Raw genomic sequence first — 72,089 nt, forward strand, 5'->3', positions numbered from 1 at the left:
GTTAAAGCATTATAATGGATGAAAATATGCCAAAGGATAAATAATTCTTTCTGAAAACTGAAACAGAACTTGAATTTCCTGAATTTTACCTAAAATGACAACTGTATTATTTACAATGAAAAAATACAGGGGGGGGGAACCCTACAAGCAGTAAGTTGGTAATTATGCACTTGCTGAAAACATGCACTCTGCATTTTTTAAATTCCCTAATTAAATCCTAATTAGCATGTGCACTAGAGTGTTAATTCTTGCTTTTATTCCTCTAGGGCATCCGTACACCTTCAGGAACAGAAGCTTAGTCAGATACGTAAAATATAATTATCAATAAATAGGACTGCCACATAGTATGTTAATTCCATTACTTATTTGTTATGTGCTTGCTAGTCTGTTACCCAGAAAAGCAACAGGAATTGTTTTGTTTCTGTTTTGTATGAATGCATTCAGCTTTATCACCAGGACATCACAGCAGCACAAAAATTGGTCAGCATATTGTGAGCAGAGCAAATTTTGACTGCAAAATGCAAGTTTATGTGCTTGTATGTTTGAAAACATTTCCCAAAGCCTAGAAATTTCTGTGGATAGACTGCAGAAAACGATAAGTGCCTTTTTTAAACAAATGGTCAATTCTCTGTTATACAGATCCTTAGGTTATTTCTATTCTCATGCCAATATTCCACCTTCTGTGCTACTTGAACTTCACATTGGCAACTTGGCAGTTTGCTCATAATTACAAAAGCCCTGATTCTCTTAATAAGCAAAAGGTATTAGTTAAACCTCCATATTAAAACCCAACAGGTAAAACCCCCAAACACTGTAAAGAAACGAGCAGTGTGAAATCAGCCAGTGGAGTCGTATCAGGGACACAGATGGGTTTACTGTATGCGATATGTTCTAAACATCCTCTCCATAGGGCTGCACATAGCGCTCCTGAGGCTGTGCCCCATCCGGCTCCGTGTTCAGAAACGGCACAATGTGGGTTGGATGGCAAGTTAATTTATACAAAACAATCACTAGATATTTTCTTTGTTGATAAAAATAAGTGTAAATGGTCAGCTGCACTCATTAGGTGAACATTTTTATATCTGAGGTTGGCACTTAATTGTATTGGGCATTGAATGTCCAGTGAGAACTGGAGTAGGGAGGTAGTTATTCTAAAACAACAGTGAGCACTATTCTCTGTAGTTTCATATTCTTCAATTTTGAACTTTTTTAGTTTTTGTTAAATTATGATTTGGGGATTGAAGTGCTCACATTCTGTAAGAGGTTACATTCATCAAGTGCTTCTTTCCACTTGCACGAATGTTCGCACATCACAGAATTGTGTGAACAGTGAAAAAATCCACTGCTTCTAGGCACTGAACCTTTGAAAGGTGGCACAGTGGGGAACCGTGTGGTTCTTGGCCATGTCGTGAACAGGACTGACTTGTTAGAGGATGCAGGCAGAAGGAAGCAAGATGAGGACAAATCCACGTGAATATATATTAGACTGTGCTGAGTGCTCTCCTAGAATTCTGTCTGGAGTCCTACAGACTCTTCGGGCTCTCAGTGCCCTTCTGGAGATGACAATGAAAACTTCAGGTGTTGATCAAGAAGTACTTTATAGCACCCCTTTTTAAAAGATTTTGAACAAAGCAGTGGATTTTTCATTTGAGATTAATTTTTATAGTGAATGTATAATATTGCACATTAAATGTACATTTAAATTTTAAAATATAAATGAGCAAGAATATTAAAAATAGAAGGTTAATTGATGGAAAGATGTCTTCAAGCCTTCTGGAAAGCCAAACTGGACACAAAAATGGCCATCCTGAAATGCTAAAAATGCAGTTGCAGCGTGGTTTTGTCCTCGCTGACCTCTGCACTGCAGTCTCTTCCAGTGTCTACCCCATCAACATGTGAGTTTCCATAGTTGAAAAAAATAGTAAATTACAAGCAATACTGTAATAACTCACAATTTAGGCTGTTCATGCAGAAATTGAATAGATGACATTGTAATCATTGCAGTAGGATGCATACTTTATTACAGTATGTTTTTAAAGTATCCCGAGGAAGGTTATTCATGCTACACTAGTCAGCGATCGGTTTTGTTAAACAAGAAAAATAAAACCATTAAGTGCTAGATGATTTACCTGGCTGCAGAGTTGAAGCCCATCTGTGTATTCTGCAGTCTCTCCTGAAGAACACGATAGCTTTACGTGGCTTAAAACTGCAAGCTCTGACTTGTAGGCTTGTCAGACGGGCTCATGTCGACACCAACAAATCAAATAATGGCTGTGAGAAAAAACAAGTGTTGGTGGGTAGGAGGCCGTGAGGGTCAACAATTGGCATTTACACAGATCTTTACTTTGAAAAATAGTATTAGCAGCTCTTTGCTGCTTCCCTTCAACAGCAGCGTGTGAGGACTGGAGTCGTGAAAAGAAACGATCCAGCGATGCGAGTCACACTGCTGTGGCTTCACTTCAAACCCCTCATTCTGAGTTGCTTTCAGCTGCTTTTTCCAAGAAATGAGAGGCAGAACCCACAGTTAGAAAATGATCCCTTTAACAAGAGATTTTCCATGTAAAGTGATGGAGCTACTACATGGAAAGCAAAGTCCTTTTCTTACCCATAGCATAGAGATATATAATAATTACTAAAACTATTTCTTTGGGGTTTTTACATGAAATCATGCTTAAACATTTCTGAAGTTTTTGGAAGATTTATTAATCCTTTTAGTATAAAAATCAGAAACAAATCAGTATACTATACTTTGAATTTATCTTTTTGTTTAAAGAAGCATTAGACAATATAATTTTCAGATTTCTCTCTATGAGGAAATATTATCTTCTTATGGAATAAGTGCACTTTGCACAAAATTTCTATCTTGTGGGTTATTGAAATTTTAGTAAGTGAAAGGAAATGGAATATTAATATTTACCAAGCCAGATTTATTTATGAAACGGTCATAGGGGCAAAACAGGATGAGGTGTTGATTTTTTTTTCCTCATGCATTAGATGTGTATGTTATATTTGTATCTTCAACTCTGAGCATCTTATTCGTTATCTATTTGTCATATAATTAATATTTGGTGGTCGTGGTGTTTCTGTTTGTTTGTTTTTCATGAGCCACAGTCTCCTTTATTCTTTGAAACATTCCTCTGATTTTTTTTCTCCTAATGGGAGGCTACCCATAAGTGGTCTTGGTGCTGTGTGGAATGAGTTCTATTTGTACAGTTTCATTAACAGAAATTATGAAATGAGAGTAGAATGTGAAAAACGGTCATGTTTTAATTGCCATTTTTTTACTTGGATTATAAGAAATCATATTCCAAACAAAATCACACATAATGACAAGCATGATAGTATTAATAGTAAAAGCACACATAGATAACAGCATAAACAAAGCTGAGAAAACTGCTGGGAAATTGTGTGAAATTCTTAGAATTCATGTTGTGTAAAATTCATGTACCATTTGAACCAAAAGATACAAGACTGTCTTATTAGGATAAGCTTAGGACTGAATGGCATACAGTGAATTTCTGATGCAGACACCAATGTTCATGTCTTTTGGAGTGCTTCAAATTCTCCATGGACCATTTAACTGTTTGCTTTCATTGGGGTGTATCTCTTCCAGTTGTGGGGCCATATGGTGAGGAATTACCCTGTCTGCCTTGCAAGCTGCACCGGTTTTATTAAGATGCAGAAAACTTGTGTTTAACAAGTGAACTTTTTATTGAAATGTTAGATAACAAAGAAATAAGAGCCTACTAGCAACAGCCTTTCCTCTGCATGCTGGAAAACAGTCTTCAAACAGCAGGTGAAGCAATAACGTCTCCATTGCACTGCGAGTGTGATCACAGCAGGTACAGGCATATGTGTGTCGGCTTTGATATAGATGGTCTGAGCCACTAACACAAGCAAGGCTGGAGCCACAGAGGTTTGCAGGCAGCTGCTCTCCTGAAGCCCGTGTCTGCAGTCACACTGCTGCTGGTGCGTGCATTCACTAGATGAGAGCTACATTTTGTATGTTCCAGTCAGAACTCTGATTTCCAAACAGCTGCATAGGTGCAGTGCTGCATTTGCACGTTGACACAAGCCGCATGAATCACTGCCAGGAATTTGGATACTTTTGCTGAAGTCTATAACTGTTCTATTTTTAGCTACTCATACCTAAGTTTACAGGACGGGGGCTGATTTGAGCATGTATTCTCATGCTGCATGTAAGCCGCCAGTTGCATTGGAGAGGCAGTCAATCTTACAAGAACAGTGTCCATTCAGTGCACAAAGCCATGTTAGAAGGCACAAACCAGCAGTAAGTTTGTAAGAGCCTGGTCTTGCACGGAGTTTTCTGATTGTAGGTGAGCAAAGTATTTAAGCAAGGTGCTTGTCTTTCAATGACTGTGCGAGTCTTTACATTGGCTATAGTTGGTTGAAGCACTTGCTTCTGTCTCAGAAGTTTAGAATTAGAGAGCGTAGCCTTCTAAAGGATAAAGCCCTGAAAGTGTGTTTTGGCATATGACACCTGTGCCTCCTCTCCTGTAAAGCTGCAAAGGGTTGTGTTGTGTGGGAAGGGCTTGGGAATGGATGATGTGCCTCACCCCCAAAGAGCCTCGATCACCGTGCACTAAGAAGTGTTGCTGGCATCACTGGGCAGAGGCCCAATAGGTCTCTGTTTTGTGGAGCCATTGCCATGCTTCATGTTCTATTCATATTGAGGAAAAAAATATTGAAGTTCTTTTATGATTTCTGGTTACTCAAAGTCAGAATAATACTGAGGGTATATTTATTCTTTTTATATATGACTTGTCTTTGAGTAAGAGAAACTATTTTAGATTTTTATTTATTTATATTTTCATATTGGTTTAGAAATCATTGTGGTAATGGTAGACCACATTGCTGACTGCGTATATGCATTATGCATATTACGTTTTTCAGTGATTTTTCTTCTTCCTGACTGTTTCTGTTTGACTTATTGTCCTTTGTGGTTTGCATCCAAAGAATGATTTCCTGGTTGGAAGGATGGTGGGGATATACATCATAGGACAAGGCTTGAGGGAGAAAATGGCATCAAGCGTTTGTTGAGTGTTTTTCCTTTAGGTTCTTCACTGCCTTTCTTTCCTCCCTGCTCCTTGCTGTGTGGTAGCTACTTGATTTAATTATACTTTTTCTTTCAATGCTCTTCTCAAAGACCTTCCCATTTAATCATTCTGCCTTTTTTTTTCTTCATAACTACTCACTTAGCAGTAGTATTACTGCGTTCTGCTATTTAATGAGTAAATTTCTCTTAATTCCTTTAGACCACTTTAAAAGCACTTGACAAATACAGTGGAGTCATTTGTTCTGTTTCAGGTCCCTTTCCTGTTAAGTACCGATTCCCATCTACGAGCCGAATGTATTCTTATTGATATCAATGGTTTTTAGGATGAGGCACATAAATATATGTCTTTCATACAAACATACTATTCATTATTGTTAATCTCCAGAGCAATATCTGTGCCCCTGTGTGACTGCTTTGCTCTTAAGTAACTGTGTTATGGCTCTTAAAAATAAAAGAAGCTTCTGAAGAAAAAAGCTTAAAGAGAGCAAACAGAAGTGATGAGAAAGTAAACGTGATGGAAACGGTAGATGATTGCTATTTCTGTGCTTTGCAAACCCAGTAAGAAAAAACAAATACAACTAAAGCTGTGGCCCGGAATACTAATCTGGAGCAATTTTTCTTGGAATACTTTGTGACAAACACATCCACTCAATCCACAAAGCAGGTTAGAACAAACCCCTGAACAGCAAGACTAAACAAGAGCAATGCAAATTGAGTTAACATAAAACATGGTCAGCAAGCAGAAATGTTAACCTGAAAAATGGCTCTTGCAGTTGCCAGCGAGTATCTTCCTGTGGGTAACATCATCGTTCTGATGTGGACAGCTGGACTGAGTAAAAGAAGGTTCGAACTCCATACAGAATAGAAAAGTTTCTACTTGGACGAAAGAAAATCTTAACTTTGTAATACACTTTTGAGGAAGATCTGGCAAATTCTACCAATACTCCATTTTAAGTGTTGAGTTAGTGCCCGTAGTCCCTGTGCTTCGGTGTAGTGGACTTACTGTAGATAGTTTGCCCCATACTCAGTGCACGTTCTGTGTGGTCACTCCACTCTGGGGACAGCAAACAAGGAATGCAGCCGTTGTTACCAGAGCTTCTGGAGGAAATATGTTGAAAACTACAAGGTAGGATGGACTGTCAGGTTTTCTTTCCCTTTGAATGGTAGAAGTCAAGCACAGTCATTCTTACAAACAACATGCAAGCAGTTGAAGTAAAAGCTGATCTTGCTTTCTTTGTAATACTCGAGGTGTAATTGCTCTTGAGTAATGACATAGCTGTACTTCCTTTAGTTCTACTCCTTCAGCACAGCACTGAGCCTGGCAGCACATCTTGAAACACCTCTCTTTACACATCTGTAAATATGTATTACTCACTAGACACCAGTGTTCCACAGAAAGCTCTACAATTTCATCAGAATATCCAGAACCCCTCTTAACTGCTTTATTAGTTGTCCTGATGCCATTATCAGCTTCTAAACTTTGATATAGTGAAGAGCCAGAAGAAACTTGACCTGCCAATGTGATAATGTGCAAAGAGAAGGGGAGCGCTTAACAATCGCATCTGCCCCAGTATCACCGTATTAACCTGTGACATGTGCTGATGATATATTAAGGTGACTGGCTTGCCACCAGGGGGTCTTTCTTCACTAGATCAAGTTTTTAAAATGTTAGGATCTTTCTAGATCCCTCTCTTAAAATCTCTTTGTCTAGGAAATAAATTGCCCTAAGTGTTTTCAGGAATTTATTAGTGTGGCATAGAAGAGTAATATTGGGTAGATTCTCATATGACTAGAAAGAACCTCAGAAGGTCATCATTTCTGTCCCTTGTGAAAAATCAAGATGAACTCTGTCATTTCTGACGGTTGCATGTCTAACTTAGAAAGATCTCTTCTGATGGAGACCGAACTACTTCAGTTAACTTCTTCAGTATTTCAGCAGTTTGAACATTTTCTACATGTTTAACCAGGGTCTTCCTTGCCGCAACTTAATCCTCTTGCTGTCATATCTACCAGAGACACAAATAGCCACTGGTCTTGTTTGCAGCAGAATACCATATTTTGAAGACCGTTGTGCCCATCCCATCTCCTGTCCCCTTAACATTTCCTTCTCTAGCTTGAACAACTCTGGATTCATCTTTCTCCCTTTTTGCTCCCCTTCTTTGCTGGGGTAGCTGACAGTTTGCATTGTTCTTCTTGAAAGTTTGCCTCATTAGTGTTTTCCCATCAGTATTCCTTGAAAAACAGTGCTGGAACCGAAGGACCTTATTGGCATGGAAGGATGACTGCAAGTGTTCTACAAACTGCTTCTGTTAGCGTGCCCTACTAGAGTGTTTGCTGTTGTCTCATTAAGCCGTTGGTGATTTAAATCCTGTTATAGTGATCTTCATCCAGTTCCTTTCCTGCAACTCCCTATCTTGTCTATCTTGTTCATGAGAAACTCAAGTTGTGAGCATTTTGCAATGTTGGAGAGTTGACTTCAAGTGTAAATCTAACTGCTAAGGCAGCTAATGTCCAATGGCTTACTAAATAAGTAGAAATCAATTGACTGCTAAATTAAATAGGTCACACAGTAGAAACACCTTAATCCCTGTATAATTTGCAATCTAATTGAAATTAAGCAAATGAGAATAATGCAGATGAGGTAAACAAAGTGTAACTATGTGTCTTGACTATGCTATTAGGAAGTCTGTATCACAGCTTTTGCTTTCTTCTGCTTTTTTTTCCAAGCACAGTAAATTGTACTTCTCAATTATGTGACCTTTCAGGAAAAATAAGTATGAGTAGCTGAACAGGCAGCTCACCATCAAGCTTTTATTTGTTTTTATTTCAATCCCTATGCGGAAAATGGGTCTATTTAAAAGACTGACATCAATCATCCTTCCAAATAGATTCATCTTCTTCACATGATTTGAACCATCAGGTCAGACCAACAGAGCAGTGCTGAACAATGATTACAAACCAGCGCATATGGCTTTTCACAAAACATAAGCAGGGTTCAGATGCCTAAATCTGAAATTGCAATTTAAAGGTTAGTTTTTACTTCAAAAATTGTCTATTGCAGACAGCCTTCATTTTTAACATGGAGTTTTTTTAAGTGCTTGTCATTCTGCTTTCTCTGCATAGCCAGAATTGTCTTGGCCTGGGCAGCTGTAATCCTGTGCCTTACTGGGACCCAAAGCTGGGGAAAGAATTATGCAGGTCCCCGAAAGGTTCTGTCGAGCAGGCAGCTTTTGCGCTGCAACCGTGGGATCACTATCTAGCGCGTCTCTAATATAGTTTATGTACTTGATTTTTCAAGCACTGTTCTTGCAGCTATGGAGCTTTACAATTCTGATATGTTGGTTTTTTCTGTGATTAGCTGGTAGGATTTATGTACTACACAGCTTGTAATAGCAGCAGCTTGACATTCAGGGTGGACTAGAGAGCCTGCATTGTGTTCTGAACAAAGTCAGGCCAGTCTGCCACATTGCCATGTTTTCTGTCTAGGCTGTTGTGACTGCACAGCTCTCCACATCCAAATCATTCGGCTTAAATTAGCTCAGGTCTAATTTTAAGATCTGTTCCATTGGCAGATACAGTACTATACCACGGATTTTATGCAGTGATGTTTCTGTGTGTTAAAAGCGCTTCAGTTTTCCCAAGAAGCACACCAGGGATAATCAAATATGGGACAGATTCCGTAGGTGGAACATTGTATCGAATAGAACTTTTCAGCATGGAAAAGAGATGACTTCGGTGGGATTGAGCTCTGCTCAATTGAGAGTGGCGTGTGGGAGGTGAATTTGGAATGTTTATTTTCTCTTTTCCAGTACAGAGCTAAATTAAACCCCAGGGAAAAAGGGGAAGGAAGCAAAAAAACCATCCAACCACCTCCTCCTCCCACCCCCCAAAAAACCCACCACCACCACCAAAGCAAACCAGAACAAACAAACAACAAAAGGAAAGAAAAACAGAGAAACCAAACATACAAAACCAAACGATGACAACAAAAAACCCCAAGAAAACAACACAACCCCAAAACCAAACCAAACCCCGTCTTTAAAACCACGTAATTAAACGTCTGGTTAACTCTTGCTGGAATAAACGTTCAGAAGATTGTTGTGGGAATTGTGAATATTTGTACCTCATACAATGGGTCTTGGCCCGTCCACGCAGGCCGTCCAGATCCCCCTGTAGATCCTTCCTACGCTCCAGCAGATCAACACTCCCACCCTGCTTGGTGTCATCTGCAAATTTACTGAGGGTGCACTTGATCCCCTCATCCAGATCATTGATAAAGAGATGAAACAGAACTGGTCCAAATACTAAGCCTAGAGGGAACACCACTTGTGATGAAAGGCTTCAAAAGCGGTGGAGGTATCTTTGGCTTGACCTGATAAACTTTTCCAAGGTTCCCATGAAGTTTTTTTTTTCCTACTGCATCAATTCATTACTCCCCATTCTCAATTTCTGGCCTGATAGTAATTTCACTTCTCTATTTGTCTCTAAAGTACTCGCTAACAATTAGTCTGAAATCTGACCTTTTCTTTATTTGATTTGAACTGCTTGCAGTCTTTTCGTATATTTTTTGTTCTAGAGTTCGGGAGCTATGCCTTTATTCACCCCTCGTTTCTGACTCTAGGAAATCCCAACAGTCCATTGTGCTTTAATTTCTTATTCACCCACTGTGATTTATTCTATAAGAGGTTCAAAAGTACAGTGTTCAGTCAATAAACAAAATACTAGGGTGGCAGCTTGATGGACCACTTACAGAAAGGTAATTGTAAAATGTGCTCTTATTTCCTCTAGACATTGTGTGCATAAGTCATAAAGTGGACTGCATATTACTGAAGTCAAATTACGATGAATGAGAATACATGCCAACATTTCGGCATGGTTTTGGCAACTTGGAGATTTATTAGCTGATTAGAAATAAAAGATGAAGACATACTGCCCATTGGTTCATTGAAAAGCTGTTCACATGCTAATATAATGGAACTATTATTTCTAAGAACTTTGATTAAATGTGATATTATACTTCTACAGCATCACTTTTCTGTCTGCAGTCTCACTGGGAAGGATAATCTGTTGTAATAATATCAATCTTGGTAGATAATACCATCCAACTTAAAACCAATGGAAGATTTCACTCAATAAAGGGATGTGATTATGTGCATTTTAAATAATTTCTCTGTTTTCATTGATTTGTGCTTAAATCAAGATGTCTTGGAATGAAATTGTAGTGTTTTTAGTTTCCAGTAGTTTCTAACTGTGAAACTGAAGTAACTAAATGGTTATCGGCTACTTGCTTACTTGGGATTCATAACATTTCCCTTCCTTCCTTCCTTCCTTCCTTCCTTCCTTCCTTCCTTCCTTCCTTCCTTCCTTCCTTCCTTCCTTCCTTCCTTCCTTCCTTCCTTCCTTCCTTCCTTCCTTCCTTCCTTCCTTCCTTCCTTCCTTCCTTCCTTCCTTCCTTCCTTCCTTCCTTCCTTCCTTCCTTCCTTCCTTCCTTCCTTCCTCTTCCTTCCTTCCTCTTCCTTCCTTCCTCTTCCTTCCTTCCTCTTCCTTCCTTCCTCTTCCTTCCTTCCTCTTCCTTCCTTCCTCTTCCTTCCTTCCTCTTCCTTCCTTCCTCTTCCTTCCTTCCTCATGAACCTCTCCAGGTTAGCATTAATTTCTCCCAAGGATTTTATGCTTGTAAAAGTGTGTGCAAACCTGATGTTATTAGGACTTTTTTGATTGCAAAATGATACCGTGGTGAGTTTATTGTAATTGATTTGCCAGTATAAAGTCATGTGATGATCTCATATGGCCTCCAATACGATGTCAGTCCTTCCTAAGCCTCTGTTCATCCTGGGGGGAGCTGGTGCAAGCACAGGGCTTGAATTGAATCTTGATGGTAAAACTTTCTAGAGGCATACAGAATATAATAAAGCATATAATCAAATGTGAAAGTGACCTTTCTGCCACTTTTTCCTGACTCATATTTCTTATCCTTATGTCTAATTCGTGTCTCAGAGATTTTCTCTTGTTATATTTTCTACAGTGGCTCAAATCCAGTGTTTTATTCAACTTCCACTTGGCTATTCAGCATTTATTAAAGGTCTGAGTAGGAGGGAGGAGGGAGAATTAATTGCAGAATAGTGGCCCATGCAGTAGCTTTTCTTTGTTGGTTTAGGAGTGATCCAAGACAAATTCAGCAAAATGCGAGTGTTTGCCTGGTGCAAGGAGACACAGTCGTGCTACAACATGAAGAGTTTGTAGCAGTGCCATAATGGGTATAACTGGAAAAGCTCTTACCGGAGTTGAGCTTTATGCCTGCTGTTATTTTAAATTTTATCAGTTTGTTTCAGTGGATTTTGAGGCTTGAAAAATTAATAGTAGGTAATTTTTAAAACTGGGTTTAAAGTTCTTACCTTTTAGTCACATTAAAATTTCCGTTCTATTAATTTAGGTCAGGATAAATAAGAATTCCCAATGGGCTTTAACTGTGCTATTTATATATGTATATCAATAGGCCAGACAGGCAGATCATTATCACTCAGCAACATCAGCAGGAACAGGATCAAAAGGCAAGACAGCATTTAACCAAGAAAATATACACACATTACACACAGGAAAGAGCTAAGGAGCTCTTGCTAGCAATTAGAGTCCCAGTGAGGGTCCTGCTGTTGTTATTCTGCAGCCAAGACATTACTGAGCCTGACCTGTGCACTGCATGTAGTTTTAAAATGCATAAATATGAATATAATAAAATAACCCCCATAGGATCGCCTGTAGATAAGTTGGCTTTTTTCCTGAGGTAAGATGTAGTAACAGTGGTGTGTTTCCATGGGAAACTGTTTGTGCATGAAGAGCAAGATATAATAGAATAGAGTCAAAACTATTCTCCACAGCCTGTGATCTGGTAGTTTTGGGGGAAGAATGTGTTTGTGTTGGAAAGCTCTTTTGCACATTTTAGCAATCTGCTCAGAGAGAATGACATTTCTTGCATGCCTAAGCTTTATTCCCCTGAAACACAGGGTAGAAGAGGAAAAGGCAAACAGAAGCTGGTATGATGCCCAGTGGGGTGGCTGATAGTGGTGTCCGTTACTTCAATCCTTATTCTTCACCAGCAGTCCCAAAGAAGACTTAACCCCTGGTACACCCGCAGTGCAGGCACATGTCTGCTTTTCAGCAGCGACGTATATTCCGTGCTGAATTCTGTACTGCAACAAGTTGGCTGTGAGGAGCAACAGTTCCCATTGTCTTTAAGTTGTCACATGTACTGTGGGTATTATTTATCATGCTGTTCTCTCCTGTTTTCTAATACCCTCCTTGTCACGTATCTGCTCAAGAGGTTTTATATCTATACTTCTTTAATCATATTACTACAAAGAGGAGCCTTTCTGCATTACTAGTGTTTTCTTACCATCCTTATGGAGTCTGGTTAACATAGTTGAAAGGACTATGGTTATTTGCTATCCTAGGCTCATTTTTGCAGTACATGGTGGATTATTCATGAATAGAACAGAAAGTCAGGCCAAGAACAGCATGGTATCTGGTAGCTTACTATATCAAAATATGCAATAATTGCTCTAATTATTTAGAATTACAGTGACAACCAAACCCCTGTCTTTTACAATAGAAATTCTTGTGAAATAATGCATATGTGATGGTGCACATTTGAGGTGGGGCAAGAGAGTCAATGTGAGAGTAGGGAGAATAACTTTGTAGTGGATGGTGCAGATTGTGCATAACTGCACATGATGGAGTTAAAGGGTAAAGGAAAACAGTTGTTTTATGGTATTGATGGAACTACCTCAGTATGGCCCATGCTTTCATCAATATCCACCAGATACACAAATCATCCATTTCACAAGTGTTAGAGCAATGTAACACTGCGAGTCTAGGAAGGAAACAATTAGAAAGAAAGAAAATAATAAATAATTTATTATTTATTAAAATAATAAAGATATCTATTTTCATAAATGGGACATTATTTATGAAATAGAATAGTTTGGTTTTTCTCCTGCTGCTGTAATTGTGCTGTGTAGTTGCTGTGCATTTGCAGCAGTTATCATACAACATAGTCAATGTTTTGTTGTCTCCATCCTCTTTCTCTCAATAAATTTGGGATCGAACAGAAGATTTTATCTTTGCTATATCTGCATTTAAATCTGGTTTTATCTCTGTTCCTTAGAAGACAAAGGGCTGAAGTTTATCATTTCCAAAACTACAGGCTAAAAATAGTTCTCTTCACGAAAGTGATTCATGATGACATTTCACTGTCATTACTATTTACATTTTACCATATAGCTATAACTGAGATTTGCTGTTTGTATGTACAGTGGTATATCAGAGATCTACTGAGATTTGCTTTGAAAATCAGAGATTCTCAAGGCTGTTGTAGGATTTGGACTGCTTCAGCCTGGCTGATTCAGGGTAAATAAACAACGCTGGCCATCGCCATCTCTCTCTGCTTTTCTCGCACTTTGTGCAGTACCACACTGCACCCACCTCACCCTCCTGAAGCAGTGCCAGCAGTTCAGTCTGTGGCCACAATGAAGTCCTCTCTGCAGGCTCTTTTTCTCCACTGGAGCTGCTCTGTAATGCCAGGGCCACCAGAGAATCCTGCGTTTCCGTCTCGCAGTGGCCTAAACAGAAGCAGAGCCAGCACAGGCGTTGTACCAGGCCACCAGAAAGAGTGCTAGGGAACATCAGCAGGAGCTGAGGTTTATGGTTGGTGGTTTGGTTTTGTGGGTTTGTTTGTTTTTGCTTTGGTGTTGGTGTACTTTTTCCCCCCTTTCAGTGTGAGCTGGCAAAGAGAGGGTAGATGGTGATGAAGGGAAGAACATCAGAACCTCCTCTAGAGCTTTGTGGCCTCACTCCTGCACTTTTTCTTGATGTCCTTTGATTTCCCATGATGTTGTCTCAAAAGGCCTTCTCTGAGGTAAGGTACAGACAGTGACTGTAGTAATAAATTGGAGAGTGTTGTGGAACACTCCTGGGCACTCGCACTTGGTCTCAAGCCCTGTTAAATTGTTAGGATTGTCACGGTCACCATGTAACAGAAACAATCATGGTGTAGGGTAACACAGGGGCCATCCAGTAGAGCATCTTGTCTCTGAATTTCCATTATTTAGAGCCTGACTACTTGAAGATGCGAGTTTGGATTTCTGTGTCTGCTAATGCTTTGTTTAGTGTTAAATATTCTGGTTTTTAAATCTATGTTTTCCCAAATGCCTGTCATCTGGAATCTACATTCTTGGCCTCAGCAACATTGATACATCAGAATTAGCCAGACATCTGATTATTTTATTTCAATATAGACATTTTAAAATTAAGCCCCAAATATATAGAGTTTGTTTTGGAAATACTTGCTTTTTTCTAAGATTTTTGATAGGTCAGTTGACCTGTGGTTCTTAAAGTGCTGTCAAATAGTGAAGTCTAACAAAAACAGAAAGAAGAATGTTAGTTCTGCAATAGGCTTCATCTCAGGGAATAAGGAAACCCCGAAGAAGGTGGTCACCTCTCTACTTAAGGCTTCCCCACTAGGCAAAAGTTAGAAGATATAATGGGAATATGACAATAAATCTCTTTTGTCTGATGTTAGAAGAATTCTTGCTTAGGAAAAAATGCACACCATAAATAGCATCTTGCATAGATTTTTGTAAGAGAAGATATAATATTTGTACATATTTGTTTGAATTTGAAAAATGTCTTAAAATAAGTAAAGTTTACCTTTTTATGTAACAAAAATAGTTTTGGCATGTACTGGTCATTTCCCATGTTAAACCAGGTGATAAAAATATCTTACGTAATGCTCCTAAAATACAGAAAGATTTGTATTAGATACTTTGTATTTAGCTCTTCTGTGTATTATTAATATTCTTAAATGGTTATGGTAAATAGCTTTGAATAGGAAAGTTCAAACTCAGAGAACAAAGAAATACATAGGAGGTCTATGAAATGTATGTTCTAGCAGAGCCATGTTAATAGAAACGTAAGTCAGAAGGATACTACAGCTCTTTTTTACTTGATGCCATTATAAGACAATGCAAATAATATGAGGGTTACTGTCCATTTTCTGTGGTTCAGTATTTCCAAGGCAGAGGATTAAACAAAAGGCTGGAATGTGGAGAATACCAGAGAGATAGTAGTAGAGGACATGACAACTAGTGGAGAAAAAATAGGGGCAAAACTATTTTAATAATTTCACCTTCCACTGCTTGTTGTAATGAACCTCATAATTTGGTATCTGCCTTTCATACGAAAGGAATACCTTTTTCCCTTGCATTACATTTCTACACAGTTTGCCTATGCAGCAACGTAAAGGTCATTTCAAGGCACTCTCATTGGCTTTCCTGTTACTCTTTGCTTGGGCAAGTACAGTAGTTGTCCACATATTCCTGGTCCCTTTTGCCTAAATTTATGTCTCGATCGTAGTTCTGTCTGAAGGACAAAATTTCCCTCTTAGATCTGCATATGGAAGCTCGATTCTAATAAGCAGCTCTCACTTTGAGTGGATTGCCCACAGAGATCAATGGGACTTTTGCATGCAGGGTAGGAACAGTGTGTTAGAGGTGAGCTTTGCTCTCTAGATTTCAGAGGATGTCTCTGTCCTAGTTATCTTTTTAAAAAATTTTTAAGTGCAGACCATATCTTTACCTGCAGATTTTACATTTGATGCTAGTGCTTGGTGTAAGGTTATTTTTGTTATCCCTCTGATAACAAAATGTGATGTCACCGCAGGAAGGTACAGCTTAAACAATAGGCCACAAATGTGTACAAATTGGTGAATGTATCCAGACACAGTTCGTCCACACACATGGGCAGTGACGTGTTGAGAGAAAGCGAAGGGGAATAAAGGGAGAGACCCAGGTCTGTCAGAGCCTTTGAGTCTCTGTGTCCTGCTTGTGTGTCTGACAGCTGCACAACCTTTTGTGTGCTGTGATTGCTCTCCTGAGCCAGACCAATCGCCACGTTTCGCTACAGAGCACAGTATTCCCGATACTATAACCACCTGGAAAAGGGACGGCTATTATTTAATATAGGTGCAAAACTGAGTAGTTTCTAGAATGAGGGAGGAAAAGTGGAAAAGGAAGTATGCAGAAAAGTACACTAAATTCTTATAGGAGGTGATTCTTCCGTCTTTTTGTGTCACAACAGTCTAAATATAAAAGAAAGGAATGTGTTCTTGATATTCTGCAGCCTACAGTACATTTTAACTTGCATTCACTAAACAAACAGATGTTTAAGTTCCTAGCAGCCTCTGGCTATTTCTCATTAGATTTCTGCAAGAGGTTCCTATGTGTGTGAGCGGGTCAGCAGAACAGGGCAGACCCCGCTACTCCAGTTGCTCTTTATTGGGGGTGAAGCTAATCTGTCTGATTGTGAACTGAGTTCAAGGCAGTACTGTTCTCTGTTGACTGTTGCAGGGGTGACAACCTGTGGCACAAAGGCAGGTGGCAGCTCAAGTGTAGTAGCTGTTAATTCAGTTTTTCTATGGAAAGCGAGGGGTGAAATGTTTCATACAGGTACAGTGCACTGGGTTTAGATTCTAGTTCAGATTAATTCTGACTTCTGGTGAATTGCTAAGCATCTTTTACCTTAGTATTTCCGCTACAAAATACCAGCATGACCACAGTAGAATTGTGAAGTCTCTTTTAACCATATATTGAAGAATTTTGAGATCTTCCAAAGAAAGCACAAAGGACAGCAGTTTTTGTAATTAATTACTATTATAAAAACAACAGTGGAAAACCTGTTCTTTACAACAATTTTATGTGTGTTGGCAACTTAGTGGAACCCATATGGGTTTCATATTTCAGGGACTTGAGCTGATAATACCTGTCTGTAGACATACTATGGATTGTCTTAATTAGGCAGCAGATAAAAATTAGCAAGTGGTCTCACTTACCACACTAAAGTTGTGCTGTTACAGCTTACTAGTGGGAAATCATTCTTAGTGTGTAGTCTGTGCTAGCAACATGACTGGGACTGAAGATCTGGATGGGGTGGCCATCATTAATCTTACTAATTAGTCATTGATGCCAAGTCTATCTTTAAAAAATAAATAAAAATATGCATTATTGGGAACTGGACCTGCACTCAGTACTGGACAAATGCTTCAACTCATTTTATTTTTGAGTTGTTCTTTTTTCCCTTTTATTATTTTGCTCTTTCTATCTAAATATTTTAACATTTTTCTCAAGGCTGTATGAGGTCCACAGGAGGAAGTCTATAGCTTTCATCTTGATTTATAGAGATGATGATAAAAGTTTAGTCTCACAGCTTGTTGCCCATTTCTCTGCTAGATTGCTGCCTACAGCATATGTTCAAAGACAGGTTGCCCATAGTTGAATGTAGCTTTTTTCCCATAAACATAGCCTACAGTAGAAACATATTGAATTTAGGCTAAACTTGCAGAGAGATCGGAAGAGAAACACTACACATAGTGTTGGGTGCAATTAACTTTGTTCTAACATTTATAAGCCTGTGTGGCAGTGCCAGAGGGTTAGAGGTGAATGGGTTCCATCCCTGTCTGCAGCAGTCATGGTTTGATGCTCAGGGTGTACTGAGACAAGATATTGGCATTTATGTTATAGGAATGTATCTTCTTGTGAATCAGTTTTCTCTGTCTCAGGAATCTGTGTCTCTCAGGTATCACAAGAATGATTTCTGTGCAAGGTTTTTGTGCTGTAGAGGAGAAACAAGGGCATTACTCATGCCCAAGTGAGGAAGGAGACTGCCTCCTCGTGATTCCTCAGAAACCCAGGAAGCAATATAAGACAGCAATCACTTTGAAATACCCCACTCTGTTACATACTTTTTAATATACGTATGTGGCTTTTTTACATATCTTTATACACACATACATGCATACATATATGTATTTTTATATATTAAACATATACACTGTTATGCTAATAACAGTGAAAGAACTGCTTACTCTTATTGACCAGCGCCTTCAATGTTAATTAGTTTAATATTAATTTCATAAAATCAATATACTTTATATGTTAGTGATTGCTTACTATAAGCGGTCATTCTCAGTTTTACCAAAGAGGATGTGTGCTGATTTTTTTTGCTGAAGTCACCATTCACTGAGATCAAGATACAACATCACCTCACCAAAAAGAACGTGTTCAAGTAAAAGAGTGCATACACTTTACGGTCACTCATTCTTAGTATTCCCTGAATTTGTGTCTGGAATTACTCCAATTTCTGTTACTGCAAATTTCTGTTACTTTTACTCAAGTTAGTTGAAACACAATAAAGGATGTTGGTGGAACTACATGGGGAAGTAGTGGTTCATTAAGATGATCATCCATAACCTGCCTGTCGCACACCCCTTGTTGAGACCAGATTGTCTGCTCTAAGAAAGTACAGATTAATCTATCCTTTATGTTGTCATACTTGCTGGAGTGGCAGATTAAGATTCTATTTTTGGTGCCTAATTTCTAAATTAGCAGTTTTGATCTAACCATGTTTACTGCTGTCACAGAAGAACAAGCTGGGATGTTCACAGTCTCCCTGAGTGACGTGTAATTATAAAAAGCTGAGGATGTGCCCTTGTGCTTGCTAAATGAGATGGTAGCAGTACTTTTCCTCTCTGAATATACTGATGAGCTCTTTTTGTGTAGATTTAGTTGGCACATTCTTTAACAGTTAAACTACTGGGAGGTTTTTTCTATCACCAACTGGTACTTGGTGAAATTTAAAGGAGGTTTTTTACTTAGTTTAATAATTTTTGAGTCTTTTCTACTGTTCCAGTCCCTGCTAAGTGGGTAGGCTTACTTTATATATTGTAGTTGTTTGAATACAGTTTTAGTTACTGCCAGGTAGAAGAAAACAGCTTTGTTATTAGCTCATATGGAGAAAGATGTCAGTCCTCAGGAGGTTAAAACGTGCCTGTGACTGGCTCGCCCTGGCCGGCCATGCAGAAGGCTGAAGGTTCACGAATGCCACTGAAGTCCCAGGAAAGGTTCTAACAGGTGCGTCAGAGTGGAGTGAATGATACCATTTTGCTTCCTGAAGTTACGTTCATTGTAGATGTACATTCAGTTCTTTAGGGAATGAGTTTGAATTGACTCCCTTTTGAATTGGCAGTGAGGAGGGATTTCTGAGAAGAAAATCTTTGCAGGCCACGGGATGTGCTGAATGTGGAGGGAGAAGTCAGGATATTGGCCAAGCTCAGTAGACGTTTGTTCACTGTCTGTGTGGTAACTCCCCAGTGGACCGGAGTAGTTGTGATTGAGCACGTAGCCGGAATTCACAGCACACAACCTGTCGATGTGTGGTGGAACCCCAATTTCATTTTCAGAGTAGAAAGCATCAAAAAAGTACCAGGTGATATCACTCAGTGTAACAGTGAAAATGTTTTGGTGTGTCTGCATGTTGTGCTAATTAAAGTTAGTTAAGCAAAACCAATTCAGGTGCTACTTAACATAAGGCAGAATCAAACAGCTTTTGAATAGGTCATCTGTATCTCAGAGACATTCAGATTAATGATGGTTTAGGAATTCTATATAATTACATGAATTTAAAAGCATTCAGATTTATCTGAGTAGAGAAATCTTAATATCGAGGTACTTGTTTGATTTACATTTCACTACTGTGCTTATGCCTGAGTGATGAAGCATTTATGTTTCTTAAATGAACAAACGAAATAGTTAAGTATCTTAACAAACTGCTATATATTTAAATACTAACTACACATGGAAGTATTATCACAGATTGGTTAGAATAATTTTTAACTTCAATATCTTTTATTCCTCATTCCCCTTTTTTACCTTATCAGGAAGGTCATTCAGGATAAGCAACTGATTCTTTATTCAGACTGCAGTATTTTAAAGAAGGGTCTAGCAGTCTTGAAAAGGACTCATAATCACTCCTTTGAATTCTTTAGATATGTTTGCTGAACTCCTCGGGGAGTCTTTGATATCCTGACACTTCATGTTAGTGCAGTGTGTTTGCCAAAAATACTCTTTGTCAAAGAGGTTGCAGGGCTTTTCTCTCGCCCTCCTGAAGCCGCATGGCACGCAAACGCCTACGGTGAGAAAATGGGATCAAGATAATGGTGTAAATGTAATTACTGTCAGCTATTTGGTGCAACAACTTGAAAAGATTTTTCATCAAACAGCGGAGGAGCAGTGGTTCTTTTGGAGTAAAATGGTAAAAATTAGCTTTTGGTTACATCTAGACTCTATACTATGGAGTTCCTTAAAGAAACTCCCACAAGAGATTTACTTCTGTGAAAACGAAGTTATTTCACATTGGAGTTACTCATTGAGCCCTGGGTGGGGAGGTAATGCTGACATATGTTTAGTGGTATCTGTGGGACTCTCAATCACAGTAGTACGCTGTTATCTCCACATAACAGTAGATCTGCAAACAATAGTTTAGCCCTGGAAATGCTAATGTGTTTGGGTTGTATTTTCCTTTTCTCTGGTACAGACTTCTTACCTGTAACTTCCAGAGTTATAGACACAGAACAGCACTAGAATAAATCATAGTGATTTCATTCCGCTCTTATAAATTGTTGCCTAAATTGACAACAACTCTTCACTATTAGTACTAAGTAAACTAGCTTTTATAAAATATGAGCAACTTGATCGTTTATCTTAAGCCTCAATCTATATTCTTGCTGTTTTTGAAGGTAAGATATAATATTAAGTGAAAATAGGAATTGCTTCCCTGAGGAAATTTTACTGTGATCAAAGCAGCCTGACTGTGCATGAGTGAAAACAATGTCTTGCTTAATGGAATTTCAAAGAAATTAGATAAATAGATGAAATGGTGGATTCCAAACGAATTGTATGGTAACTCTGAAGAGTGAATGCAAGATACTGAGCCTTCAGGTCGAATGTGGAGGGCACAATAGGGCTAGGAAACTAGCACATGAAATGTATTCTTTTGAGGAAGGGAAAGGTAAGAATGTGGAAGTGGCCTTGGTGGAGGTGAACACTTGATTGTGCTCAATTGCTTTTGGAGTGATATAGGTGAAGGGTGATGAGAGAAGAGACTTAATCAAATGAGAAGCGAGGAGCAGAAAATTATGTGGAGCTTCCATGGTAGAAGGCAGGAAGACTGAACTTTTAAATCTGAATTTTTACAGAAAATATGATTTTAAAAAAATATATATTTCTTAATAAATGAAAGATTGCTATATGAGCAATGGAGTCTGGCTCAGAAGTAATTCTCCCATCTTCAGGCCTGAAAAACGAATAAACATGAATTGAGCCAGAACTAAATGTCTGCCAGATCCAAATACAGCCAGAATGTAAGATAATAGTTCATTTCTAATCCTAGTTTAGAAGTCATAGGCCTCAAGGCATTTGCTGTTGATTGACTTAATAGCCTTTATACTTGTCATAATATCTCATTTCTGAGAGGCCTGAGTTGTACATTCTATCCACAGTCTCAGAATTATATTGTTTGCCAAGTTTGGATCTGGGAAATCATTCTTCCCAGATCAGATTCATGCAGTAATGGACCATTTTGAAGAGTAACTTATGTACAATTGCACTGTTTGATTTGTGCACATTTTTTCAGTACAAGTGTTTCAAAATTTAGGGACAGCTTTTCTTTGGTTTTATCACCCAGTCTGTGGGGACAGGAATCACTGTGTTAATTGAAGAGTGTCTAATGACTTTCTTTGCTCCTTCTCTCTAGGAAGTTGTGCTGGCCATGTGAAGAACCAGAGAAAGGTAAGAAAACCTCTTCTATTTGTTCCTGTCTGTGTAACCGTCTGTCTCAAGGGGAAAGGCACAGAAGATTGCTTACATCCAACACTAATCAGAACCTTTTCCCAGGTAAACACGAGGGTATTCCAGGCTGTGACATAAATGCAGATGCAGCTGAATAATTTCCAAATTGCTCTGCCTATGTTTAGCCAAGGCTAGGAATTGTTGTTATTTTGCCTGTTTTATATAGCTTTCAATGTAACTTCAGGCTCTCTTCTTCCACCCCGCTAAACCTGGGTGGATACAGTTGCTTTGTGTTGAATGCATTTCAACTTCTGCAGTTGTTTTTTTTTTTTTTACAGTAGAAGAAAAAATATCAAGTGTTAGGTTGACTTAAAATTCTCCCATTTTTTCCTTTCTGTCTTCAGAGAAAGGTGAGAACAGGCTTTTGGATCCTAATACATTACACTGATACCCATATAGCACTTACACTTTTGTGTCTGATGTGATTGCCAGCAAAATACTTGTGTTATTGAAAGAATGTTTTCGTCTCTTAAGCCCAGTTGTTTAACCATGGTGTAGTGATATCAGGACAAACATTGTCTGCTTATTTTTGTAGATCTCCACCTCTGTCTAGATCCCTCTGTTGTCCTGGTTTCTCCTTAGGCAGACACCCCATCAAGTAGTCTGGGGAGCAAATAGAATGGAGTTAGGGTCAAATTCCATTTCATGTTACATGCTGTATTGCAATATTTACTGGTCTTTGCTATCCAGTAGCTGTGCAAGTCTGCATATTCAAATTTTAAAGATGCAGGTGTGAGTAATTCTTAGTAAGAGCTACAGTGCCCCATGTCACCTTTCTGAAAGTTAGGACAGGCTCCACTGGATTCTTCCAATGGCTTTTAGATCTGTTTCTCTAAACAGAGAAAAAAAGAAGAGATGATCCAATTCTGTAGTAGTCCATGGGTAACAGGTCAGACCTTTCTTGACCAGAGATTGGAAAGAGTAAGTGGGGTTTGGGGAGGTGGCAGGGGAAGAAGACTGGGGACACTGCCGTAGTGTGGGGTCTCTGGATAGCAGAGTATCTGGGGGAGCTCCAAGTCCTCCACCTTGTCTCAGCTGCGGGCACTTAAAACATGGGCCTAATGAAAGCACACATATATACACACACATCTAGTAGATGTAAAGAGTTAAGGATCCTCCTCTTACCTCGAATACCTTCCCTGCAGCACCCATGGGTTTTGCCAATGCAGTGTGGCTATTTTATGTTTGTGATAATATTTTGTTTCAATAGAAACAGGTTGGTGAACAAGTGAGCTGTGATAATTGCTTCAGTAGGTTTTGTTAGATTTATTTCCTTCTTGTGCCGCCTGTTCTTCAGCCAAATGTTTCAGTATTGGAAACACTGTCTTCTAGACAACTTTATAGTAAGATTTTGTGTATTTTATTCATGCCTATATCTTTTAAATTGCTTCTTCTTTCCACTGTTAACAGATATGATTCATAATTACATTTTGTTATTAAGAGAAAGGATATGCCATTAAAATGCAGCATTACAAGAATTCGATCGCATGTATATGAACTTCAGAACAGACTTCTGTGCTCAGATAAGCCTTAAAATCTCTCTCAGCTCCCTTCCTTCCCAAGTGCACACTGTACCTTCAGTAAGATACAGTGCAGTTATGTTACCTCAGTCAGGATTGTCCAAGGGGCGAGTCAATTTAATAAAAATGATATTGTTTCTGCCATTGCCCAGTTCTACTGAATACATGAAAATGTTTCCAACATGATGGTGCTGTTTGCAAACAGGGAGGGTTATAAAGGAATACAGGCTAATACCGGGTTTTATCATCTTTGCTTCTTCAATGAGATTGACTTAGCTGCACAGTAGCAAGTGCAAATGTCAGTGACTGTCTCCCCATTTTATTGTTTACTGAGGGTGCAAATGCAAAATAAGACTTTTCTGGGCAGATTGTTGCCATTGCCATTTGTTTGGCTGTGTCCAGTTTGGAATGTAGTTTAGAGAAAACCAGGTTGTATTCTATGCTGGCTTGTTCTACTTTTAATAATTGTTACTCTTCCAAATTTTAACACATTCCTTTGTCGTCCCACGTATGTGTGGTAATGATTAGATGCACTCCCTGCAATGCTGGTCTGTTCTTTTAACAATCCATATGAGTGACACAGATTAATGAAATGTGGCATTTTTGGATCCAGAGTAAAATGTGAAATAAAAAAATGACTGTTTGAGGAAAAATTAGTCATATGCAGAGGGACCTATTAAAGTTGCCTCACATATCAAGCCTTTGTTCTGAGCATGTGTGACTGGAAGTGCAAAGCTAGGCTGTCAGAATTTGTTTAGCTAATGATTCTAACTTGTTAAAATTTTAACCATGGCTCCTTTTGTTGTGCTTCAAAGGATTCATAACGCTCTTTATAGAAATTTGTCTTATATTACTGAAAATATAATTTTTGTAGTTATTATTTGGACATTGATTTGACTGCTTGGCAAATACTGTTTATATGTAATTTTGATTTTGACTTTGGGGTTCAGTGTAAAAAGAATCTGCATAAATTCATAGCTCGCACAGAAGCGCTTTTTTGTTATCCAGTAAGACGTGAGATACAAATGAAGTGTGAGAAAAGCTTGAAGCTAGAATATAAGATGTGAATGCTAAAATCTATCACAATTCATACCGTCAGAGAAATACACATTCAAAAATCCTTGGTCATGTATAATAATAGACTGAAACAGAAATAGCGTGCTCAAACATAAAACTTTAAGAACACTTTTGTCTGAGAAGAACTTGTAAACAGGTCTAAAAGTACAACAAGTGAAGGAACCCCTACTGGTGGTTTCAGTGTGGCACTACTAGGTCGTTTATCCTTGTTCTGTCTCCGTGTGGCAAACACTAATAGAACAGGATTTTTGCTTTCTGTGATAAGCTTCTGGAAAACCAAAACTGTCGATGTGGCCCCTTGCCACGCCGTAAAGGTGATGTATGATAGTTTTGGTTTGTGATTATGTTTGTCACTGTTCTGTTCTCCTGTCAGTCCCTGCCCACATTGCAAACGTTTTGCTCCCTGAGCTGGTTCCAGAGCCCAGCAGAGGCAATGGAGACAGCCCTGTGGTTTTCAACAGGCTTTGGAGCAAGTTCAGTTTCATAACCTGTTCCTCACACAAACGTTCCAAACACAGAACCTACTTCTCCCAGCATGCAGGGAGGTGGGCTCACCAGTTCCAGGGTAAAGAGAGAGCTTTTTCAACACATAGATCCAGATGCAGTTGCTTGTGAATGCACACCCTCTTGGTTGTCAGCAAAAGGGCCTCCTGGAACATCTCTGGGAGAAGACAGACAGCAGTGGGGACGATGTGACAAGATGGGTTCAAACCAGAAGCGGACATAGGGAAGAGTTGTAGATGGGTCTCATTAATGCAAAGAACTGAAATTTTTGCTTCTCACCTACAAAAATCTGACTGATCAGAAACACCTGGTTTCACAGGGAATAGGATTTCTTTTTCATCTGTTTCTGATGGGGTTGAGCTGTGGAAGATACAGCACAAGGAAAGGAGCAGGCTTATCCTCCCATTAATCACCATGTCTCTTGATTCTGCTGCTTTCTGTGAGGACAATTTCATACCCATCTGTCAATTACTTCCTTTTTAGCAAAATGTTCCTGTTCAAAATACAGTTTGTTTGAATTTCTCATGTCAAAAAACATCACAGGGATAATAATTAAATTATTTACCTGGTCTCTGAGATGAAAACTACACACAATACAAATCCTTTTCATACAAGCAACCGGGGAGGCATTGGTTGGATCTGCTGTCAAACCAAGGAGCACCAAAAGCAAGGTGTGGTCAGGCATGGGTCACGTCATAGAACCATACAAGAGACATTTAAAATGCATTGTGCTTACAATTAGGCTATGTTAATGATTCTATTTTTATACTATATTGATTGGCGCAGGTATATTGCATTGGAATTAACTGTAAGAACAGAAAAATGTGTGTATATGTAAATATGTGCAATGGAATTGTTACAAAAGATGTGTGAATCCTAAAGCACATACATACGTATTCAGTATCTGTATTCCTCATACAATGAAGAAAGAAACTACAAGGAGAATTAGACTCTAAGCAATGCAAAGGACTTCCTAATATTTTTGGAAAATGTTGTCTATAGGGTAGAATGAGTCCAAATTTATGTATTATTTGCGTTTTTAAAATTCCCATTGTATTTGCCGGAGCCGAAGTTTGGTTGCCAGTGTCAAATAGTGACCTTCTGAACCAATATTTCCATCTTTACACAGTAACAGCTTTGCTCCTCTTCATGTGCGAAGCTTGGGATTGTGTTCCCTTTCTGTCTCTTTACAGCAGAGATTTTGTCATGGCAGTTACAAGTGAGCATATGGAGGCAACAGCCTTTTGGGCTTCAGAAACTGCGGCATCAGAGCAAGCCACATTAGTAGACTAGATGAAGGATGCTTCCTTGTTGATAAATACCATGTAAAGTGTTCTGTCTGCATGAAAATGAGTGTAGTTTTCTGTGCAAAACCAAGGGGATTCCTAAATCTCTGCCCAGATTGGAAATGTACTCTCAGGTATGTGGATGGCCTAAGATGCCCGTATGCTACAGCATATTTTTGAATTTCTTTATAATTAATATCATGCTTCAGTGCATCCATCTGTCTGTGTACTAAGTGCAAGTTTCAATGGAAGATAAGCAATATACAACAATTAAAAATGCAGGCAAAGTTTAGGACATCTGCAGATTTCAATAACTTTTCAATAGGAAGGTGTTGCCAGATTGAAATGATAAATTTATACCATTTTCAAAATAAATTAGGTCCATTTCATAAATGTACTTAATAAAATCCCGTGAGGCTGAATAACGTTTCCAGCCCTTATTGTTCCAAGAGATCAAGAAATCACAAGAGATAGGCAAAAGGTGTTTTGTTGTTCTAATAGTCTAGGATGGCCTTGGTTAGATAACTGCAGTCATTTCCCAGGCAGTCAGCAGATAATTTCAGCGTCGTTTGGCGGGTCTGCAGTGCACAGAGCAAGAGCTCTGTCTGTGTTTCACCATAGACACATTTTAACCTCCCCTCCAAACTCTCCTTCAGAAGTCAAGCTCCCAGCTTTCCCAAAGCTGTGCCTCCAAATCCATTTTGAGCAGTGGGTGCATTGGCTGTGTCAGGCTTGGAAACCCAACCTATTAGCCTAGAAGTTCCTGAGTGAAATAAAGGAAGCAAAAAGCCTACAAGAAACCAAACCCATACAGCTTAACAATCACTTAAGCAGGTCACAAATAGAGGCGATTTATATTGCTTCACAATGCCAGTTGCTTGCAGAATACCTGCCATCCTCTTGATAGCTTAAAAAATAATCTATTTGCAGCTCTAAGGTTGAAGAATGCAATGAATTTAGCAAGCTCAAGCCTCACTGCGCTTGTCTTTCATGCTACCAAATGTGTCCTTTTAAGATATTATACTGTTTCACACCTGATTGAATAAAGAATTTAAGAAGATATCTTCTCAGAGTATATCTGTTCTTAAGTCTCTTATCATTTCTTAATGTTGCAACACGTACGTGCCAATATTCACGGGGCAGTTGGAAAATATTTATAAAACATGTCATGGCGGATGCATTTAAAGTTTTATTTGAATATCTAAGGAAGACTTAGATTTCACGCTTTACGGAAAAAATTAGACCGCTTATCCACAGACAAATACTCTATACTGTAGTATAATCCTTCAAAAAGAGTGGTTAATGACATAAAAAGGGTCAGTAAATTGCAACCTTAGGGCAATAGACTAACAGTGACCAAATTTGTCACTAGTGTAACTCCATTGCAGTTAATCAAATTACAGTTGAAATGATTTTGCCTAATGAATCTGCACGTAATGTCTTCTGAGAGACTGAAGGACATACGGTTACTGGGTATTTTAATAGGGATGTTCTGTGACAAGTTTTTGAGTTCTGATCTATATTATATGAAATCAAATGGACCTTCCAAGGTAGAAATTTATGGTGTGCTTACATATCTGTATCTTCCTCAAAGATTGCACGTTACTAAATACTTAAATTAGTGCAGTGGTGGTGGTGCATTCAGCCAAATTTCAGTGCGTCTATATGTTTACAAAGGTGTCAACAGATATTTATACCTATATACGTAGGTATAGATATTGTAGATATACTAAGCATTTGTAACGTTTTTGCGCTCTAAATAATTCAGTGTGTTTGGAGGTATTTGAAACAAAAACTGCCTTGGGATATCAGTAGGTCATGCATTCAGTGCGAATCACCTTCTCCAGTAACTAGCCCTGGCATTGAATCGATGTAGGGAGAGTTTTGCTGGCAGCGTGTTCGTTTCAGCTTCATAAACATGTGAAATAAATATCCAAATTTCACAATGCTTTATCTGAAGCAGAAGGAATCTCAGCGACTGATTTTGCCTACAAAGTTAATGAGAGAACAGCAGAGCTTAGGACCCTGGGTGATTCTTCATGGACAGGGTTTTGTGTAGAGCAGTTAATAAGCGTTATAGTTTTCCTTGTTTCTCATCACAGTTCTTTCCTGTTGGAGTGTTGTGGGTTTTTTTGGAATCAAGGTCTATACGTTAAGAGCCCACTTAGATGCTCACAAAACTCTCTGGAACTCTGTAAACCGCTAAGTATGTCAGAGCATACACGTTAGGAAGTGGTAATTTCTGCTTTAAAAGACTACTGAAGTTTTTGCTCGAGTGTCATGATGAGGAGGCTGAATTAAATTATTTTAATGATATGTGTCTGAGGCTACGAAATCTCCCGTAACACAACACCAGCATTCCTGTGCTTCAAGATACCTGTGTTTCCGTTAGTTCATCTGTGTGCAAAATATTCCGTATGCTGGTCAGATCAAAAACGTTTAGCATCAGTGTATGTTGGGTTATTTTCCAGCTATAAACTGTCTTTTACAGCAAGCTGACCTTTCTCTGAATAGGTCAACATTTTACAGAGCCCAGGGACCACCGTCTGACCTATGTTACAATGATGAATTTCTAGAGCATCCCACCAATGTCAGTACAGCTACTCCATTATATACTGGTGTGAGAGCAGAAATTTCACTGGGAACTGCCTTCAGATATCTACATAAACAGCTTAAAAACTTGAAAGCCGTTTATTTGCAATGGTAATTAATTAAACAAAGGCTTTAAGTGTGGCACTTGCACTCTGCCAGAAAAAGCGGAGAACCAGGTCAGAGGAGATGGACTTGGGGGTGAAGAAATCGTCTGACCCTTAACCTTAGAGACTGCAATTTGTGTTCATACTGGAGACAGCTGCCTACAGAGACACTCACCAGAATGATTTGCCAAGGCTCTGCGACTGCCTGTGGATAACCGGAGCCTACCTGTTTTCTTTGCTAGTTATTTTATAAGCTCTGCAAGCAGTAAAATTGAGATATATATTCTGGTTTAGAAAAAGAAGAAGAAAATTAGATGTCTTTGAATTAAGAATGGATATTACTGACAGGCTCCAGCAAGACGATCAGTGCAAAATTGATGTTACGAATTACTTGACAATTTTTTTCTCATTGAAATTAAATAAATTTAGGATGCTTTCAAACAAAACTGTGTCTGATTCTCTAGAAGTGCACTTTTCTGCCTCGAGGGACCTTCAGAAATGTCTATTTATGATAAACCACTTCAAGCATAAAGCTTTCAGACGTGTAGAATGTTAGCAACTATAAAGAACAACCGTGTCTGTTTAATTCAGATCATCTTCCACTTTATGTAAATGAAATTCTTGCAATTTTTATGCCCAAGATTCCAATTTTCAGTGCTTTATTGCATCAAAACAGGCAAAGACAAATGGATGCTTTTACTAAGATGTGAGTTTTACACCAAACTCAGGGCAGCAGGTACAATCTTGCAAAATGTCATTGGGCTTGGCTTTGCATGACACTCTTGTCACTAAATCCTCCCAAGTGGTTCAATTCAGTCAGATTCAGTGTGGGATCTTAAATTTTATATATTATTTCACATCCATTTAGGGCAGTTTTATTGTGTTGATTTAGACCTTGTGCCAGGCTGATTTCTGATTTGTGAATGTTGAGGAGTAGCGGCCAAGTGGGAGCTACAGCATCCAGCAGAGTGATGGTGCCGCTGTGTTCCGCAAGCCAAAGAGTGCCACCGCATGTCCCATTTTCTATGTATGTTGTACCCCTTCTGTGCTGAGTGAAACATCTTGGTACCTCTACAGTTTCTCCTTCATTTTGCTGATGGGTATCAGTCACACTCTCAGTCGGTACAACAGAAATATGTGATCTCGAACAAAAAGGAAAGGTATCTTGTCTTGTGTCTTGTGCACAATACTGTCACTGTGCAAATATTTTGCCTTCCAAAACTGTGGTTTTTTTATATTCCTTACCTGTTATCCTTAATTGTTTCATAAATGAGGAACTTGCGGCATACCACTGAACTTTCTCCCATATTCTCTGTACGTATGTATATACACAAGTATATGTAAAATTATATCTAATTAGAAGCAGTTACTCCTCAGGCTGTGTAACTGTCCTGTGCATGGGTGGGAGTGGTCAGGTTAAAAGGCTATGGGATGAACAGAAGCTTGAACTAGGTTATGTAAGTAATATTATGGGGTTTTTGGTGAGGAAAATGTAAAAGTTGATTATTGGATAATACTGCAGATGATGGACTAATGAAGTTCCTTCACGTACTCCGGAGATTGATTTGTTTTTAAGGTGAGGGTCGGTCTGTGACATCTGAAGCAATGGTCACGATGGTAATGAACCAGCAACAGTGCCATCCCTTCACTGCCTGGGTTGTTTGCTTGCATCGAGTACTGTGCGATGGATTTTTCTCAGAGATCCAATACTGCCTATGACAAAGCAGGTGGTTTGGTGTAAGTCTTGGTTCTCGATCTGTAATCCCAGAGTCCCTGAGAAACTAATTTAATATCACACAGCTCTGATTTCACCAGGGCTCTGTGTTTAGTAGACTTTATGTAAAAAGAATAACTATATTAGGATGGTATTCTGCTATGTTGTGTGCTTAATTGATCACTTTCATAAGCAGAAGTATGAAGGCAAGAAAGTACAAAGCTGGAATGCTTGTACAAATAAGGATCACATTCCTTTCAATAAAAAAATCTCTGCTGGATATTTTTAGATAGAATATTCTTTGTGATTACTGCATAGGAAGCACAGATATGAAACTACACCCTATAGTGTTTCGATCATTTAAATTCTGAATTCGGCATTGGATCCAGCATGGGTACAATTCATTGCCTGAGGTTTCCTGGCTGCACAAAATGCACTAATAATATGCACTAAAATAGCACACTCCCTGACCTTGTGCAACACTGGCTTAGCTGTGCAGTTTACAAGTGAGCATGTAGAGCTACACCGAGAATATATGTGACTAGATGTCTTTGCAGGAAAATACTGAGTAAATACTGAAGTGAAGAGTATCAGTGAGACTGTATGCTACAGACTGATGGTTTTAGTTCTGCACTGTGCTCGGATATTGTTGAACCAGCTTGAAAGCTCAGGGAAAGATGTGGCTTCCCTAAGGCAGAGACAAAAGACGGGATTAAGAGTTAGTTATTGTTCTGCGGATGAAAACTGGTTTATGTGGTGCAGTGACAGATAAATACTGAAGAAATGTGTTCTGTATACTAAGCGTAGATTTAACACGTAGTGTGTTCTAAGATTAGGCAAAAAGGAAGTCCAAACGGTGTGGTGTTTCTTAATGTTTGTGAATGACGTCTCTTTCTTGGCATCACATATTTATTAAACTCAGTGCCTTAGTAGAAACGTTATGCAAGTGTCATCTAATAAGGGAAAATGCTACAACGAAGAGCCAAGAAACTTGACATCTAGACAGTGATGCTTCTGTGTATTTCTTCTTTATTTAGCCAATATGTAGATATTTATCCTTAAGCAGAAATATTTTCTACTCTCTGCAGTGTTACAAGGGTAATTCCTTAACTTTAGAGAACAACTAATGAGGGAAATGTATTGTTACCGGTTTTTTGATACTGGCAATCTGGAAAGGCAAATATTGTGGTCTGTTATTGCACTTTGTCAGCACAAAAATGGTGTAGACTTTATTAAATGTTTACATTAGAAGCTCTGATTTACTTATATGCAATTACTGTAGCAGTTTCTGAAGGCAGCCAACTGAAACACTGGTTCTGCATTGTTGCTTCAGATATGACTAATTTGTCATTGAAAATCAGAAAAGGATGACTTGTAAGCCTCTTTGTCAGTATTTTAGTTGTACGTTAGCAAACATGCACCGGTCCATCTACTGGATTGAAGGAGCATTTGGGAAATGGTGTTTGTGAAAGAGAAAATAAACTGGTACAATGTAGTATCCATTGATTTTTACTAATATCTTTTTATCCTTTAGAGCACGGTGAAAACACTGTTGACTTTAATCTTGTAATTCACATAGGTGTGCTAATAATTCCTGCTTAATAAGGGCAAACCGATAGTCATTCCTTACTTAGAAACTGTGCTGGTTATTGTGGAACCAATGAAAATGCGGAGGGGGAGTAGATATTATTGTTTTGACCCTTTGACTAAAATGTTATACATTTTAGAAGATTCTGTTTCATAATTAATTTGTTTCCTACGGATAAGCTACAGCTACTGGCTGAAATTAGTGTTGCAGGTTAAATAAAAAAGGCAAAAAAATAGTTCAAGGAAAAGCAAAAACGAACTAAAGGCTGAGCATTGAAAAGATGAAACTGGCAAGCAAATGTGTTCACATGCGCCTCTGTTACAATGGTGGTTTATCACTTCGCTTATGAAAGGCAACTTCTTCTCTAGGGCTACTTTCCTGCAATGAAAGAATTGGCGCAGTCTCCAGTCTGTAGCCTCCAGGCTGATAAATTCAGCAGCTCAAGGAGTGGGTGACACAAAGGTCATCTCACTGACAAACTATCCAACGTATCTTTACAGATATGTAACACATTGATTGACTGCTAGAATACATATTAGTTGTGATAGAAACCTTATGTCTTCTTACTTCGGGCTGTGGATTTGTTAGGTACAGGTGACACATATAGTTATCTGTAGTGTCGCAAGCCTGGAGATGAAACAACTGAATGAAGTAAGACCTTGTTTGAAATGTTGGGAACATACCAAAAGGTTCAGCGATTCATTCAGTTAAGCATAGAAAATTGTATAACCTACTTGAAATCACACAAATAGGATCAACTTCCTGGCTTGAAACCTGGGCTCAAAAAACAGGGTTGTATTAATCTTGAAAAATGTCTTGTGGTATTCCTTGTTTGCTTAGTAAGCCGGTTATAATAGGAAGAAAAGATTTCCTTTAAAAAAAAGTTCTTCATCATTGTTTTCCATGTTTGTAGCAGCATTGCAAAGAAAAAGATATCTTGAGACTGCCTGTCCCAGTGAGATGTGAGGAAAATGAGGTGGGTGGTGGAACTTGGCCCTTCCATCTCATCACTTTCCGTGACATTCCTGGCATGTATCTCAACTCAATAGCAGGGGCTGTGGAAAATTTCTTGCAAGTTTGGTTTTTTTATTGTGAAAAGTCATAATAAGTCTCACCAAGTTTCTTGATAAACTTGCCAACGGTTAGGAATCTTGTTGTCAAGAAGAAGTAAAAAATTAATGCGTTTCTCATCTGTAATGACTGATTTTACTGAAGCTATCACTCCGTGGAAGTACTTTTACTCCTCATGCATTCTGGCTTAGATGCTTGGTGTGCCTGAGCTGCTTGAAATGCAGAAATATGGTACATTTGGGGTTCCAACTGCTATATGCAAAGAGTTTCTATCATTTCACTGTGGTATCACTTCAGCACAGTGCTATAGCATACACGCGTACTGTCTTTCCCTTCTCTCCAGTGCTATAGCATACACTTGTGCTGTCTTTCTCTTCTCTCTCTACATGCAACTGGTTCTTTAAAAGGAACTGAGAACTGGGACACTGAAAACCTGGCATGTGCCTTTTATTTTAAATAAACATGAATGATATTAAGTATGGTCTTTCAAGCCACTCATCATTATTGGTGTCATTTGGAGCTGCACTGCTCCTCTCTTTGTTTTAAGTGCATTTCCTTCTTGTGGAAAATCCCAGATTGACAGCCTTGAAAGCTGAAATCCCTCTGTTTATCTTCAGCCTGCAATAGAATAGTCAATGACAGCACAAGCATCCTCTGCCTCATCAATATGCCTGGAGTGTGAGCGAAGGTAGTTCAGTCTCCATAGCCATTAAATGCTCTTGATTCCATCAATAAGGATGCCAGTTACTGAACGGTGTCATAGTGACTTTGTGATCCGAATGACTGCTCAAAAGACACTAGATTGAGACACCAAATTCTCCTCACATACCTCAGTGCATATACAATGGTAATGGTTTTCATTCACGGTGAATCTGGGATGGATTCAAAAGGTATCTTAGATTTAAAGCTTTCTAAAATTCAATAAACATTCTCCTGAGCCACGCAGTTGCTTCACTTACTTGAGAAGCTCGTTCATGTTTTTTAACAGGTTCCTTTTCATGTATGAGGTCTCTATTGTTTTCAGCGGCTTTCTATCAGTAGGAAATAGTTTCTTGGATCTGTGGGGCATGTGAATAAGAGTACTTAAAGATTCACTTGAGTGTGAAAAAAACCTGCACACCATCTGGTATTGCTGCATGTATTTGTTTTATGCTGGGAAAGGAGCTGCAGGTACCTGTCTTTAATCTGAGTTGGGACCCTGCTCACGTCACCATCAGGGGTTGCAAAAGCATAAAGAGCTGTAAGGAGAGCAAAGGGTAATGGGATCACCCTCAGCCTCAGTTGCCCTAACTAGAAACTGGGGATAGAAATGTTAGCGAGATATGGTTTTAAAAACCGATTAGTTTATATTTGAGTGTTTTATCCAGCATGTACAATCCTAGGTATCGTCGCCACCTAATTAAGCTATCCATTACTAGATTAAAAATAACCAGGATATCTTTTAGATTTTTTCATTGTAAAAATACTTTCAGACCATTGAAATGTGGTGTAGATAACTCGTTGTAGTCTTTTTTGTTTGAGAATACTCCCCTGAGCGAGAAATACTCTTAAAAAACTCTAATACAAGTAACAGCAAAGTGTGCTTCAAGAAAAACCTGTAGGAATACATGAGCTTCATTAGTTATCAGGCAATATTTAACAGAACTACGATGCTGAACAGATGCTGCTCACCAAAGGGTGCTTTTGTCTAAAAATCATTTTGAGGATAAAGAAAATGAAGAAAAAATGGTAGAAAACTTGCCTGTTAAAAAGAAACCTTTATTTAGAAACAGACAAACAAACAAAAAACCCCCACGACTTTTTTCCTAGCATTCCAAGAGTTCCATGTCTACAAGGAGCATTAGTGGTTTGCACAGTCTTGTCACTGGAAAGCTTGTTTAAGTAGAATGACAAAACTCTCAACCGGTACCCTAAACTCACACGGCTGAAATGGCTGTAGAAGAAATACTTCAGAGTTTCATTTGCTTCAGAAGGTACCACAGGCACGTCAGCCAGGCTGGCCAGAGTATCAACTGCTGTGCGAGGGGCAAGGGGAGGGCGCAATATCTGGTTCTGCAGTTGATAAAACCAGTGCTGATGGTATTTTGGTGCTGGTTGTGTCTTCTTCCTCCATCTGGTAAACACTGAAGATTTTTTTTAAAATTACAAGTCTACAGAACTCCACCTTATTTTCTGTCAGTGTCCTGTTACACATGGGCAATCTTTCATAGATAGAAGGCAAGATTTTGGTGTCCTGCGTGCCAACGGCTGGAATTGCTGGGTCGCAGGCAGAGCTGGGTAGCCAGGCTGGGGCTGAGACTGCCACAGGGTGCCCAGCGGTGCAGCAGGGTTGGTGAGGAATGTTAGAATGGGTGGAGTGCCCCAAGTAATTATTTCTTCCATACCAGGAGTACAGGGAGACTATAGGGCAACTCTTAGCCAGGTTTCTGATTTGATTTTGCAGTAGCAGAAATACAACTTTCATCTTACAGCATGCAGGTAAATCACAGGTGAGCCAGTGTCCCTGTCATTCCTCAGATAAGCTCTGCATTTTACCTGTCATTAAAGATGGTCCAAAACCATTTTGGATATCTTGAAAATTGCAGCATATATAATCTGTCTCTAAATCCTGTTGACATTCCTGACATTTATAATGCTAACATATTTTATTCGTGCGTATATCTGCAGCAAGAAGGGAGAAGAGATTTCTGCACTGAACATAGTTTTGGGTGCATCAAATGGCCTGAGCAGCTGTGGCTCAAGTAATTGGAAACTTTTTCCCAGTGACTTTAATGGGATCCGTAGTTTGGAGATGAGTAAACTATGGAAGGAAATGAAAACTTGGCCTCTAGAATTGCATACTGCAATATGCTGTCAAGTTCTTTTTAGGGCAGTAACACTTCATTACTATATATCATTTTCGCTCTTACAAGGGTCTCCCACACTCTTAACCTTAAACTGGATATAAGTTGTGTTGAACATATAAATATATAGAATTTACATTAAGGTCATCGTGTCTGTGCCTTCAGGAACACTTTTAATTTATGGCCACTTATAAATAATATATTTGTAATCAGTAAATGATTAATACATATTTCCCCCCTTACTTATTCAGGGCACTGTTGAGTAGGACAGTAAGAACTAATGCACATTATATTGTATAAGTGCTACGAAATAATGGATAGCATCTTTTAGTTACGTATTTTAATATTATTTATACATGTCTCCCTCATATGTTATACAGTGGAGCTACTCGCAGTAATTTAACTTAAGAAAGCGATGCCTAGACATGTTATCCATTTGTCCAAAATTGTCATCTTAGTTTATGGTGATACTAGTATTTCCTATTTACCATCTTAAAACATTAATGTTGTTTACTGTGTGTCTGGACCTGTGTAGTAAAGAGAGAGACTTAAATTCCCAGCGGCTCTGACCTGACCCCGCGGTGCTGGTGGTGGGGAGGCCTCCGGCACCCACGCGGGCTCCCTCCTGCACCCACGCGGCCTCCTGCACCCACATGGCCTCCTGCACCCACGCGGGCTCCTGCACCCACATGGACTCACTCCTGCACCCACACGGCCTCCTGCAGGTGGGAAAGATGCTCAGGGGCTGCTTACACTGCTGGACGTTAACCTGGGGAGAAAGGGAAAGGTGCAGTGTAACTAACCCAACAGGGGCTCCAAAACCAAGCTTAACTTTTAGCACTTCACAGTGAACACAACTGAAGAGATAACTCTGTTTTACGAACCTGATTGCCATGCTTCTTTTTCCGTTTTGTCACAAAATGCATGGCTCTAAATGCATTAAAAGAGGCAAAATCTTAGAGTTCAAAGCTTTCTTGGAGTATTCGCTTATTTGTTGTAGGTTTGTAACAGTTCGTACCAAATCATTTAAGTTATGCCCTTCTAGTAAAGGATAGTTTTGATTTTGTTCAGTATTAAAATAACACAGAAGACTTTGGCTTCCTTTTTCAAATGAACGTTAAAAAGCTACTGGTAGAGTATTCACATTGATTATTCATTAGTATCAATGTGGCAAGTTCCTAGTAAGGAAATAGAAATAATTCTAATGAAAATGCAGCGACAGAAAAATACACAACCAGAACTGAACAATTGATATTTTAATGGCTGGCTTTTCTCATGAAAGTTAATGGGCACTTTTAAACTGACTTCACATGGAATATGGTCAGTACAATAAGTGCTTTTTACTGATGTACTCAGTACAATTGCAAATCACTTCAGTAGCACCATGATGGATATTGAGTAGTATTCTAGGCTTGCGGTACTGGATTCAGTGATGGTGCATAATGATGCTTCTCTGTATTCATTTCAGATCTGGGCTGTAGTTTGTAACAGGTATAATACATAAAGATACACTTTTAAATGTATGTTTCCAAACGATGCAATCCTGAAATGGTACTTTTAAAGGAAGTGTGAGTGGTAAGGTGGCACAATGGGACTTGGGAGTTTGCACTTAGAAAGGTTTCGGTGCTGTGCCATGCAGTACGGTGTTATTAGCTTGACTAAGCACTAACAAACCTACATGACATTTTGAGTGGAAATGATTTGAATTCATACAGCTGGGAGCTGGCAGAGAGGAGTCGTGTTTGTCTGTACCTATCCATGCAGACATGCCCTAGATTTTCAGCTTAGATCTTAGGAAAGAAAGAAAGGAAGGATCCCACTATTCATGGGTTGCTGGGAAATACTTTGTTGTGCTCAGTTTAATTTCCCATGGATAGGTGTCCACCAGTGCCAGAACTGTCACATCTTACACCTAAACTGACACAGTGGTAAAGTCAAGAAAATGTGATGCATATCCTTATTTTTTGGCGTATATAACCGCCATATAGAAAGAGATCTATATCGCTGCCATGTATATATCTCATATCTCATCTGGCATTTCAGACTATGTAAACAAACAAAAACACTATCCTGATAAAAAAATTTAGAATTGTGGTTGCCGAAGAGGTTTGCAGAAGAGATCGTTCTTCTCTGTTAAAGACAAAAACACGGGCGTATCTTTCCATTAATTCCCATTATGGTTCTGATTAATAAATGTACTAACAACATAACTTAAAATGCTGGTTTGCAGTTCTCTGTTTTTGAGGTTTGCTTCAGTGGAAGGAGATGGTTTGAGATTTTCCTCGTGTAGTTTAGAGAGGAAGAATTGCAGGCCTGGAGATTCAGTAGTCAGGTTTGCTCCTATCACAGCTTCCAAGTTTTGCATGCTCAGAGTTCATTATAATCTGGCTTCCACCGTCTCCGTTTCACTGAAGTGACTGTAATTTATACAGACCTGTTTATTGGATGCTAGAGTTGTCGTTGGTTTGGGGTTTTTTCCTGCCACATTTTCTCTAGTTTTATAATAAATCTGAAGTTTCATCTATCTGTTCCTTTTTACTGCATTTTAAATTTTTGAAAGTGAAGTATTTTCCCAGGATGGCCATAGGATTCCTCCTCCAACTCTGGGGAAACAGTAGACACAAAATTCACAGCACTAAAGTAGGAAATGGTGTGTATTTTTTCAGTAAATATGTGTAGCTGAGTCAACTGAAGGCTGAATATGATCAGAAATCTGCATTCTTGCGAGACTTATCTACTCTATGAAGTTTGGACATTTGAGATTTGCAAGGCATTAAAAGATTTTAAGATTAGAAGGCTTAAAGAAAGCAAATGGCTTCATCCTATTTAATTTAATGAAATTTATTTAGTATGAAAAAGGGAGAAAGCTAACTGTCTCCAGCATAAAAGCTCTTTAAATACATTAGTTCCTGAGAGGCCTGCAATCTGAACATTGCCACTGTGTTTTTTAGATGAATTAGACATTGTCTTCCTTCATTCCTTATAAATTGTGAGGTGGAATAGCTTCTGAAGTTCTTTTATTACAGGAGGATGATCAGGCATCCAGTCTTGTATTGCAAGTACATTACTATGTAATGGTGAAAGTGTAATTCAAAACTATTTTTCACTCATGTTTTCTGTTAAGGACCCAGACTGTCCTCAAGATCTACTTAAAAAGTTAACAGTAGTAACACCTGCTTCATTTCACATGCATTATGGAAAGTATTACACAATCTTGGACTGTCAGAATGTGCAGAATTAGGAGAGGGGGTTTACTCAGCATTATACAGGTCAACAACTGGATGTTGATTGTATCTTTGGATAACACCCCAGGGAAAGTCCTTCCCTGGTGAGCTGTGTGGCTCAACAAGACGGGTGACACCGCACAGCACTCCAGGCTTCTGTTCTGTAGGTTTTGTTTCCTGAGCTGCTTGAGATGAATTTCCCACTGTTCTTCGCAACGCAATGTGCAGTCCACAGTGCATGACTGTGCTGTAGTTTTTTCGTACCAGTTCTTGTTCAGAATGACTATATGACTGCATACATCCTGGTTTTTAGAAATGTTTTCTCATGCCTATTCCTAGATTCACAAATGTCACCAAGATTGAAAGAATGTCTGTAGTCTTCAACTCCTAATGCCAGTGTATATAAAACATAGGCAGGCAATAACAAAGCATATATTTTAAAATCATAGAATGGTAGGGGTGGAAGGGACCTCTGGAGATCGTCCAGTCTGACCCAAATGCTAAAGCAGGTACACCTAGAGTAGAGTGCACAGGAAGGTGTCCAGGTGAGTCTGAACGTCTCCAGAGAAGGAGACTCCACAACCTCTCTGGGCAGCCTGGGCCAGGGCTCTGGCACCCTCAAGTTAAAGAAGTTTCTCCTCATGTTCAGATGGAACCTCATGTGCTTCAGTCTGTGCCAATTGCCCCTCATCCACTGAAAGGAGTCTGATCCCGTCCTCTTGACATCCACCCTTGAGATATTTATAAACATTGGTAAGATCCCCTCTCAGCTTCTCTTGTCCAGGTTGAACAGACCCAGCTCTCTCAGTCTCTCTTTGTAAGAAAGGTGCTCCAGGCCCGTAATCATTTTTGTAGCCCACTGCTGGACTCCCTCCAGTAATTCCTTGTCCTTCTTAAACTGGGTAGCCCAGAACTGGACGCAGTGATCCAGATGCAGCCTCACTAGGGCAGAGTAGGTGGGGAGGAACAACCTCCCTCAGCCTGCTGGTCACACTCCTATTAATGCAGCCCAGATACCGTTGGCCTTCTTGGCCACAAGGCACATTGTTGACTCACAGTCAACCTGTTGTTGACCACAACTCCCAAGTCCTTCTCTGCGGAGCTGCTTTCCAGCAGGTCTGCCCCTGACCTGGACTGGGGTCTGGGGTTATTCCTCGCCAGGTGCAGGACCCTACACTCGCCCTGGTTGAACTTCATTAGGTTCTTCCCTGCCCGGTCCTCCAGCCTGTCCAGGCCTCTGGATGGCAGCACATCCTTCTGCTGTGTCAGCCACTCCTCCCAGCTTGGTGCCATCAGCAAACTTGCTGAGGGAGCATTCAGTCTCTTCATCCAGATACTATGTTGTAAAGCACTTTAAGCAATGGTGAGTTTCGCACTTCTATGGTAGTCTGTTACAGTGTTTAATTATCCAGAACAATTTTGAACAAAAATCAGTACACTTGGCCTCATTAATGTAAACCAAAGAAGAGCTTTTTTAAAGCAACCTCCAGACAGGATTTGTAAACATCAACTTCATTTTTATTTGGTACAAAGCACATTAACAGCAGCAGCAGCAGCGAGCTAAATTTTTACAAGTAGAGAATTAATCACAGCGGGTGATGACAGGCTGGTAAAGTGTCTCATTAGTAAAAGAATAACAAGGAGTTTAATAGAGAGTCAGTGTTTTGTAAGTATAATGGCCTGGGTTTTCAAAAGGGATTGGTGATTTGGGAATGCCTATAGTTTTGATACCGATTCAAAACAACCAATTTTCAGAAGGCGTTTAAAATCTTTTCCTGCAACTACTTTGTAGTGTTTTGAGGGTGAGCATCCCAAAGTCTGTTTTATCAGTCTTAGACAATACTATTTTACTAAAAGCCACCTAGGTTCGCAGTATTTTAGGAAGCAGCAATGTGGCTTAGTAGGCAGATTTGCAGCTGATATAAAATGCCACCGACCCAGGCAATGTAGACAGAGCAGCCCTGATTTAGAGCAGGTGAGATGCTGTCCCTGCTATGAATCCTTGCAGTAGGAAAAGGAGGTATCATTCTAAGGGAAAGCTCTATGTTACGTGGAAACCTGAGCCCCAGTCCCCACTGCCAGTCATGCAACCCCAACACAAACCGCAATACAGTGCTTTGGAAATGCTCTATTTTAAACATGCATTCTGCTTGCAACAGACGTAACACAAGATCCAGTCTAGAAAAGGGCATAATAAACACAGCTGGCAGAAGCAGGAGACATAACCATAAAAGACAAGAACGAGCCGTAACTTGAATGGACAGATTGGAAATTGGAAAATGCAAGGAAGAAATTCCAATATTATTTTAGCTACTTTGAGGATGACCCGGGAGTTTTACAGCAAACGTGCTGGGCAGTTTACTCTTGTGAAGTACAACTAATCTCTTCAAACAGATTATCTATAAAATTACTTGGGTTTTTTAAGCTTTTTTTTGATACTATTTAATATATTCTTTTGATTGGGTTTTACTCTCACAAGTGCCGTTTCCTCTACTACTGAGCATATAATTTATACAACCTTGTAACACAATATATTGCAGGCAGGCATTTTATGGTATATTTTATTTATATTTTAGTGGTGGTGTGTGCCATAAAAATGTTTTCTGCCGTTTTGGATTCCACTCATTAGAGCAGGCAGAACAATGGGCAAAGCATCTGATAATAACTAGGGGCTAAAGCACAAGAGGGATTTCAGCAATGCCTAATTCTGGTGTAATATGTAGCTACAAGTTAGTATTTGTGAATGATAGAGAAAGAAGCATGCACCAAAAAACAATTAATGGAATGCTATGTGTGATGTAGCAAGACCAAAGGACTTAAAATAATGGGTTGTGGCTTGGTCTGTAAATCCCATTGGTATTTAAGGAGCTAATTTGTTTAATGCAGCCAACTGAAGTATGTTCGTCCTTAAGGATACAAACCTATGTACTGAGGAACTTCAGAGCTTTTTAAAGTCAGGTAGCTTGTGTGCAGGGGCTCTGAAGAATCAGCTTTTGGACCTCTTTGGATGTTTGGAATGGCGATCAGCTCTGTCCTGTGCTCAGAGATAGCACCGTTCTCTGCTAGAGCCCCCATCTGAATAAATGCAGGGCTGCTGCGCAAAGTGCTGGCAAAATCCACACCCACACTTCTGGAACTCAGGTACTGAACTTCAGGCTTGTCTGTTAGTAAAAGAAAATGAATGATTTCTTCCGATGCTTCACTGCTGCTAAACCTAAGGCAGTCACAGGGAGAATCTTGATGCCCCCTCCAAACTATTGAAGTCACATTGAGAAGATTTTTAGTGTTAGTTCTGTAGCTAAATTATTTCTAGATACTCAGTTCACAATAAATCTACTTAGGGTGCTTTGTTCTGCTGAACTCATTTAAATGTATTATATTAAAAAATTACATTTTCAGAAGCTTCTCTAGACATTTCTTAATCGGTTGTCATGGTGATGTCACTGATTACAGTTTTTAATGTCCCATTTGAAGATTATGTGCTACTTAATGATCAAAAAAGTAGGTCTAATTTCTTTAAAGAAAAAAATCTTTTAATGGAACAAAAAGTAACTCATAATAAAAAAAAAATAACGAAAAAATGCAAATGGCACAATGTAAAAAAAAGATTTCCTCAAGATTATAGGCCTAGAAGGTGTTCTACATGGAACAGCTTTTTGATAAACATAGCAAGAGAATAAAAGAGTTGCAATCACTAAAAATGCAGGTATGGATAAGAGTAAAAAAACACCTGAAATATCCTTGTGCAATCTTCATCTCTCTTTACAATTACAAAATGGTAATGGGCTGGAGAGCCTGTGAAATGATTTTCTATTTGAAAGGGATTTGTTGTGACACATTTCTCAGCTCCTGGTCGGACTGTCAGGGTGATTTAGGGAGCTCTGCGAGCCGCAGCACTTCTGGCTGGGAATTCAGTTTCAGCTCCACCTGAGCACGCTCTGCATTGGGAGAGAAAAAACATCTCCGTTATTTTTATGTTTCATACGATTTTTCTCATGCTTAAAGGATAAAATGTCACTAGTGGTTGCTCTAGAAGGTTCAAAAACGTTGCTTTCATAAGCTGTTTGTTTTCTAGCAAAGGCATTGTAGAAAAAGTTAAGGGAATGGTGGAAGGAAAGAATAAGGGATAACAAGTCAAAAATTAAATGATAGGGAAAAAAATACACATCAATTCACACTATGTGTTAGTTCATCTTTGTTGAAGGCCTAAATTTGCAGAAATACATGGGCACTTAATTCTCTTGGATTCAGAGTAGAATTCTGTACCTATATGCCTTGACTTTTGGTTAATAGAATATTGCTGTATCTTCCTGAGACAGCATTTTTTTCACAAAATCCATTGAGAGAAGTCTTCCGTGGTTTGCATTTTTTGGCAGATCCCAAATTTCTTTATCTATTAAAACTCCCCAAAGGACCAAGGGTGAGAGTATAAGTAATAATGAAGATTGTGGCAGATTCAAAGGGCATGAAAAGGAAACCAGTGTGTTTTGTGCATAAGGAGAGCTGGAGCTTTTCATCGTCACACAGAAAGTTATGTGAATCAGGTACTTCATTGACAGGGCAATGAGCAAACTTTTCCAGGCCTACTTGTGCGAGGCAGTTTGATTCCTCTTTACTAATCACACCGTTTCACAGCTGCTCATTACTCCTGAAGACGTGCAGCATGCCCCTGTTCAGCACTGTGGCCACCGGACGCCCCTCAGCCTACGTTAATGAGGGTGTGCTGGGGAGAAGCTTTTTAACCAGGAATACAGGGCAATTTTCATTTCATCCTTTTGTCAGCGTGGTCTTTGCAGCTTGCATTGTTTTTTTTTTCCAGAATTTGCATAGTTTGGTCAAATAGTTTATTTTTAAAAAAGGGAAAGAAATTTGCTGCTCAGGCCTTATTTTACCTCATCATTGCTCCATGATGTGTGTTGGGCAGCATGTACATTGCGTATGTTATTGAAAGCTAACCACATCTCCATACGCGGAACTGCTCTGATAGCCTCCAGAAGTTTTGTTCATGTTTATCCACAGTTGTTACAAGCACTATGTAACAGAAATACAAAATGAGACCACAAATGTGTTTAAAGATACATTAGAAGAGAGCCAGCAGGAGAAAACTTTAAAAGGTTGTGATCTGTAGATTATTTTGCATATGTTGTAACAGCCAGAACATTCAGTATCTGTTGTTTTGCAGCCACAAATACTATGTTTGGTATGTAATGAAGTCTGGACTATAGAAAGAAAGTGGTTTTGTTCAGCAGGAGGCTTAAAGATAAAACCCTTCAGAGCTGAACCTAATTGTCCTTTAAGGTATGTGTTAAGGTCAAAGCTGTACTTGATGTTAATTATAGTTACCCTCCCATCAAATCTTTGCAATTGTACTAAAAGGAGTACCAAAACCTCCTGAGCTTCCACTGGTTTTGCTGCAGAGAGAAACAGCGTTTCCTCTTTCTATACAGTAAATAATGCTAATTTAAAAGACCGTTGTATTTTAGTTTTGTTTTGGTGTTTAGTACTACGATTAAACCAAAATCAGTCAAAATAAACTTCCCTAAAAAGCTTAAAAGGAAATAAGAAGAAATATTTTAAAAAGCAAATGGCCATTCAGATCAGAAGACCAGCCTGCCTAGAAACCCAGCCAAGAGAGGAATCACTCTTTGCTTACAAAAGGCAGCCATCCTTTCTTAGCCTTCATCTCCCTCCACAAGTGTTTCTCACACTCTTTACCAGTAAGAAAACCTGCCAAATACCTTTGCGTGTTCTTGAAAAACTTTGTGTGCTTTTCATAGTGTAGGATCTGCTTGAACAATGGTACTTTTTATTAAAGAAAATAAATGTAACGCCACAAAATAATTCTCGTTAACCAGTCTTCCCAGCTCACTGCATTTAGAACGCAAACACGAAAGGAACACCTCCCATTTTACATTCCTCTGGTTGGATATTTAGACATAGTAGACTGAGACTTAAGGGCTCGCACAAGTAATCTACCTTTCTTTTAAGACCTCAGCTCTGCTTTCAGCCGAAAGTTTGCATAAATTCTTGCACTATTCCCATCCTTTTTTACCTTCTCAGTCTTGTTCTCTGAAGTCACGTTGCTATGAAACATTGTGCCTTTTTGGTTTGTGTTGCCGTGAGTCTTGCTGACTGTCAGCGCTTAGGGCAGCGCGCCAGGGTCCGTCCCGTCACACCTCAGGCACCCCTGCCATGGCGTGTCTGGAAATCCCTCCTGCCTTTCATTTCGGCAATTAGCTCCCTATCTCCTTTGGCACATCATCACGGCCCCCTAGGTTTCCTCAGGATAATCACTTCTGCTTTGTGGTCTGTGTCCCTCTAATTATGATGTAGAAGCATGCGAGTGAAGGTATTTCTGTTTCAGTGAGCTTTGGGAAGAGAATGGTTTTGAATGAGTATATTTTTGTAGACGTCTCCATCATAGTTAAAAATGGAATATATATAGGATTCACAGATACCATGTTTTAAGTCATATCACTTCTTCAGCCTTCTTTGGCTTCATGCTTTTTCTTATTTTAGATAGTGCAAATACAAATAAAATAGACTAAATCTGAGCAATTGCAGTGTTCCCATTGGCCTCTCTGTGACCTGTGCACAAATTCTTCCTTTTCTTGGCCAAACTTAGAGGTAAACATTCCTTCCATATAAATGTTCAGTCCAGCTTGTATATGTGTATGGTCATACCTTGGAAATTAATAAATGACACTAGTTTAGCTCCACTTCTTTCAAAGGAAAGACAAGTCCTATAAGAATACAATAAATTTTGAAGGGTGAATAACATAAACAGTGTTATTGAAGTGCACAGCAGCAACATAATTTAAATGCTCTATCTGTTCATGACAAGAGATTGTATTTCATGTATTTATTAGTGTTTACATACTGTTTCTGCAGTCCTTCATTTGTTCACATAATGGTACGTTTATGGTCATACAATAGCTTGTTTAGGCCAAATATAGGTCATTACATTTCTGTGAAATATTCATCAGTTTGTAGCATTATATGCTGACCTCTTCTTTCTCAGATGAAATCATTTCATACTAATTTATGGAAATTTTCCTCTCTTTTTTTATTCCTTCATGCAATGGATGGACATTGAGTTCAGCATTGTAGATGGACTGGCGCGCATTTGCACTAACAGTGAAGTGATTTGCTCTTCAAGGTGGCAGAATAAAACTGTTAAACCCAATACATTTATTTGTCATTGAATAGTCAGAAAAGATCATTGTCTTAATTACAGTTCAACAGTAAGATACATGGTAGAAACGTGTTTTTCCCTCTAAACTCGAGACCTTTTCCATACAGGCATTCAATTTGATTAATGTTTACATTAACAGCAATTTAGTGGTCACTTGCTCAGCAGAAGCTTTCTGAAAAGAGATTGTATATGCTAATGTGTTACTACTTAGATCTCAATAAAACATACACGGATTACAAATTGGAAAATATAGGACTAATTAACACTGATCAGCAGATGTGTATGCTGATGTAATATATTGAGAAAATCTGATTTTCAGCTTCATTTAGTCAGAATCAACATGCTGACCGTCATTTTGATGAATGCCTGAGTGAGCTTTAAAACACATCAGGAGTCCGTATCAATATATTCACCCTTGTTTTCCTATACATATAAAACAGATAATAATATGATAAAGTTTAATATCTATATCTATTTTACATTGGACTTGAAAATAGAATCACGGTTACATCACTGTGTAAGTAAAGATACACTGGTAAAGCTATCCAAGGATGATACTCACAAAGCTGATTCACACATCCCCAGAAATACATTTGTTTATAGATGAAGACTGAAATCTCCCTTTTTAATGTATTGTTCTTAGATGTTTGTATTGTCATGAGAATAGGAGAAAGAAATCACAGCAGAGCTAGAATCAGGAAGGAAAATCTTTAAGGCAATTGGTGTGTTTAGAGATAATTATCTGTCTAGTACAATATGAAAGGAATAGCTTCCACTTCTGGTAAAAGGAAATGTATCAAATAAAAACCCACTTTATTCTTGTTTTGCGCAAGTATATTCACACATAAGTGCACCATATGCTGGCGGGCAGCAAGACCGAGGCAGATGCGAAGGTTTAGGAGAGGAGCACACAGAGCAGAGGAATTAGCATGAAGAAGCCGGCTGATCTTACTCCCAGCCCATAATCAGAAAGGAACGTGTCACTCCTGTTTACTCCTAGGCAGTGCTGGGAAATGAATAGCATTAAACATTCAGCAACATTATTCCTTTTCTATGTCTGCATAAATTTTTAACACTTGTGGTGTCCAAAATAATTTGTATAAGTTTTAAAGCTAGGAAATATGTTCAGTCTTAACATGCCTTTGCCAGTCAGTCCAATAAACTTAATTTCTGAGTACTGCCCTTAAAGTCTGAATTGGACTATTTTTGAGCGAATTTGAAATTAAATTTTAAATTGGTGCCAGCTTCCTTCACGTTCCCAGACGCCAAGTTTAACCTGCTGAAAGGTACCCCAGAAAACTTGTGCCTGGTTGTCAGATACAGCTTTGCCAGCGTGCACACACGAGTACCTGCTTGTTCTGTCATCACTGGTGATATGAGATACATACGTGTATTGTATACACACACACGTTTACTATAAAACAAATCTCATTCTAAGTTGCTGTTCTTACGGAATGTCATTTCAAGTGTGTCTATACAGTAAGTGCTACTCTTAGTGTCCTTATGGTCTCATAGACCTACCCCAGCTCAGCCTTCAAGCTCCCCACTTGCATTGATATTTCCTCTCCATTGGCTTTAGAAAACTTTCAGGCAGTTGAGCAGTATGTGGTACCTTCTCATCTCTTGTGAACGAGTCACAGGTCATCCATGCTCTTCGTTTACCAACCATAACTGCTTCCTCTTAAATTTTATTGACCTCTACTGTTATCTGATTTACTATTTCAGTGTGTTGTGGTTCGCAAGCAGTGTGGGTGGACCATCAATAAATGGCTTTACTATGAGAAACAGACTAATGTAGGAAAAGAGGGATCTGGCCTTCTTCTCCAGTCAGGAGGACAAACCAAAACGATGTCTTTTCCTAAACAAACAAACATACAGAGCATGTGAAAACATGTTTTATGAGCTAAAGATTATGGGACTAAAACAATTTTAATTTTCCAGCTTCTGGTGAGAACTCTGTAGCACTAACTTAGTGTGCTCGTTAGTATTTCTGTACAGGATGGCTTTTCCTCCAGGCTGATCTTCTTACAGAGAAAATTCCTATAGGTACTTCAGGAATTCAGTTCAAATTCTGCTTGTGATCCACAGGGAGGGAATTCGGCTCTAATCACAGATATTTCTCTGGAAAGCAGTGCAGTAATAGTATCATCTGCTGAATTTCGTCTTCCAAGTTCATCACTTTTCAGAATGGAAATAATCATTCTGGAAGAATATGCGATATGGATATTAGATTAATCACTTCTCTGTTAAGAGAAAAGGCATAAAGGAATTTATACCCTGTACATTTCTACATTTAATGAATAAATTATGGAAATTATTGCATTTGTTCACAGAAGACAAAAGCTCACTCAAGTATTTAGCAGTACTGTATTCAACCATGTTGTGGATATAACGCCCTCTTCCCCCTCTGTTGTACTTGACCAACAACAAAACCAAAAGCTTTTATACATATGTTCATTTATTGCGCTCAGACAGCGAAAAGAGGGGCAGTTTGGTGATTTCACCAGTTGAAAAGATTTAATGTATTTTCTTCTGTAATTCAAATGAAAAAAGTCTTTCATGTTATATTATCATGCTACTGTGATGGAGTGGGGCAAATACCAGGTGAAAGTACAAAAAAGTGCATGTGATAGAAAAAAATACTCTGATGCTACTATTTAAACACAGGAATCTGTGATTCAAGAATATGAAAGCTAGCGATGAAGACTGCTTTCTCTTAGATGCATTGCCATGTTTGGGCCTTTAAAGTGCTTTTTATTAACCCGAGATCATCTGATTGAGAAACCACACCACACTGCTCATGTCTTGTTCAGATACTCACCTCTGTAGTATTAAAAGTGTATTAACATAGCTTATTTAGACACATTTGAACACAGTTTTTGGTTTATAATGCAGTAATTATTTTGAAAGCACTGTATAATCACCAAGACTGTACAACGTATTTGTAAAGTTGGCTCAGAAGTCTCTGTTGAACCCAGTAAAAGCATGGAATGGTTGGGACGCCTGAGGAAGCTGTTTCTGGCCATCTAAGTATGGTACCTGCCGCCAGCTTCCTCCTGTGCACACTGAGTGTTTGTACCAACAATAGAAGAAGTTTCATAGCCAAGTCCAGGTAGTGTCTCAAATTTCTGCCAGCATCCCACCTCAATCCTGGTGACCTCCTTTTGTGGTATCTTCTTCCAGTTGGAAAAACTGCCGTTCACACGTGTGAATTTCTGTGTCTTCTTTCAATTTACCATCATGGGTAACTGAATGTGTAAAAACAACCAGATATCTATTTCCAGTCATGTTTTACAAGTGTGCATCCTATTGTTGTAGGTCATTGTAAGATGCAGAAATAGATATATAAGAGGAATTTTGACAACATCCAGTGCTGTTTATTTATGTTTGGGTGCATACACATATGCACATATATACAAACTATCCTGTCCTCATGCACTGGCAGTCTTCTAAGTCCTTTATCTGTTTTTCTTTCAGAACAAGCTGCCTCTTTGCACTCCTCATACCAAATCAATCTGGAAGTGGTAGCAATTTAAAAATAGTCAGTAAATCCTAGGGAGGTAAGGGAAAGGTCATATGTTGGAACAAAGAGAAAGAACATCAATTCTATGCAGCAAATACTGTTTATCTTTTTCATTCATCTGTCGATTTTCAAAAATCCTATGTTATCTAGCAGTTAAAAATAGAAGGATGCTAACATTTTACATAAATGCTTGTTCTAGAGCTTAAATTCCAATTATTGCCCACAGTACATTGATAACTTAATTTAGTGAAACTTTTATAAGCAGCCTACCTCCAGCTGCCTGCTGTACCTTAGATGGTTTCAAGACTTGCTGTAATCTGATGTGTAAGTTAGCGTACCGTGAGGAATAGGGAGGCTTCCAATTTATTAGCTGAAGTATCTTACATCTTTCGATGCTAGAAAAAATTTTATATTGACATATCCGGAGTTTTTATTGAAGTTATATTAGGGCTATCTATCAGGGATATGCTAGAAAATCTATAACTTCCACCAAAATGTTGCCCATGTGAGCAATTCACTTTATGAAGTACAATCTTCCCAGGCTGGCTTAGTGCCTCCTGGTTCATTTTTCAAGCTCTGTGATGTTTAATGAATTTGTCAAAATAAAAACTAATACACAGTTTCACGTCTATCATCAAATTATGTTCTCCAATATACGACTAAAAGTATGAAAAAAGACACCTATATGAAGGTCTGCAAATGGAAAACATCTCAGGTCTCTGCTATTTTATTTCTTGTTTTGACACTTCTTCACAGTCTCAGAGATGTTTTCCTTTGGTTGCAATTACACTGGGAGTTTGTCCAGCTGAAGTAATCCCACTGTTTCCTTATGTGGAGCATGTAGATGTTTGTCTGTGGTGCCCATCAAGCCAGTCAATATATTTGCAAAAAAAAAATAACTAAAAGGAAAGGTTGAGAGGTCTTTATGACCCTGTTTAAAGCAATCTCGAATCCCATTTGCTAACCTACTAAACAGAGATTTGAGACTCATTCATTTTGTCTTACATATTAAGTCAGAACCTTGCATCAGCTAACAGACTGACATTTTAAGAATAGCTTGGCATAATGTTTACCCTGTTTATATATGCTGCGTCGTTTCCCTGGGACCTTAAGTTTCTTTGAATAAAGCTAAGAACAGTAAACCTTTAGGAATACTGAAAGGAAAAATAACTTATCTCTGTCCTGTTTTGCAGGCATGAGTAATATATGCTATACTGGCTACCAATTTTAATAATCACAGGCAGTTGTCAATCACCATAAATCAGCCTCTGCTGTGACCTCCGTGGGATTTCGCAGGTCAATGCAGAGTGCTTCACATGTTTTAGTTTTCGGGTTTGATGAAGTAATGACACAATGGCAAGAGAAGAGTTCCGAGACCTGGAGCTTCTCCAGCCCATGAGCGCAGCCGGATGCTGTGTGCGCCTCCCTCCCACCGCGGAGCTTCAGAGCTGGGGAGCTCTGTTCTCACGGCAGCTGATCCAGGCCTCACAATCCCCTGGCCTTTCTATACGCAAGTGCAATGTTCAGGCATATTAAGCTAATAAAGCATATTAAAAACCCACTGGTGGGGCACTGCTGATTATGGAATGTAAACTAGCCGAACCTTAACAGCACAGAGAGGCTTATTGTGGAGAGCATATAACCATCAACAGTCACCTTCCTATATTTCATCATTAGAAAAGTGTATCTTAAGTGTATCTTATTAAATTCTATATTGCCAGCTGTTGAGCTGAAATGATGTGGCCTTGAATTTCCTGAAGTGATGTTTTAGATCCATTAGTATAAATTTTACACACGTTGATGCTATTAATACCAGCACATGAATGGAGTAACATTTAAATGCCTCAAATGCATCTTGCCAAATAGCTTGCTGGCCTTCAAAAGCTTGGCGTTTGTGCATGATGCTGGGACTGCCTCAGCGCTTTGGAGTGTGGGTGTAACCTCAGAAATCCGTGTAATTGTGGTGGATCAGGAATGTGAAATGGAAGCTGTATGATAGAAAACATTGAAGTACCCTTGGTAGCACATAGTCCTTTTACTGCGGAATACAGCATGTGTACTGGCCAGGATAGTGCCAGTCCTGGGCTGCTCCCTGGCTCCTCACGCTATGTCAGTCCTGTGCAGGCAGACTCCGACAACTTTGCTGCTGTTTTAGTGTTTTCCCATTCTTGTTCAGGAGATGATACCACTGGAATAGGCTGCAGAACCAATACCGCCAGCCACTGGATCAAGATGTTATGTCTTACAAAGAAATACGAAGGGCTTCAGAAATAAAACATGATTATAGGGTTTTTCTGGGGGTGTGCTTGTTTAGTTTTGTTTTCCAGGCAGGGTTGAAGTCCCTGTCAGAAGAAAATTAAGAATTTGAGAAAGACAGAGTGAAATGATGACCTAGACAGATGCAAGTCTGGGAATGAATAGGAGACACAGTCCGTTGAAGTCTGTGATTGCCCTGAAGGGGTTAATGGAGTTTTTCAAAACATTTTCCATTGGTTTCAGATGATAATATCTAACTAATGAATCAAGAATGAAGATTCCTAGAAGGAATGTTCATTAGCATAATTATACTCATTAACATAATATGTTCATCACTTAATATGTATCTGATTGGCTTGCTTAGGATTAAAAGCCTGAAGCTGCAAAACTGAAGATGACCTTTGCTATGAGCTCGCAGACTCCAGTACTCAACAGGTCCAGCAGCCCATGTTTTCACCACCGCTTCTGGTATACTTTTGCTCACAATTAGAGCCTCAGAATAATAAAGCTCTCAGCTCCTTTTTACTGCCAGTGTATCTAATATTTGCCAGTCAGACAAATTCCTATCCGACAGTATTGTTAGCTGGAAACAGTTAATATAGAACCTCCATGTAAGTTGAGTTCATTTCTTCTTGATAATAACGGATGCTAGGTTGGCATCCTAATGTCCTATTTTTCTGCTTAGTTGGAACCTGTCATGTGCATGTTAACATTAACAGGAAAGCTGAATATGAAACTTGACTTCACTACCTAGAACATTAAAATTTCAGTAAGTTCAAAAAAGAAAAATGCAAACATTTGCGAGGTCATTTTGCTTGTTCATTTTTTTACGGTAAATTGCATGCAGCTCTCGTTATATCATTTATCTCTCATAATAGCTTAATTTGGACTTCTTCCAAATTAAAATGGAGACAAAGTCATTGTTTTGCTGTTTTCAAAAGAGATGCTGGATTTCATATGAATAAGGCAATAGAGCAATGTCTTGAATACTAAAAGGAATACACAATTTCCTTCTGGTAGCTGTGCTGGCAATTGAGTTAGTATGTTTCCCTTGCTTGAATGGCTAAAGAAAATAATGGTTTTGTCCCTTCAAATGGCACTGTTGAATCCAAGAGCTGATTTCAGCAGTGTGACTCATACATCATGCTGTCGTGGTCCACATATGGTCTCTTTTTCTAGAAGGGTTTCTTGATGGCTTCCTGTGTGATAAAACACATCTCTCTGCAGCTTATATTGCTTCCATTGCATCCTCTGTGCTCCAAAGGCAAAATAAGTAGGTAAATCCTGCTTATCTCTGAACGTTCAATTTTAAAGGCAGTATGTGATATTATTACTAAAATCTTAGTTTTCAAAGATGATCAGACAATACTTTTTTTTAAGAGTAGTCATGATAGAATGGTATCCCCATGAGTACTGCCTGTTGTCCCTGCCAATGTAAGCTAAACTGTCAGCGTGTTGCACACTAGTTTAATAAGGCTGCTTCTTAGGCTGTAGTAAGGCTTGTCCAGTACTTAACTACAAATATCTGTAAGCCAGTTGCAACGAGCCAGAAAACAAGCGTACCTGTGTGGCATCTGTAACTAGCGCCCGTCGCCTATGTGGGGAACGTGTGGGAAGTTGTATGCTAAATGTGTGACTGTTGTCATAAACGTAAAACTACTGCATGGTGACTTGGTAAAGTTCTGCTTTAAGCTCTGTCTGTCCATAGCTAAGTCCAATATCAGCTTGTGGTAAAGGCCCAGGTGAGGTTTTCAGAAGTGTTACTAATGGCATGTCAGAGGGGCCTCATGGGAACAGCTTTGCCTTCACTACGTGTCACTTCAGTGCTGGTCACTCTTCATGATTATCCTCCCTTTGCCCTTTTATACCTTTTTCACCTGAGAAGATCATAGGGTTCGATTTAACAAATTGTGACTTTGATTACAAGCAGGAAACTCCACTGATTTTCCTGTGCTTGCATGACTTTCCTGGGCAGTGAGAGCAGAATTTGACCATGCACCACTAGCAGATAGTAAGAGTAGCAATTGTAGGCATTTTTCAATAACATCACACAATAACATGGGACACATACTGAAGAATAACATACACAATTTACTGAATTTTAAGTAAGCAAAATGCAAGTGTTTATACTGGAAAACAACCAAGGCACAACTATTATCTGCCACATTTTATTTGAAATATTCTGCTCCATAACAAGTGATGAGAGGAGGTCAAAGACACCCTTTAACTCACGCCCTGGAGATAAACACAATTCATACTGCCTTTTAAATATTAACTAGTGGCTGCTCTGAGTTTCCTTACAACTTAAGTAACAATAGTAATCGTTAATATCAAATGCTCTTATGAACCTTCCTGCTTCATGGATTTCAAAGAACTCTGGAAAAATATGAAAGCGTCTTTGTTTCTCTGTTTTGCAAATAAGGAGGGTGATGTGGTTTGGATTACTGATTTGCCTAAAAGCACACAGTGATGTGATGCATTTCTAAGAATAGCACTGAGAAGGTTGTGGCTCTAAGCCAAAGGATCACTTTGCTTCTGATACCTGTGTTAAGACCCACGTAACAGCGCTTTAGATATGAATGAAAAGGAAGGGCACCAAATCATGTACTGACAAGAGTGTGCTTTTCAGAACCTCAGATTTTGTTATCAGGGTTATCAGAGATTTCTCATCTAAGTAGAAACAGACCTAAGCTGTTGCTTATTTGACAAGTAGGCTCATGGTCCTCAGTTCTTGGGTGATTGTGTACAGGAATACTCTTGATAGGTTTTAGCATGCTTTCCTCTCTGTAATTGTTACTGTTGTGCCGGCTCTTCATGAAGATTTTTACTTCATTGATCATAAGTACTGACAAAGCATAAAAACTTAAAGAAAAGTCTTTGCCTAAAGTGGAACAGAATTAAATCCAGTGTGAATGCTGAAATACACAGCAGGGGTTGTGGGATAAAATTGCAAATAGAAAACCCTGCAAGTATTTTACTTGTAGAGTAGTTTTGGCATCACTGGTATCATAAGAGATGTGCCAGCATTTCATTCAGCACCATCATTTCTTCATGGAAACTTTGTCACTAGCTACAGCTGTAATAGTTAAAAAATAATATCGAAAACTTAATGAAAGGTAGAAAGCTGCCAGTAACATTTTCCCTCAGGTACAGAGGAGACTAATTGTAACAGCTATATTCTTCTCAAACTACTTAGTGGATGAGGGAAAGGCTGAGCATGTTGTTTACCTGGATTTTAGTAAAGCCTTTGACCCTGTTTCCCACAGCATTCTCCTGGAGAAACCAGCTGCTCTTGGCTTGGATGGGCTTACTCTTCGCTGGGTAAAAAACTGGCTGGATGGCCAGGCCCAAAGACTTGTGATGAATGGAGTTAAATTCACAAGTGGTGGTGTTCCCCAGGGCTCAGTGTTGGGGCTGTCTTTGTTTAATGTCTTTATCAGTGATCTGGACAAACTCACCCTCAGTAAGTTTGTGGGTGACACCAAGCTGGGCAGGAGCGTTGATCTGCTGAATGGTAGGATGGCCATGCAGAGGGATCTGGAGTGGCTGGATCATTGGGCTGAGGCCAGTTGCATGAGGTTTAACAAGGTCTTGCACTTGGGTCACAACAACCCCAGGCAGCACTACAGGCTTGCGGAAAAGTGGCTGGAAAGCTGCTTGGTGGAAAAGGACCCTGGAGGTGTTGGTCCACAGCAGCTGAACAACATGAGACAGCGTGTGCCCAGGTGGCAAAAAAGGCCAAAAGCACCCTGGCTCGTATCAGGAATAGTGTGGCCAGCAAAACTAGGGAAATGATTGTGCCACTGTATTTGGCACTGGTGAGGCCCCACCTCGAATCCTGGGTTCAGTTTTGGGCCCCTCACTACAAGGAAGACATTGAGGTGCTGGAGGGAGTTCAGAGGAGGGCAGTGTTTGCTAGCTGATGATGTAGGTGGAGTTACATGTGGTGGAATGTGGCACTGACTCGTTGCTGAAGTGAAGGAGTTTTGATAGGCTCTGTTCACCATTGACTAGTCCGAGGTCCGAACCTCTAGAGGCCTTTATTGCTACTCATTTTTTATTTTGTTGGTGTTAGGAATATTATCAACTATATGCCAAACCACCCAAGGATTGTATGAATCTGGCTAAAGATAGACCTCACAGTTTATGTACCATAAGGCTTATGTTTTAGGCACCAGTGATCTGACCAAAACAAGAGACTTCTTTGTGATGTATAGGCTAGATCACCTATAACTTAAGAGGGAATTCATAGGTAAATTCAGTTGATTAAATTCTGTATCAGGAGATAGAGTTGTGATGCCTGGGAATGTGCTTGAGACATGCTGCACATTTTGACAAGAGAAAGCTCTGAAAATGAGCTGAAACAGCTGAGGAGAGGGGTGTTACTCTGATTCTCCTTCTCTTGTGCACTCTTTCTAACCCTTGCCCCTACTCTTTGAAGATCTAGCTCTGAATTACAGGTCCTGGATTCAGTTCTGCACTTAAAAGCGCTGGGGTAAGGTTGGGATAGGGACATGGGGGAAGAAGGGAGTGAAAGAATAAAGGAAGTAACAGATACCTAGGAGACAGTAACCACCAGAAGCTAGAATATTCTTTTTGAAACTGGACCACTGTGCAGCCAGAAAGTCAAAGGTTATAGAGATAGTCAGTAGTATGGAGTATTTGAATCTATTATAATGAAAAACAGAATACAAAGATTTTTCAGTACCTTGGCCAATAAACAGTGTAGTAATGCATTTAATGAGTCCTCGTGTTTTTCAGTTCTGGCTGCTCAGTGGCTCCGTTTTTCAGGAATCACAGTCTCTGCATGTGAAGTGTACACATGCTATGTTTAATTGACTGGCTTTTCCAAAAACACAGGCAGAAATGAATGTCTAATTCAGTAAGCTGCTTAGACTGAGTTAGGCACTCTCCCGTATCGGGACATTCTGCTCTGTACATGTTCCAGCTCAGAGGTTTGGGGCCAGAGAGGTATCCACTGTTTTTCAGATACCCTCGAGGTTTAGGTGGCTGTTGCTAATCCCACTGATATATATATATATATATATATATGTATATTTGTAGATACCTAAGTTCTGCTTACCTCCCATTGTAGGAGTGAGGGTAGGAGTCTGAACACAGCACCTAAAGCCTGATGTCGTCTCTCAGGAGAGAGTTGGGAAAGAGGAGGGTATCAATCCCCTTTGTTTCCTGACACGTATTTGGTTTTCAAGATTCATTGGAGGGGTGGTCATGGCAATATTTATTTTCCCCAAGCAGACCCCTGGAAAGAGTTGTGTGGTTTTTAGTTTCTTTTAATAAGAAATTAACCCAAAGTAGAGACTTAGAATTCTTGTTAAGAGGCTAAAACCTGATCTAAACTGCAGGCAAGGGGAAACTCTGACTTAAGTGGAAAGTGGCTGGAGAACGCCTTTTAAATAGAAATTACAAGCACTGTTGTTAATGTTCTTATAAGCCAGAACAGGAAATGTCTCCTTTTTACCCTTCTATTTTGCATTTATCATAATTAATCACTATACCACGTTTTCCAAGGTTTTAGGACAATTTTTTTTTCCATATATTTGCACTATTTCCTATCTCTGACCAAATCCTGTCATTCACTTTTGTTCGCTTAGTAGCCTTTTAAGATTCGTTTCCCTTCCCAAAGCTTTTTGGTAGATTTATTGCATTGACACTGGAACATATTTTCTCAGAACTACATTGATTTAACCTGTCAACTTCGGCGTCCCGATTGGATACAATTTTTTCATTGAATCCCTGTTGTTAAACATTAGATCTAATGCCAAGTCATGGCAACGTTATTAGCACTGTGTAAATAATAAAAATGAAGTTTCCAGTAATTTATTTGAAAGTATCATGATGCTGAATAGTCTATAAATATTGTTCACTCGTGCAAAGGGATCCTGTGGTGACTCAAGGAATTGGTACAAGTATTGCTGAACTCCCACTGAAGTCAGAAATTCACTGAAGTTGATTAATCAAGTGAGATCCCACCACACGTGTGTGAGCAGAGCTCCATTCAGTAGTGTAGCCACTGATCATTTCTACCAACGTGTGCAGGAAGAATTGCCTGCCAGTCATTAATGACTGTGGGTCTCCGCTTGCATGCGAGTTGACACGTTGCAAAACGCACTTTTTGTTGCCTGGGGTAAAAATCTGGTAATCAGCCGTATCCTCAGGTGGTGTAAATGGCAGGACTCCAATGGGGTTCTGCCAGCTGAGGAGTTATCCAAGAATGTTATCATATTATATTCTCTAGGAGTGCATTACAAATACACTCTTATTCCTGTATTGCTCTATTTTGCAAAAGCACTGTTAATACCACTGTAAGAGCAAATATCTGGTAAGGGTAGAGTCTTATCCAGTATAAACCAGGTCACTTACATCAACTACATTCGGTCTCTTTAGAGTCCCTCTTGTCCGTGATTAATGTTTGTGGTAAATAGCCATGATATCAAGCAGTGTTTCTGTTAATTTAATATTGGTTTAAGATAAGAGTAAATGTCATAATTAGGAAGGAAGGGTCAGTGTTGGGTCCCATTTCTGATTCCCCTGAATCCATGCACCCCAAATACTGAGGCTTGGAGGGAAATTATGGGATTCTTTAGCCTAACAGTAGGACTGGGTCCAGACTGGCATATGCAACCTCATGTTTCGTGACAGCCTGTTTGCCCCCTGGTTCTGACTGTATTTTTCCTGAGAGAGGTTGATAAGTCATGTTCTTAAAATTGAACACTTTAATTAACAATTCAAAAAGAGAAAAAAAGAGTTTGAATGACTGTGTTACAAATTTATTATCATCATCTGGCACTTGACTAAGTTCTCAGGCAAGCAGCATAGCCTGTTTTGCTCTATTACAGTGAGAGAACAGAGTTACGTTGTATATTCCATCTTTTACTATATTATTTTGCAACCTACAGCAGCCATACAGCCTACCCTGCCGATCCTCTTTTGCTCTTCTTGTTTCTCCACTAAAAAGCTGACTTTAAGCCAACCCAGACTGTCAGTGCCCAGGATCTGAGCCTGAACAGCATACTGTTGGATGGTTCCTTTGCTTTCCAAGGACCAAGGTGCAAATCTTCCCCTGCTTTTGTGGGTTTGTCTGTCTTCCAGACAAGAGAATGCTTTGCACAGGGTGCTGCATTATTTAGGAAGTAAAAACCAGGTTAGTTTCTATGTGTTGTAGTACCTTGTCTCCTACCTGTCTCTCCTTCTTGGATAGGACTAATTATTTTTTGTCTATTTGCACTGTCGTCTTCAGGCAAATTTGTCTTCCCTGTTTGTTTTAACAGGTAAACATTCACTTTAAGACCTTAACTTAGAGTGATCAACTTGTATAATGTAATCATATACCTTTGCCTTTAGTGTGTTTTTAGTTACACCACTGTGGAGGTACCTTAGATGAGCTAAACATGTTAAATATTTTAGAGTATATTATAGCAGCAAAGGAGAGTTTTTATCAATACAGATTATGGTATAATTAAAGAAATTGAACTGTTCTGTGTGGGCAAGGCCTTACTTAGTAACACTGAGTTTATTCAGTCCTTATACCAAAGATTTGCTGCTATATATATTGGTAGAGCTGTAGAGGGAGCAATAAATCAGTGTTCTTATCATGTCCCCTGTCAGTACCCAGTCTTTACTGGGAAAATTGATGATTAAATCAGCAGACGGAATTCATTGAATCCCAGTCATTCAGACATTCACCAAAAAGACAGGCTATTCTACTTGAAAATCCTCCTGGTCTGGGTGCAACTTACAACAGTAAGAGAGCGCTTTTGTCAGAATTGCTTATACCACTTCCCGGAATGAAATAAGCTCTGTTGTTTCTCAGCGTGGCTGTGTCTACCGCAGGGCTTTTGCAACTACAACAATATTCCTAGTTGCCATTGTTCGATGGAAAACGTGTGTATCTAGATTCAGTCTAACTATGATCCTAAAAATAAGCAATTGCACTTCAGACACAGATTGAAGTGGGAAATGAGCACTGCTGTACATGGTCACAATATCAGTATGTATGATGCATTTGATGATATTTTCCTGTAACAGTCCGGTGATCTAAACATGTGCTGAAAAATTTGTCATGAACTCAAGAAGTATCATTTAACATCAGTTTATTTAATTATGGGTGTGTAGAGTGAGTCAAATTTTAGTCTAGGTGCAACTTCAGTAATTGCAGGGAGATGAACTTGACTCCGCATTTCCTTGACTTATTGATGGCATGTAATAAAGTGCAAATACCTACTTTGTATCTGTGAAATAATAATTAATGATAAATGCTAGTAGTTATGTATTTCTTAATTGGATAAATATACATTTCAGAAAGGAACTAGTCACATTTTACAACCTAATTAAAAGATTGTATAAAAGGATTATTGCATGCAGTGGTCTCAGATAATTGAGAAAGACAAATAAAACCATGCTTTACTGCAGGCTGTTTGAAGCAAGAGATTCTATAACAGAAAAGGAAAGGAAGGAATGCAGCGAACGGGCATTGCTGGGCACGCCGGCAGGGCTGCTCTGCACGGGAACGAAGGAAGGAAGGCAGGCTTCCTGGAGTCGGTACCGCTGTTCAGCCGTTCTGGGATAATACTGGATCACATGGCAGGAAAGGAACAGCGTGTATTAGCAAATTCCATTACCCAGAAGCTATTCTTCAGAGCCTTTGGTTCAGGTAATTATTATGGTCCCTAATTTGGCAGCTTGCAACAAACGTTTCTGTCATAATGCTGCAGTCAGACAATACTCAGAAATGCTGTTGCAAAACTGGCCCGGAGTTCTTTCCCTTGGTACTGGAAGCAGCAGAGAAACAAATATGTAGTGAAGCAAGCATACTTACCTGGAGACCTATGCTACGTGCTCTGCTATCTGGTTTCTTTTGCCTCTGCTAGCAGCTTATCCTCTACTCTATTGTTTCTTTTTGGAGATAGTTACAGACTTCCTCTTCCAAAGATAAAAAAGAAACACCCCCAAAGCAACAGCAAAAAGAGAAAACAAACCCCTACTTGTAAATTGTGGAGATGTTTTAAAGCTTAAATGCATTGATGTGTATAGCAATCTTCCTATGCTTCCCATTGGGCCTTTTGTGTGTATTGTACGTCCTTTGTATGTTAGTGAAAGTGTCATTAGTTATGAGGCATTTATAGGCAAAACTATTCAGTAATATCAATGACATGCTGTGAATCGAGGGTTTGAAAATGAGTGGCCTGAGCCAGCTTTAAGAACAAGCTGAACAATTTCCAACTGAAAGGTTTATGTAGGAAAAGGATAAATAAAATGTTGTATGGAACATGCTGCTTTCATTGGCGTTTTCAGTGGGAACGTATTGAAATATTTAGTAAGTTCAATATATTGTGTTCTGTAAGAGTACAATGCAGTGTATTTGGTTAGTCTGAAACATTTTGATGATCAAAACAAAGTATTTCATAACTTTGTTTTTATTCTGGTTTGATATGATGAAAAAACCACAAACATTATGAGCACGTGGAGTAGAATTAGTATATTGGGTTTCCTGACAGTGTAGGAAAGAGTCTTTTTCCTCATACTCAGGAAATGACAGAATAGTTGGCATTAGAAGGGAGCTCTGGAGACCATTTGCCCAACTCTGCTCAAACCCGGTTGCTCAGTCCATGTCCTGTCCTGTTCTGAACAGCTCCAAGACACTGCAACCCCATGGGCAACCTGTTCCATTGCCTGACCGTCCTTACAGGGAACTCCAAGACACTGCAACCCCATGGGCAACCTGTTCCATTGCCTGACCATCCTTACAGGGAACTCCAAGACACTGCAACCCCATGGACAACCTGTTCCATTGCCTGAACATCCTTACAGGGAACTCCAAGACACTGCAACCCCATGGGCAACCTGTTCCATTGCCTGACCATCCTTACAGGGAACTCCAAGACACTGCAACCCCATGGACAACCTGTTCCATTGCCTGACCATCCTTACAGGGAACTCCAAGACACTGCAACCCCATGGACAACCTGTTCCATTGCCTGACCATCCTTACAGGGAACTCCAAGACACTGCAACCCCATGGGCAACCTGTTCCATTGCCTGACCATCCTTACAGGGAAGTTTTTCACCTATTTAAATTCCCTGTGTTCCACCTTGTGCCGTTGCCTCTTGTCCTGTCAGAGGGCACTGCTGGGCAAAGTCTGGTTCCCTCCTCCTCACTGCCTCCCACCAGCTGTTGATACACAGCGATAAGATCCCCCTGAACCATCTCTAGACTAAGAAATCCCAGCCCTCACAGCCTCTCCTTGTATGTCAGATGCTCCAGGCCCTTAGGTCTTTGTGGACCTCTGCTGGACTTGTTCCGAAATGTACATTTCCATTAAGTGAATGCATTGTAAGCATTAGTGAGCTCTCGGTATCATCATCAGTATCAGCCAGGTAACAGGGTAAAGTTTTCTTGTAACATTTTTCCTTCACAAATATATCAATAGCTGCTGAATATCAATAGGACAAGGTGGACTATTCTTTTAATTTTGGGACCATTCTTTTAATTTGGGGTGTAACAGAAAGAGGCTACAATATATATAATGAGAAAGGAGGTTTTGCATATGTGCTTTATTTCACTGTGATATAAACAACAATGCACAGAAGTGTATAGTAAAAACTAGAGTTTTGAAGATTTCTTAGGGCACCTTCCCTAGGAGAACGGCTGTGATAGGATCGCTCAACTTCTACCAAAAATGTGTAATTCATGCTGTCAGTTCAAGTCACACAGTAGCTGGATAAAGAGCCTTTCCTTGCTGCTGAGGCAAAAGATGCAGTAACGGGTGGTAGCATCCTGCGCAGTGTTTGACAGCTGAAGTAGGGCCTTGTGCCGTGTTGTCTTGGCTGTGCCAGAAAAATGGAAACAGTTTTTGTTCCAGCCTTGTTTTGTCTTCCTCACTATCTCCTGAAGGAACAGAGAAGTGTGAGGAGGAAGATAAGGCGCATCACTGACCTGTCACCAAAACAGCCCCTTCGGAAGGCTGTTCTTTCCTTCTTGCTCTGGGATGAAATAATGAAACCCTTTCTGGTGTTGACTGACAGTGAGTTTTCTGACTCTAGACTATTCCAAACGCTGTGACGTGCTCTCCTATCGTGTCTGGTTTAGCAGTCTGTGATGCAGGTGGCAATGTCCTGCCCAGTTGGTTGTCAGTGAGAACTATAAGCCTACGCTGTCTCCAGTATTGTTTCCAGTGCCTCTCGTATCCTGGGTAGTATTTAAGATCTGGTAACTTGCCATGCATTCACTTTAGTGTGATTTTTTTCTTTGATGGGGATGCAAGATTTGCCCCATGTTTAACAGTAATATACCTCATCTTGAATCATAGCGATGCACATCCAGGTTTTGGCAATACCTTTTGCATCTTTATGAACAGAAAATGCCTTCTTTTCTGGAGAGAAAGAAAAGTAGCTGACAGTTCTTTGAAACATTTACTGTGTGTAACCAGATTATTAGTATTCTGCAATAAATATTTACCTACAATTTGAAAAAACCCTAAGCAGCAGTGAGTAGTACTGTGATATTGTGGTTTTTAAAATCTTACAGGAGGCAGAAGAGTCTCCTTTATTGCTCATTTGTATATGTGAATGTTAGTATAAAACAGCTATATTTTTATTCACATTAAATATTGATGATGCATGTTTCACGATTTCATTAAAAAACTGACAGCAATAAAAATCTCCTCCTGGTAATGTAAAAAATCTCCTCTGAGCCTCTAGCTAAAATTTGACAATTGGCTAATTCTACATGAAAATAGGCTTTTGTTCCATTACAAAACCACACAGGCTGTGATTTGCTTCCTGAATGTCAGAGGGAAAACTCAGCTGCAGTCCTCAAATAGGAAAATGAGCACACAGGATTGGTGCTGGTGTCCTGCCATGAGACTGCAAGGCGTCCTGCAGCCCTCCGGTGACACTCAGAAAATGGTTTGGATTGCCTGGACGTATGTTTTGGGCAGTGAGTCCAAACCTTGCTAAATCCAGCCCTGCTTCAAACACAAACTACAGGTTTTTGGCAGTGGCTGGGCCGAGAGAATTTGCAAACTAAATTTCATTACTTTCCTACGCAACCACTTGCTGCTTAGGACAGAGGCTAATGCGGTTCACTTAACTGCAGTCAGGACAATTCCCCCGAGATCCACAGGAACAAATGGAAAGCCCTACATAATGTAGAGTAATGCTAGAAGTAGCATGTCCTCTGCACATACGAAACCATGAGTTGTTATTGGGAACGGTGTTGATTTTATCTGGGCTAAAGTAATTCAGAGAGGAGTAGTCTGAGTTTATAAGATTGGATTGCATACATAGCAGAGTTCTATAGCTTAATGGTCATGTTAACTTGTGTCTCTTCCACGGTCTCTGCTGGGAGACCAGTCCAATTCAGTTGGATTCCTACATGTTTAAGTGTGACTTTGCCTACTTTAGAGATGTAGTCTAAATATGCTCAAGAATTATACAAACCCCCTAGGCTGGTAAAGCCTTCAGCATCATTCTTAAACCATTAAGATGGAATGTAAATCACAGGAGAACACAAAAATATTGTAATTAAACTCAGAAGTTTTTCTAGCAGAGACGAGATATATTGTTTGAGGTAGATCCTGTGCATGTCCTGCTCCTTGTGTCTCCTTATCCCGCAACCTTTCTTCCTAATTTTTTTTTTTTGACCCTCTTCTGTATACCCATTATTTTATATTTAAATTCTGTTATCGCATTTTGTGTAGCACAAAGCACTTTACACCTGACATTTGCAGAACTACTCTAATGGAGTGTTTCTGGGTTGTGGGGTGGTTTGTTGTTTGTATGTGTGTGTGGTTTTTGCTTGGTTTGGTTTTGTCTTGTTTCTTTGTTTTGCATTTGATATACAGAACAGAGTTATTTGTGGCTTGTAGCTGTTGGTGAACAAAGATGCTCTGTTGCTCTGGTATCCATGTTTTGCTAACAAATAACATGCAGTGGGAAAGACTAAAGTTCAAGATACAGTGGTGACATTAGCAGTGTCTCTTTTTCCCTAAAATTCCCCAAAACCATCTGCCATCAACTGATAAGAGGATGTAAGTAGAAAAATGTAAACAACAGTCTTCGTAGTTCATTGTCTGCACAACTACAGGAGAGATGGAAAAAAGGACAGCACCGTTCAGCCTTAATAAACTAACATTCTAGATGGCACTGTGCGAAGAGTCACTTTAACAAAGGCTTGAAAGAATGAGAGCAAATTCTTTATAAAGTTACATAGGTATTACATCCTATGAGAGTGGAAACAATAAAGAGTTGTGCAAAATCCACACCTGTAGCCTTTAGGTCTAATATTTATGACAGACAGGCTGAGCTTTGATTGACCACCCAGTGTATAATCATTCTGTAAATATCCAGAGCATGCAATGCAGTGGCACTGACCCAGTGGGTGCAGTTTTATTGGCGGCTTCATGCCTGCCTTCACATTATTATGCTGCTGTGGCCTTCTGAGCATAACATTTAAAATGAATGGACTCCACACTGGGTAGGATTTACCTATAAACTGTCATTTCTGTTTATGCAAACAGTCATGACTCTTAACGAGAATTGACTCAATTGCTGGTAGAATACTGCTGCCTCTCCAGCCAGAAATCACAGGCTTCTGAGTCTAATTTCAGGAATCCAACCATTTTTTAAAAGTAGATTAAAAGAAATTGAATTTTGAAACATGAAACCAGGTTTTCAAAAGGCCTACATATTTGGCATATCACTCCGATATACATAGTCTCTATTCCATGTATTTGTGATGCATTTCACTCATTGCACAGGGCTTTGAGAATCTACCACCGGGGGCTTTGATTTTCATAGTACAAGCATTTTCCCATCCAGGTGCATGCATGGAAATCATCTCGTGCGGTCCGTGACTGTGGGCCTAACACAGAACAGTTTTGTGCATGAATTTTGCTAACATGGAAACTTAGAAGTCTGCAGAGTCAGTTTCCATCACACGGCCTGAAATTGTCAGTGGAAGTCACTCTGTGCCATGCCAAGTGAAGTTTGTGCCAGGGACAGCCCCAGGGGTACCCTGAGAGGCACGAGGTTCCTCGTACTGAGCGTGTGGGGAGAAACTGGGGGTGCCATAGGCAGACTCTTGTTTCCTGTGACTCTCTTTGGAAAGTGGTATATCAAAGGGCAGGAGAGCATTCTGAAATCGGTTGGATTTGGCAGATACAGGCAACAAAATGCTGAAACATCTTTGTGCCTTTTTCTGACCCTGTGTGCAGGCAGCAGCTAGGTTTAACTGGCCCTCACATATGCCCATTTGGCTATCGTCTTTTGTTTTATGATTTTTTGCTTTGTTCAATATGTGCACTGTAGCATAGATTTTACAGTCTTGTAACATCCTCCAGCTGCCTTTATTCATTGTCTTGCAAGCAGTCTGCTTACCAGACATGCAGTTTGCAATTTTAAAAAGCCCTCATTATTCCCTAAATCCTGCTATTCTGGAGGTATTGGCCTCTAGTAAGATGGTAACAATTCCCTGTTGGTCTTTTGATGGCTGAGTGGTTTTTCTCCCTTTTCTATGCTTTAATAATTCTATGAATACAAGCAATGAATAAGCCACAGCTGATTTTTGCTTACCTTTCTCCCAGTGCTAGTTTTATTCTACATACGAGTTGGACCTATTCTAAGAACTATTAGGGATGATTCCTTTCACAGGTCTTTAAGCCTTCAGAGTTTAGTAAGCCAAAATTACAGGCTTCGGTTGCTGTGCAGCCAGCTCTATTGACTTTGCATGTGATAATTCAAATCTGAAATTCTTTGTTCGGGGCAGGAGGTCTTCTGTTTGTTTTGCAAACTCCAGATTATAAAACCCTTTAATTTTTGCTTATGTAGACTTAGGCATTCCAGACCTGGTTTTCATCTGGTGTAAATTAGTATCATTTCACTAAGCTCAGCAAAGCTATACAGTTTTCTACAAGCTGACAATCTAATATATGGAATTACAAAACAAAGCCCTGAAAACCATCACAATAATTTTTCCTGATTTTATTGGTTTCCATGCAAAGCTGAAAATTGGTCTAAGCTTCGCTGATAGGTCTGGCCTAAGCATCAGACTTGTGAAGAAATTAGAAACCAGGCAGTTTTCACCAGATACTAGATTTTTACTAGTGGATTTTCACACAACTGTAGTTGTAGGCTAATTGACTAGGAGTTGTGTATTTGCTGAGCTTATTCAGTGTGATTTTTGTCTCAGGACACGCAGGGACATGAAACCAGATGTGTAGCTGCTACTTACTTTGAGTATTCCCCATGTTTTAATGTAAGAGGGCACAAATAGTTTCCTTGGCGAAATGAACTTCACACGGAGGCAGACCCAGTGGGGAGGGTGGGTTTGTGGTGGTCGGTTGGCTTGTGCTGTTCTGCAGGCTCCCAAGGGGCAGCTGTGACTGTTGTTTCAGACAGGGAGAGAGAATAGTTTTCTTTCTCCACTTTGTAAATGACTGTGCGTTTTGCCAAGGAAAAATACCATTATTGCTGCCTAGATGGAGGTAGTGACAGCGGGTACAAAAGGAATTTCTTTTAGAAGGGATGTTCACAGCAAGAATGGGTGAATAAGTTACTAGCTCAAAACATTTCCATGCCATAACTTACAAGTGGTACTCAAGAGATGCTGAGCGCTTAATTAGTCAAGATTTCTAGGTCTTCTCATTCACTTATACTCTAGCCCTCATCCTTTAGGCTCTCTCCCCTCCTCTCCCTCCCTTTGCTCTCCCCACTGCTACCTTTTGATGCTTGGGTACCATTCAGCAGCACAGTAATATTCTACCTAGAGGCTGTGACCCTCTGCCCCTGCACATCAGCAGAATTGCAGTGATTCTCTTCTTAGATGGGTTTTGTTAGATTGGAACGTGTGGCTCAGAAGGAATTGCTGAGCTCCTGTCATCCATGCTTTAATTTTGCAAACCTGCCTTTGCACTGTGTGAACAGATCAGTGATGTTCTGAGTAATGGAGCAGCTTTACTCCTTCTCTGCTCGCAGTCAGTTTTCAGTGTGGGTGCTACCTTAGGACTTTGAGTCCCTTTCTGGTCATTAAATGGCTTGACCCAAAGCCTACTGAACACAACAAAAGTCGTTTCATTAACTTCAGTGGCCATTGGCTCGAGCTGTGTCAGGCTGCATAGGATGCTTCTGAAATAGACCTTTTGAGAATTCTTTTTTCACTTGGAAAATGTGAACTCTTAGAAAAAAAAAACGTGTTTGTGAACTTCATGCTTCAGGAAGAATACTGGAAAAAATGGTTTCAAGCTGCTGATGTGTAAGCTTCTCCTAATGAAAACAAAATGCACTTTGTTTTCAAATATAAATAACATACAGGTGAAACAGTTAAAACACAAAGCAAGCCAATACATTTTTGAAATAATTGAAACAGTGTTTTGGGTTTTATCATCTGGCTTTTTTTCAGATTTTTGGGAACCCAATTTTGCCTTTTAATCTCAGTTTTAGGTAAGAATATTTTACACATGAGAAGTGCCAACAAATATGTGATAACTGCTTTGTGTACAACTCGACTAAACAAGATCACCCCTCCAGAACTTTTGCCACTGTGCCATTTGCCTGGAGTGTCGTTACTTCATGTGATAATAAGAAGAATAAGAAAAGGAGGGAAAATGACTGAGAGCCGTAATTCTAATTCCTAAATCTCTTGCGATCCAAAAAGAACTTTATCATCTTTATTTTTATCAGGCTGGCTATGCATTAACTTTTCTCAAGCCTACTTCACATTTTATATCTTTGAAGTCTGGCATCATTTAAGTTACTCAGTTCTGCATTCCTTCAAGAGAAATTATATCTTATCTAAGGAGGAATGACAAACGCTAGATATACCACACCACGTGAAGTCTAACCGTTGCCTTGCAAAGCAATAACACCGCCTGCTTTGATTCACATTGTATTCCCTCAGCTCACCTCCCACCAGCTTGTTTATCTTATTCACTAGCAGCCAAATATAAGACTGAAAAAGCTTTTGAGGTTTGTTTCTGTAAAAAGTGCCAAATGCTGTGTTCTGATCAGCCTGGTGACTGTCTTTTGTTTGTTTGCACTTGTTCGTACACTCTCTTTTGCTCTCTGGGGCGCATTGTTTTAAATGTTCCCTTATTGTACCACATTTCTCTGTCCATTTATCTGAGCCCAGGTATACTAATAATGTAATGAAAAAGGATTTCTTCTCTATAGGAGCTGTTAAAAACTGATATAAAGAGCTGCACAGAGGAAACCATTTGCAGTTCACAATAACAACAAGTTTTATTGGTCAATAAATCCCAGGAACTATACTGCTTTGTTTTCTTGTAGCATCTGCTGGCCCCTTATTTATTAACAAGTCATTTCAAAAATATAAAGCACATTTATTAATAGTACCAGGGCCTGATCCAAAGCCTCTGGGTAATTCAGTAGGTTTTGTATTGGCGACTGATACAGATGCGTGCTGCTCCCGAGCCTTTAGGGGTGCCAGGAAAGGCAGAGTTGGCTCTTCCAGCCTCACCATCGTTTAACACCACTAATAAATATGACACCAAGCCAAGGTTTTCAGGTAGCAGCTCATGGGCATGTCTTCTGAGCTCTGTTTTCAGTATTCATCTGTGTCTTCAGAAAAACAGTGCCCAGCTCCCAATTGAGCATTAGAATGGCTTTCTCTGATGTTGCAGCGCTCTTCATTGAAACTGCTAACTCCCTGTCTTCATACACCTTCACTACCTATCTGCAGTGCTTTTCCGTGTGCTTCAACACAGAGAAAACGGACATTAGAGGCAGCAGATATTGGTCTATTCCTGATTGGGAATTTCTCAGTAAAATTTATTTAACTAGAAAAAGAGAGAAACAAAAGGAAGAAAACAAAATCAATCCAAATCAAAGCATTATCTGAGGAGCAGTGGTTCTTAACAAATGTATTGTTTAAAAACCAGGATTTAAGTTTTCAGATCCCCCATTTCAATGGATGATGCCATCATGCAATATTTTGATTGATGAAAAATAGGCAAGGCAAGTAGCTTCAGCATTTTTGATCCAGCATTTTAATTTGTAGGTTCAGATTGCCACACATGGTAAGTCTGATGCAATTTCCCTGAGACCCGAGGCGGAGTGTGGATATAAATGCACACTGTATCGCCGCAGCAGTGCTCCTAGAATATTGTAATTAAATTAGTGTCTCAGAAATAAACTATTAAACCAATCTCAGAGTTATTATTCAGGTAAAATATCACATGGCAGAAAGACTTCAGGATGTTATGACTAGTGTAGCTTATAATGATTTGCTGGGCAACAGTAATATTCAGTTCTGCTGTTTGTTCAGGGGTTTTTTGATGTTGTTGCCCATGAAAATGCCCTGGAAGCTGACTTTGTATTCACAGCTAATGTATTTAATTCTGTCAGTATCCTGCTTAAGTCCTAACCTGTGATCTGTCATTCATGCCTTTGCTTTCACCTGTTATAGGATTGATACCTGAGAAATGACATAAATAATCCTTGCCACATTGTGAGCTCCTCGTCTTTTTCAGGTGTATTTGTCTTTCACTTGAAATGAGATACATTCTTAATTATTTTAGGCTGATGTTCACCTTTTCTGAAGGGGATGGAACATATGGAACGATAGCAAATGATAGCGGGGGGAAGAGATAGAGGAATATCACCTTGGGCTTTTTAATTCATCCAGCTCAGACAGAATCACGGCGGGATACCTGCCGTTACTTATGGGAAGCAATTTGTTGTTGTTGTCCTGTATGCCCCTTTCACCATCTGAACGTTCATCAGGGAAGGTTTAAAGCGCAGAGCAAGGCGGCCGTACCACGTCCACGTCACTGTGAGAAAAGCGGAAGGAAAGGTAGAAAATAGCACGTCGGTACAAACAGATCGGTAATGAAACATTCAGTCCAACAAGTCTGTGTCATGACAGAGCTTTACAGGAGCTGAGCGATCTCAAAATGCCTTTGCTTTTTTGCGCCCATGTTACGTGTTGTGTTATGGTGATGATACTTAATTCTCATTTACAAGCACTTTTAGCTGATGTGTTACAGTGTTACAACATTAACCATTAGGCAGATGAGGACTGTTAGCAAACTATTCTACTTCATCAGCCCGTGGTTGCTCAGAGCACATGCTGACGTTGAGTGGTTGAAATGCTTCCTGAAGACCTCCCAGGTTCCTTAAAATGTCGGTTGAGGAATAGTTTGGCTTCGGAACAGAGATCCATTGTCTAGGTAGGGAGGTCACTATCCCAGCACCGGCCTGGAGCTGTGATGATGGAGATGACGAGCCCCTTCCCCTCCAACAGAATAACCTTTGGACCTGTGTGCCGTGCCGGAGGGTCCCGCTTTGGCTGTAGAGGCTTCATCTGTGACTTGTGCCTCCTCCAGACCAGTCCTCAGCATGGATTTGTTCGAAGGGTTTGTTTTCTGCAAATGAACATGCCCAAATACAAACAAGTTTTCAAAAGCTCAGAGGCTGCCACAAAATGGAGTTGTTATCATCTGATCAGCCTCACCCACAACTCTTTCCCACTACCTATTATTTAGCTACTTTGGAACAGATTATTCAGAAAGAGAGGAGGAGAAGATTTAATTGCTATTTTGCAATTTTAATGAATAAATGCAATTTCTGTTCCTCTTCTATTTACTTTCACAATGTAAGGCAGAGTTCTAATGCCAAGAATGAATTTCATTACCCGCAGAAAAAAAGACACTTCATTAATACTGAACTGTTATTGCTGGCATATGTGCTGGTTGGCTAATGTCTGTGATTATCAGTAGAAATACAGCTTTTCAGACACAAGAGGAA

Source organism: Patagioenas fasciata, chromosome 13 (assembly GCF_037038585.1).
Source record: "Patagioenas fasciata isolate bPatFas1 chromosome 13, bPatFas1.hap1, whole genome shotgun sequence".
NCBI lineage: Eukaryota > Metazoa > Chordata > Aves > Columbiformes > Columbidae > Patagioenas > Patagioenas fasciata.